The sequence below is a fragment of the Salvia splendens genome, chromosome 17 (assembly GCF_004379255.2).
Source record: "Salvia splendens isolate huo1 chromosome 17, SspV2, whole genome shotgun sequence".
Classification (NCBI taxonomy): domain Eukaryota; kingdom Viridiplantae; phylum Streptophyta; class Magnoliopsida; order Lamiales; family Lamiaceae; genus Salvia; species Salvia splendens.
The window spans coordinates 22,714,434-22,786,522 of record NC_056048.1 but is presented as its reverse complement, the minus strand read 5'-3'; the positions used below and the strand labels follow the sequence as shown (position 1 = coordinate 22,786,522).

General features: G+C 41.1%; 2 protein-coding genes and 1 long non-coding RNA gene across 3 annotated transcripts; 2 read left to right on the top strand and 1 right to left on the bottom strand.

Annotated features, from left to right (window-relative positions):
• Nucleotides 1-1,072: 1,072 nt before the first annotated feature.
• LOC121775001 lies at nt 1,073-2,884 on the top strand. The gene is made up of 2 exons (XR_006045086.1): nt 1,073-2,462; nt 2,580-2,884. It is a non-coding gene; the product is annotated as an uncharacterized LOC121775001 (long non-coding RNA).
• A 13,464-nt stretch (nt 2,885-16,348) lies between these two features.
• LOC121774485 (protein FAR1-RELATED SEQUENCE 5-like) lies at nt 16,349-19,276 on the bottom strand. The gene is made up of 4 exons (XM_042171352.1): nt 19,267-19,276; nt 18,448-18,776; nt 18,014-18,351; nt 16,349-17,801 (listed from the first exon to the last, which is right to left on the bottom strand). The coding sequence occupies exons 1-4, from the start codon at nt 19,274-19,276 to the stop codon at nt 16,349-16,351; spliced, it is 2,130 nt and encodes a 709-aa protein (XP_042027286.1).
• A 20,574-nt stretch (nt 19,277-39,850) lies between these two features.
• LOC121774484 (basic proline-rich protein-like) lies at nt 39,851-45,009 on the top strand. Its single transcript, XM_042171351.1, has 3 exons — nt 39,851-40,254; nt 42,519-44,308; nt 44,912-45,009. Exons 1-3 carry the CDS (start codon nt 39,851-39,853, stop codon nt 45,007-45,009), a joined length of 2,292 nt encoding a protein of 763 aa, XP_042027285.1.
• Nucleotides 45,010-72,089: the final 27,080 nt, after the last annotated feature.

Sequence of the window (72,089 nt, the reverse complement as noted above, 5' to 3'; positions counted from 1 at the left end):
TTATTTTCTTTCCCAACACCTCCTCTGCTTCGACACCGATCGACCTGCACATTAAAAAAAACAAAATTCAGGGCTGAGTACTTGATATACTCAGTGGGCTCATGCTGAAAATATTTCTCTTTTAGTTGTCAGCCAAACTTGAGTGAACGCAGGGTTTTTCTGAAAATCTTTCCCGGTCACTAAAACTTTTATTTCTTTCTAAAAGTAGACTGCGCAGTCATATAAACTTCTCATGAAATACCATATCTGATCTGTGTGAACCGGGAATGTGGCCACATTCCATGACGGTCACTGGACCGGCCAACGCAGGGTTTGCGGCCCTACTGGGACCCGAATTCGATTTAACTGGTTTGGCATAGCCAACAAATAGGCAATCATAAATAAAACTGGGCATGACAACTCATCTCAAAATGATCACATTTTCACATAAATCACATTTCTGAAAGAAAAGCCCACCTCGTTTACTTAAATTCTCTCAAACGAGCGCTTCCTGACTGGATTTTACTTGTCGTGCGACGACGTTCCTTTGTAACAATACATGCTTAAATTAGGCTTTAAGCAGTTAATTATCTTGCATGCATGCATGCCTAAGCGTGCGCTTATTATTTTACTTTCCGTTTTCTGGATTCATAGATCTTAAATTCTTAATTAAATCGGCGATTTAATTCATTCGGGTCTTGCCGAACTCTGCTAATATACTAAGTTTCCAGATTTATCTTAAGTATTTTGAAATACTTTCTGTGACTAAAGAAATTCTCATCTAATTATTTACTAGGTACTATTTCAACACGGCTTAATAATTTCTTTTCTTCCGTGACTTAGGGGAAAATTCTCTTCTTAAACCCCGAATTTATTCCGAGCGATGGCTCGTCAATTTTAATTATAATGATCCAAATATTATAAGTACGGCCCAGATTTACTGTAGTGGCCCAAATCTTTATATCCCGTCTTCTCTTTTTCTTTTCTTTAAAACTGATAAGGCCCAAATAGATTAAATTGCAGTGGCCCAAAAGTAATTTAAACGGAATCAGGCCCAATTAAAGGAGAATATACTCCCTTCCTCACCGTGAACTGCCCCTCTCTCAATTCCTCTCCAACATCAAAATTTCTCCCCCAAAATTGAGGATCGGCGGAAACCTTGCTCCATCGCCACCGCAGTTTACCGTCATCATCGCCGGTCACCACTGTGCCAGACTCGCCCCTCCTTCTCCAAATTCACATTTCCCCCAAATTTGGGGAGGGGAAACCCTAATCCCATCTCTGCCTCTCTTCGTGGAAGCCGAGGGGTTTCCCCCCACCGCCGCCGTTCTCCTTTTCTTTTTCCAGCGACGCCGCCACTCGGTCGGAACCCGCTATCGCCATACCGTCACCGTCCGATAGTACCCGTGAAGCCCGCCATCGCGGCTGTTGCGGGGATACTCCGCCTATCGCCCGCGAGTTCTGCGTGGCCGGGTCTCGCCGTCCACTTGCAAACGGAATTTGACAGCAGGGTCCGACGCCAAACCGTGAGGTCTCTGCCTCGGGCGCCGTCGAGCAAAGCTCGGCGTTTCGCTGATGCCCGCCGCCTCCTAACGATCAGCGCCGTCGTTGACGGTTTTGTGACTGCCTCCCCGGCCTCAGCTAAGCTTTCGCTCATTCTCTCCCTTAGCTCCGTTAAATCGGCAGATTTGCTATCCTTATTTGGTTTTGTTGTAATCTGGGTTTGATTATAGAATTCTACTAAAATCTAAGTTCAAGTTATCTGTGAATCTAGGAAGCCTTTTATGGGAATGCGATCTTTTGAATTGGGGTTCACACGTGTTCATGCTTCAGGGAGCTTTTATGTTTTAGTTGATGAGGCTACTGTTCTTCCTCGTTAATCTGATGTGATTACCGTGCCTGAGTTCTGACTATGGTATCCTAGCGTGCTTGTGTTTACTACTAAGTGTGAAATGTCTACTACATGATGATATGATATTCAAAGTGAGCTAGAAACTGAGTGAGGTCACCTTCTCTGCACAATATTATGCTGAACTCTACCTCTGGCCTCGACTCCCTTCACTCTCTAACTTGCTAGCTAACTGAGGGAATAATGTGGTGGTGTGAGTGAATAGAACCGAAGGCATGGGTATTTGTAGGATGGTTGTAACTGAAGGCTCTGTAAAGGCTGTTGATTTGGCAGCTAAAAGGGTCCTCTGATCACTCTTGGTTGGCTGTTTGCTCTGCAGAAACACAGGCATGTACCTGCACATTAATTGGGTTTTACAACCTCTTTTGTTGTCATATTGCAGGGTATCTCAGCCCTTGCTGGAAACCTCTGCGCTCGTGGTACATTTCCTGCGGTAGGATCCCTGTGGTTGCCACTGAAACCCTGCAGCTTGGGTGCTGCAGATGTAGGTTTCCTCTGGCACGTGTCGGCTGGACAACCAACTGGGAGGGCATGCCATTTCTGGTGGTGGCAGCCTTCATTCTTACCTGTTTTGGTGAGTTTTCGGTTCCCACATCAGATAGTATTGTCTCTCATTCTCATTTGGTTTTGCTTATCCAATTGCCTTGTTTTGCTAATGCATTTTCTTGTTGGTTCGGTTGGTGCTCGGCAGAGAGATAGGGCTGCTAGGTATGGTTCTCACCTTGGTGTCCCAGTTCGTTGGGCCGCTTGAGCTGGGCTGAGACCGGGCCTGACATGCATCCTATGACTCGAATTGTAATAGCGCAGTTCAACTTAATTTTTTTTCTATTTTCTTCCCACATGTATGCAAATCTCTGTAATAGTTAAGGCGTATTTTGTTTCCTTTGTTTTCATAGTCAAGCACTTGTAAATTTAGACTTACCTTGGAAATTCTAAATATCATGTTTTGTTTACTCAAGAATATAAACAAATGCTATTTCTTCCTCTTTCTTTAAATTTCTAGTATTTATTTCATAATTTCGAGGAATTAGTTCGCGGCTATTACACCTTATTCGCCACTTCTAGTATTTATTTCATAATTTCGAGGAATTAGTTCGCGGCTATTACACCTTATTCGCCACTGCTTCCGCCTCCAACTCCAATTTTCCCACCACCCTCTTCACCTCCTCCAACCCCTCCCCTATTTTCCCCATCACAACCTTCACATTCTTCGCCTCAACCTCCGCCTCCAATCTCTCTACCAACCACCTGCATCTCCTCCACCCCTTTCCGTACTTTCTCCACCACTGTCTCCACCCATACGTCCACCACCTTGAAATTATTCTACGAAATAACCACCACCTCATTCTCGTTTTCTTAATCACCTTTCTCCCATACATCCATATAAATAAAATATACAATAAATTCCTTTAAAGGAGTATTATCTTTTAAATATGAAGTTTCTTTTTAGATGATTCAACTTGCACAAGAAGATGAGATCACATTCAGAATCTAGCCACTTGCAGAATATTTCACATTGCCAGTTCTTGTTAGTGAAAATGGTAGTGGCGAGCAATATATATATATATATATATATATATATATATATAAGGAAGTGATCAATGTCGAACCAATTTTAAAGACCGAACTAGAGACCAAATCTCATCCACTCATTAATCACATCTAATGGTTATTAATAATTACACATTATCTAATTTTTTTATTAAATTAAATTGGTAAAGGGGTATTTCCGGAATATGCAACTCTTCCTCCCTTCCCAAATCTAGCCCACTTCTCTCTCTCTACAATTCTCTCTCACCGTCCCCGACCCCAATTCCCCTTTCACCTTCAGCATGTCTATCTGCAAGGACAGCCCCTCCGTCGCCATCGCCGGAGTCACTGGTGCTGTCAGTCAGGAGTTCCTCTCGTTATTTCAGACAGAGACTTCCCTACGGATCCCTCAAGTTGCTCGCCTCCAAGCACTCCGCCGGAAAATCGATCAATTACGAAATCGAGATTACATCATAGAGGAATTGACAGAGAACAACTCCGACGACGTCGACATTATCGGTTTAGCACATGGAAGATTGTGATTAAGGAGATGCAAAAGGAGATAATTGATAAGGTCATGGGGCCATAGGGAATGGGTTGGAGAGGATGTCGGACGAGCTGCCATTGATGGCTAAGAAGAAGAAGCTGCAAGAGCAGCGTGGAGAAGGCTGATTGAAGGTATTCCAATGGGGAAGAAGCGTGGAAATCGTCATTATTTAGATTTCTATATTACTTCATTTGATTAGGTCATTACTTCATTTTATTAGGTTATTACTTCATTTGACTAGGTCATTCACCTATGTCACAGATTTAGGGCAAACAACAACTATGATGTAGTTTTACATCTACAGTTCTCGATTGTTTGCAGATTATGAAATTTGTTTGCTTAGACTCATAATGAACTAATCTTTGATTATAATGAAGTAGTAATACAACTGAATGAACTTATATTTTTGTTGAATGAATATGTTTTGTTTTGTTTTGATTTTCCACTAACAGTAGTTTATATGCGACAATAGTTTGTATGCGATCAATACGACTCATAATGAACTACTATGTGATTATAATGAAGTATTAATAGAGCCGAATGAACTTATATGCTTGTTGAATGAATATGTTTTGTTTTGTTTTGTTTTGATTTTTGTTTTGATTTTCCACTAACAGTAATTTGTATGCGATCAATACGACTCATAATGAACTACTATGTGAGAAAAAAAGTACTTGGTGAGGGAAATGTATTGTCCATAAGTGAGACAGATGATTGAGAATTTTTATGGCTCACAAGTCCCTAGTGAAATAGAAGTTCATCCACCTGATGTTGTCAGCACCAAGGGTTCTGGTCGACGTCTTTCACACCTTGAGAAACAATTAAGAGAGTTGTCCAAGCCTGGTCGAAAATGTGCCAAATGTGGCGAGGTTGGTCGGCATGATTCAAGGAATTATGACAAGATACAGGAGGAGAAGAAGAAGAAAAAGAGGAAACAACAATGTTGAGGTTTGTTGTTCTGTTCTGTTCCAGTAGTTCTGTTCAATTGTTTATTACTTCAGTGGGATATGTTCTGCACTTCATTCTTTAAGTTCTGTACTTCAGTCCCGTAGTTTCTTATTTCATTTACACTTTGAATTTGAATTTGTTTAAACTTTTTGCAATCTTAAAGAGTATAGACTAAAGTGTTTTTATAATGGCTTATGTTGTTCTTTATTATGATGTTTTTTTTTATTGTTGAGGCTGAAAATATTTTATAAGTTCTATAGTTTAGTTTATTAATTGACATAAAGTAAAATGTCATTATTAATTTAGTACACAGATAATTTCATTATAGCAATTCAGTACTTCACTACATCTAGGTTATAGTTAATATGAAAACAGATCATTTGCATTACCTCATCACATGAGGTTATATATAGTTCATAATTAGAGTATGTTACTTCATTATTAGAGTCCGATACTTCAAATTTGTAGTTTGTTACTTCATTCTTCCAATTTACTACTCAATGAACTATATCCATTACCCAATGCAGTATTTAAAGCTAATAATGAATAACATTAAAAAGCGTGGTACTTTATTTTCAATTGCTCAAAACAGATGTATGAGTATTACAAAACTTAATCTGCTAAAATCATCATTTCTTCTTTAAACATTCTGCAATCATTTTCTCAACATCTATTACATGGTGTTTGTTTTCTTCCTCGTAGTATGTTGCTGTAACGTGTTTTCTGTTGAAGCTTTCATGGCTGTTATTTGCTAACATCAACGCTGAGCAATATTTGGCCCTCAAGCTCTGGAGCACACTTAAACTTGATTTTTTAAGCCACCGTTCCAACAACCTCCACGCTCACCCTTGTATATTTCCATGTGGCGCATTAGAAATATTCCACAGTCTTCAACATTATCAGAAGTTCTCCATGGCATTTTGAATCTTTGTATTTTAGCATTGGATATTGTCTTGCACTGTGTGTGAAAACCAGTTTGGGTGAGGAAGTGACAAAAATATGATCTATGCATGTATAAAACAAATATATGTTATTTTTAGTTGTGTATCAATTTCATATGGAAGTATAATAAAATTCAATCATATGAGAAGAATACAAACCAGCGTCTCTGGAATGTCACCATAATTGATGGTGAGATCATTGTTGTTGCTATTTCCAGAGTTATCTAGTACAACAATTCCACTTCTTTTGAAGCAAAAGCAAATACCATAATAATGCTGATTCGCACATATAGGGAAGAAGACCTATGTAAAGAAGTAACAGACCACACGAATGAAGTAATAAACTGTGAGAATGAAGTACAATAAAAAATTTAGGAAATAGAATATTTCAATTTATAATAATAATATTACTCCATCAAAATATATCATTGCTATAGTACTATGTGCATATACTTCATATAATTTCATATAATAAGTACAACACTTCATTATCTTAATTTATTATTTCATTTTAGTAATAAACCCTACTGTATAAACATGTCATTTATATTACTTCATTATCATAATTTATTACTTCATCTTACCAATTTACTACTTCATTAAAAAGAATATGTAGTTCATTTTAATGTGGAAACAATACAGCAGTTAAGTTTAATCCTAAAACCCTAAACCCATGCAACACAGTAAATAGATAGTTCATTTTTAGACTCTGTTACTTCATTATCATGTTTTATTACTTCATTTTACCAATTTACTACTTCTTAGCTTTATATAGTAGAAGTAGGGCTTTAACTTCATTACTATCTATTTACATGTGCAATAGATTATTACTTCTAAACCTTTTACTTACATCCAGTCAGTGTATATTACTTCATTTAATACATAGATAACTTCATTATATCAATTCAATACTTCACAACAACTAGGTTATAGATAATAGTAAAACAGATTACTTGCATTACTTCATCACATCAGGTTATTATATCATAAATTAGAATATTACGTTCATTTTTATGTGGAAACAACACAACAGTTAAGTTTAATCCTAAAAATCATATTAAGACTAAAATCATATTCCAAGTTAGGAATTAGATGACGTAAATTAAGACTAAGAACTTTGCAAAGCTTCAAAGGTGAATTACCTTCACCAGAAGATCGGCCAAAACGCAAGTGGAGGCCAGAATTTTCGGTCGAACTTTTTCGAGTATCAACCATTTTGAATCTGTGGATTCGATGTAGATGCTAAATCTACCGATTTAAATGCTGAACAGATAGATCGAAGTGCTGAATCGTCGATGAATGTCATCGATTTCAGCCGTTTTTGCCGGAGATGACCGATGAAAATGAAGATTCTTCGTCGGATTTTAGCTAGGTTAGTGAGAGAAGTTTTAAGGGAGAAGAAGCGTACAGCTGAAGACTCGTAAGCGGGACGAGTAAATTTTTGGTGATTTTGATTTTTTACCCTAATTATGAAATTACATAAATACCCCCGCATTGAAGTAAATTGAGTATGCAATGAAGTGCGAAAAATAACCCTTGATTATCTAATCTAATCCATCAAATTTAAGATCTAAGGGCCCAAATTTGGTCTCTAGTGCGAACAAATAATAGCCACAAGATCAAAAAAATCAAGGGCTAGTATTAATTTTTGAATTTAATGAGATATTAGTTCCCTCAATCACAAATTTACTCCACAATAATAAGGCGGGGGTATAATGGTCATTGCACATCCAAAATTAGATTACATCATTGGCATTTGAAAAAGAAACCGCATTCTTCTCTTCTCCTCCTCTTCCTTCTTCTGCAAAATAGTTCTCAGCTCTCCTACCGCCGATTCGTCCGATTGAAGAGGAATTCGATTGGAAATTATCAATATTTTCGCGATTCAAGTGACTCTCTTTCCCCGACGAAGGAATCTGCATCGGTGTCTCCAATCATCACTCTTCCAGCGGCCAACAACACCGCCACCGTCAACAAGGCGGCGGCGGCGCTCCGGAAGGAGCTCATCGCGGTGATCAAGGAGAAGAAGGAGGCGATGGCCAAGGGCGGGCCGCTCTACGACATCTTGTCGCACATGATCGTGGCATCTGACCCCGAGCGGGAACACACAGATCTATGATATAATTTAGCCTGCATTTCCCAATTTATCTTCTGTTTTTCTTAGTTTTGATTTCCTTTAATTAGGGAATTAACATTAGGTGATAAGCTATCGTTGCAATTTTTATGATGGGATGTAGTGTAGTATTTGAATTTTGTGAGATTTTAGCTATGCATTTCAGATGTAGCCCCTTTCTGTTTCTTCTTGCTCTGATCTAATTATAATATCAATGTTGAATTGTCCTAAAAATAATCATGCTAAGAGTGAAGAGTGAAGTAAAATCATGCTAAGAGTGATGTGTTTTGTAAACAAGAGTGAAGTAAAATCAGAACAAGAGTGATGTGTTTTGTGAACAAGAGTGAAGTAAAATCAGAACAAGAGTGAAGTGAAATCAGAACAAGAGTGATGTGTTTTGTGAACAAGAGTGAAGTGAAATCAGAACAAGAGTGATGTGGTTTGTGAACAAGAGTGGAGTAAAATCAGAACAAGAGTGATGTTTTGTAAACAAGAGTGAAGTAAAATCACAATAAGAGTGATGTGTTTTGTGAACAAGAGTGAAGTAAAATCATAATAAGAGTGACGTGTTTTGTGAACAAGAGTGAAGTAAAATCAGAACAAGAGTGATGTGTTTTGTGAACAAGAGTGAAGTAAAATCAGAACAAGAGTGATGTTTTGTAAACAAGAGTGAAGTAAAATCAGAACAAGAGTGATGTGTTTTGTGAACAAGAGTGAAGTAAAATCAGAACAAGAGTGAAGTGAAATCAGAACAAGAGTGATGTGTTTTGTGAACAAGAGTGAAGTGAAATCAGAACAAGAGTGATGTGTTTTGTGAACAAGAGTGAAGTGAAATCAGAACAAGAGTGATGTGTTTTGTGAACAAGAGTGAAGTAAAATCAGAATAAGAGTGAAGTGAAATCGGAACAAGAGTGATGTGTTTTGTGAACAAGAGTGAAGTGAAATCAGAACAAGAGTGGTGTGTTTTGTGAACAAGAGTGAAGTGAAATCAGAACAAGAGTGATGTGTTTTGTGAACAAGAGTGAAGTAAAATCAGAACAAGAGTGATGTTTTGTAAACAAGAGTGAAGTAAAATCACAAGATACATCAGTAACATTAAACGTAGACGGAAACTAACTATATCGAAGACGAATCTTAGAGCCTACAGCCACCGCGCCCCGCTCTTGTTCCGAAACTCCGCTTCTCTTCTACGGCAGCTCATCGTTGCGTCTCCTTACCCGCCGACGCTGATTCCGGTGAGTCCGACGTAGAGGTAGGTTTTGATTTGGGGTTTTTTCAGCATTGGCACGACGATTGAATCCGCCAACAGCCCCTCCGCCCCGATCGCCTTTGCCAGCTCCCCCACCGCGGCCAGTATCCTCTCCGGCGCCACCCCCAGCTCAGAATTACGATTTGGAAGAAGAAAGGATCGCAGATTTGGAAGATTTCGCGTAATTTGATCGCATGTTTTAATTCAGAAAGTAATTTTCAAAAATACCCTCAGCATATTTTATTTTATTAAAATTAATAATATTTGTTCCATTAAGATGTGTGGCTGAGATTTGTTCTCTAGTTATACCCTTAAAAATAGTTATATCTTGATCACTACCCTATATATATATATATATATATATATATATATATATATAGAGAGAGAGAGAGAGAGAGAGAGAGGGGGGGTAGTGTTAAACTCCTTTTCACCCCTTAAATTTAAGTTTCTTCGCAATCTCGGTCGTTGGATCAGGAGGATGGACGTTCCAGATTAATAGCATATTTATCATCCCGCGCTTCATTACTTGACCAATTTGGTGCATCATGGGGGTGATTTAGTCAATTTGTGTAATCAAAACGGCTGAAAACGAATTGGGCGAAAATTTAGCGGGATCTTCCACCACTTTCATCACACGCATTGACTCACATCTATCATCACACGCATTTAATTACAATCCCGCTCCAGATTCTCTCTCAACAAGAGTCTTCTCATTTTCCAAATCTGGTAAAAACCCTAGCCGCCGCCCACTCAAAATCGCGACGATTTCTCGGAGATTCACCGCTGGTTCCCTTGATTTTCAATATCCCTTCCCGGTTTGAACAAGATTTCAGTGCATTACAACAGCAGGTAGGGTTTGGTCGTTTTTTTTTATCGATCTTCAACAATCGTTTTTTTAATCGATTTTCAACAAGCGCCGATCGAAATAAATCGCCCACACCAAGATTCAACCGATTACCATCAAATCCTAGACTATTTATTGTTAAAATCTTGTAGTGTTTTGATTATTTGTTTCAACAAGCGCCGACCGAAATAAATCGCCCACACCCTAGACCTACCAACTCACAACAAACACAGAATAATGGTGAGTTTCTGTTCGATTAGTTGCTCTGTTTTTCTGCTTCACATATTTTAATTTTGATCCTACATGATTTAGTCGATTTTGTACATTATTTTAATGATTGTGTGCATTAATATACTTGATGTTTCCATTGTTTGTATGTCAGTGGACATTAGTGTCACAAAATATGCTGTAGTAGTGAATCATTACGCTTTTGGATTTGCACATCATTTGATTGTTTTATGCATAAAAATATCATGTATTATGCATCATTTAAATGGTGTTTTTAATTGTAAAAAAGTACCGGTAATATATGTGGGAGTGCATTATTTGTTAATACATATGCATTATCTGTCTGTCTAAATTCATTATATGCATCGTTAGATGAATTCTATATCTACCGGTGGTGGTCACTGAGAATAGTGGATCCAGAAGTGTATTTGTCATTAATAAAATAAGTTTGTTGGTTAAGTATATATCTTGTATGATTCATCGTGGTTGTGTTATAACTACATTATTTGATTATGTGATTGCATTATTTGGATGGTTAAGTTGTTACACATATATATCTTGTATGATGCATCATGCTTGTGTTATGATTGCATTATGTCACTATGTGATTGCATTATTTGCTTATGTGATTGCATTATTTGAAAATGTGATTGCATTATGTTGGATCCTGTTTTAAATTGTCAAACATTAACTAGAATATATGTTAGTAAATTACACTATATAGTCTGTGCATTATGTGTACATGGTGAAGCATTATTTTATTTTACGCATGAATTAATGTTCGTTTGGCAGATTTGTTTCTACTATATACCTCTGTTTGTTATTCTATATAGTGCACGTTTCATGATGCAAGTTGGTGCTGCTCGACAGGGACAAAACAGTTGAGGAGGAACATAGAAGATGCAGTGGATGATCTACTGCCGGTTGGAATAGCCAAGAAATTCCGCGAACGAATTACGGAAGCTTCAACCAGCTCTGCCCAAAATGACTGTGATAACAAGAAGAACAAAGCCCGGAGGGAGGACTATTTATACTGTCGTCGAACACCTGCAGAGTTCTTGTCCTGCTTGAAGAATCTTACGCCGCAGCAAAAGGAATCTGTTGCTGAACTAGGATTTCAATCTATCATGTGTTTCGATGCCAGGGAGATTCCAGGCCAACTGGCCTATTGGGTGCTAAGCGCCTTCAATCTAGCGCGATGCCAGATTGGATTGTCAGGAGGTGGAACCCTAGATCTGGATGAGGAAGACGTCCATTTGACGTTAGAATTTCCTCGTGGCCGAACACCTATCTCACGGCCTATGGAACATCAAAGCAACTTCACCTTCAACGACATGGTTGCTGCCCGATGTGGGAAGGGGCGTTTTAAAATGACCCCGAAGGACATTTCCCAGTTGATGATGCAGAAGGTTAATGGAGGCGACTTCTTCAAGAAGCTCTTCATGTTCCTGTTGGAAAATGCGTTGATAGAGACCCCGTCTGACGGCCATTGCAAACCGAAGATTCTTAATTTCATAGACGATGTGGACGAAATAAGGAACCTATACTGGTGTGGTTATGTCCTTTCTGTGCTTGAGGCTACTTACCCTAGCTGGGCAAACCGCCAGAGTGTGAACTTTAGTGGTCCAATCTACTTTTTGGTGGTATGGGAATAATATGTGCACTATATGCCCCTTTTCTTGCATTATGCATTAGTATAAATACATTATTTAGATGTCCACATTGCATTATGCATTAAATGGCCATTTCATGCATTATATAGCCATTTTCATGCATTACATGGCCATTTAAATGCATTATGCATTCCGCATTAAATGGTAATTTCCATGCATTATGCTTTATAATAAGTACATTACTAAGATGAACTTATTGAATTATGCGTATTATCTTACATTATGTTGTTGTTATTTTCAGGGGGCATATGTCGATCGTGTGGTTTATTGCCGGAGAAGGGTGATCCGTTCTTGGCCAACGATCAAAGGTTGGACAACAGAGGCTTTGAAGCAAAGGGCTGAAGTGGAGCATGGACAGTACGGAACAGGCAGACTGGAAGGAAGGGTCGATAAAAATAGCTGGCTGGAGGAAGAGGAACGAAGGAAGGAAGACGTGGATACCATAGGAGAGCACGTAGCACCCGGCCGACGCAAAGCATATAGCATAAGGAAAAAATTTGTTGCGTCGAGCGCCTTGATGGCACGTGCAGTTTCAGAATGGGTGGATAACTTCAATCAAATCCCAGTTAAATTTCTCGATGACGAGTGCTTCCGTCTTGGAAGCCAGATTGGGAGAAAATTGCTGGGTATTGAGGAACAAGAAGTGGTGGCGGATGAGGATATTGTGACGAGGCTGACGCAGGCGAAGAAAGATGTGGAAGAATACAGTCCTGAGTGGATCGCAGAGTTAGAAAAAATGATGGTGGCGTATGATAAAAAAAAAGACATTGAACAAGAGCACCACCAGGCAGTCTTTTGTCCTAGATGGCTTCGATTGCCCCAACCCTTTTGCCACACAACCATCAAACGGAGCTGGGGGGAGTGGTACTGGCGGCACCGAGCCGCCAGTTGCTGACATTGCACCGGAAGCCACAAACACATGAGGTGAAGATGTTAAAGGAGATGTCAGCATTCCCGAGCCGTTTGATTATGAAATCCCTGATATGATGCACACCGGCGCAGGTGTTAAGGAACCACAAATCCCGCCAACAGGCGTAGCGGTTGGCGGGGGACTGCCGAGCACCACAGAGGTAGGCATCCAGATAAATATACTTGAGTATTATCAATGATTACCGATATTAACTCATTTTAATTGTGTGATTGATAGGCACAGTTAAATGCTTCCGTAGAAGAACCTGTCCACGAGGCTTTTGAGGGAGTAGCAGACGCCGGCGTTGGCGGCCAAACAAAGAAAGACAGGACATCAACAACGGGTGTGAAGATAGGAGCATTGGGCCAGAACGGTGGAGCTGTGATGGACAATGCCAAGATTTGTGTTTCTTAGAAAAAAGTGAACTGTATAACGTCATGATTTCGTTGGCGTTACGCTCTCACTGAATTTTTATTTTATGTACAGTACGACAAAAATAAGGGGGCCGCAACAAAGGGAAAGAAAGGGAAAGAGCCGTTGTCTCGTAAGGTATCCGTGTTTAATGGAATTTTATACACAACTCCTTCTACATTATATACTGGTTAACATGCATTTTTTGTGCTTCATTGTTCATTACAAGAATCCCCCACAGTCTAAGGGTAAGGCACCGCTTATTGAAGAGTCTAGAGCGGGTGGTAATTTGATGGATATTGTAATGCCAACTGTGGTTTCGCATGACAAAGGAAATGGAAAGGCGATACAGAAGGATGCTGGAGATGTGGTAAGAAAAGTTAATTCCCATTTGAAAACATAGTTTGTTTACTGAATTTATGGTAGTTTGACATGCAATTGGTCAGGGAGTGAATGTAATACATGTATGCTCATTATTTGAAGTAAAACGTTCATTATTGATATAATGGGATGCATTAAAACAATGCTTTCATGCATCATGATGCTATTGTTAAACCTAATTCGAAGAGTTGGGTGAATGCCCGAATGATGAACGGGTGTTACATCTGTATTTTACATATCTGTACTCTCATTGGTAGGCGGAGAACGTGGCGGTGACCAGAATCAAAAAGCCAACTCTGGCTGCAAGATCGTCATTCAATGAAAGGGCTGTCAGACTTATAGCCAAGGCAATTATTGTTGACAGAGAGTTGTACTACTGGGTGCTGAGCACGTTAGCCAAAAATAAGTATGTTTGGAAATTTTGCTCATTTGCTATTTAACAAAATTTTAGTTGTTGTTAAATTGTTTGTTGCCTCTCAGGGACGACGTTGTATACCAGGACAGCTTTAGGGAAACCATGCATGGTGAGTTCGAGTCATTAGCTCCATTCAAGAGGATCAGCCCTGCAATTATAGACACGTGGGCTTCTTACTTGAACAACATGGAGCAGCTCAAAGCTCCAGAGACAGTGTCTAGGCTCTTCTTCTCCACGAATCCATGCGTGAGTGATCTACGTTTCAATCTCATGTGCAACCTATTTAAATTCATTTTACATAATTAACTTGTTTACCAATAAATTTCTAGAAGGATACCGTGGTCGACGCTCCGACGGAGTGGAATGAGAAGCAGAAACTAGATACATTCTGGACAAGACTCTTTGGAGAAGCACTTGGAATGAGAAACCTTCAATGGGAGACATATGATCTGGTAAGTGTGTGTTGCTTTGTGCATTATTCGGCTGAAACTGTGCATTATTTGGCAGAATATAAGCATTACAGTATCATTATTGGTTCATTATTTATTGAATCAAACGATCGAGATTCTGAATCATTTTTAATAAAAATAATCCGTCGTTGTGCAGATCTTTTTCCCCATATGGGGTGCAACGCAGAAATATGTCATATGTTTTGATTTGCCATACGGGAAAATGAATATCATTGACCACAGTTTGGCAGAACCGCACGCTACCTTTGAAGCCAAGTTCGGCAAGACACCATCTCTTCTGGTAAGTAATAAGCTTACTACAATAGGCTGCCTTATGGTAGAAATAATTCCTATTATAAACAAGAACTTAACATTTTGTTTTGTGTTCCAGAAAAAGTTCTTTGCTGAAGCACTAACGAGGTGCAAAGTTCCTAAGATGGCAACCCAGGTCCGAAAGTGCAGAACACACGTTGTAGCCATGCCTTGGAGGAACAGTAACGTCATTGATGAGGGAGGGATCTATGTGATGCGGCACATGGAAACCTATTTTGGAGAAAGGGAAAAGGATTGGGAATGTGGCCTCAGTGCGAGTGGAACTAAAAGCGTGGAGATGTTCCGCATCAAGTATGCAAGGACCCTCCTGACATGTATTTACAACACAAGAGGTGGTGACAACCAGAAGAAGGCGACGCGTTTTTGGAAAGAGAAGCCGAAAAATTTCAACTTTGAGAATTGGGTCGACCTATATGGTCTTGAGTGAGGTGTGGTACGCATTATACAACTGTTGGTGGGAGAAGCAATGGCATCGTTTTTTATCGTTATCTTCTTTTTTGTAAAGTACAGTTCTTCGAACGTCTATTAGTATGGATTTTTGAACACAAACGCCTGTGCCAGTGTTATGTGTTTTTATATCTTGTACAAAATATCAAGACATCACTGCATAATAATATCAAATAAGTTCATATTAATGCATTCACAGTCGTAAATTTTTTTTAAGATGAACAATAATTGGAATATAATACACCTAAGTTATAAGATGCTTTTCTTGGTAACTAACAACCAAGCAATCCACATATAAGGAATGTATAGACGTCAAAGAGAACCAAGCATCATGAATAACATTCTGCATTCCTCACGAAATATTCAGCTGTATCATTATATGTGTTACTATGTGCATTATTTTCCATTTATCATGCATTATATTCAGCTGTATCATTATATTGTGTGCATTATTTGGTTTGATATTTACATTATAGGTACTTTTTAATGCATTATGTTTTTCCATAACGGGTCTTCTGTACTCGGTGCTGAATATAAGTACTTATCATATGCATTATTATGTTATTTTAGTTCATCATGTGTTTAAAATTACAGCATTATTTGGAACCAGAAATACATTTGTTGGTGTTGGGGCCAAGATGAAATTGGTAACCAATTTTCCATTTATCATTCATTATATTGTGTGCATTATTTGGTTTGATATTTACATTAGAGGGACTTTTTAATGCATTATGTTTTTTTTCATAACGGGTCTTCTGTAATCGGTGCTGAATATAAGTACTTATCATATGCATTATTATGTTATTTTAGTTCATCATGTGTTTAAAATTACAGCATTATTTGGAACCATAAATACATTTGTAGGTACTTGGGCCAAGATGAAATTGCAGATGGCTAATGTGCACAGTGTCTTTCAATAAAATTGTAATTCCTGAGTTTAGTTAATTCTGATGCAACAAAGACATGTCACAAACGAAAAGAATAAGATAATATAGAGTCATATAAGAAAAATAATCTGACTACATAAATCCATAAATTACATCACATCGTACTCTTGCCCTTCCCCAACTCTTTCTCCATCTCCATCTCTTTAAGTCTAGGACAATTTCTGGAGTCATGGTGGCCCATCTCATCGCAAGCCTTACACCGTCTTTGAGGCCGACTAGCATCCTTTAGAGCCTTTTCCCCTTTCGAAATCAGTCGGCTCTTTGAGCTGCTAGCTTGCCCCTTGGTCTTGACCACATCTGGAGGATGAACCTCAACTTCAGGCCGCACCATGCCATAGAACTCTTCAATCATTCGCCTTTTTTCAATTGCTGACGTTGTCGGATTCCCAGCTTGCAGAGATTTACCAAGTTCTTCAACGCCGCCTACAAATGCCCGTAGCAAATCAATGTCTTCCTCAAACCGCCGGAGGAAACCATAGAACATAGAAATGCCTTGCTTTGACACTGCTTGCCTATCGTCAACAGCAGATCTGGTAGGTATGTCATCATGAATTTCCCCATGGACCGCCTTGGCTAGCGGAGTCTTCACCCATCTACTTTGGCAGTATTTTTCTGGTATTTTCTTCAACTCATTGTTCCTGAAAATGAAAAAAATATGTCTGCACAAATATCCATGCCTACCAAATAGTTTGCATTCGCAATAATATGACTCAGCACTCCTATCATGAGTCACCAAATACGATTTGCGATTGCTATCCCCAGGCTTGTAGGTGTCAACAAATTCAGTCGAAGAAAATCCTAGCACGCGACATCTATCATTACCCTCAACGATTTCTTCCTGTATTTTCCTGAACATCGTATCCGTGTAAAGCGTCGAAGCATGTTTCTCAAACGGCAATGTAGTCGCCAAAATGGGCAAAGCAGTGGCATCGTGGTAGTCTAACGCCGTCCTACTGTTACGCTGAAACTCAACAGCATGGTTGAAATTCATGTAGAACTCGGCTATGTTCGCACGGGGCTTCAGAAATCTTTTGTAGAAACTGTTCTCCGATTCGGAAATGGATGTTGTCCTAATCATCGAACCCATTGGAAAATCTCTAAAATACGTCGGTATCCAGAAATGCCTGTGTTCGTACAATGAGTTAAACCAGTCAAAGTCTTCCAACCCATGACTTTCCACCACTCTTTTCCACTCCTCTTCAAATTCGTCAGGCTCAAGCAGATCAGACCAAACACATGCACTAAATTCCTTCTTGAAAGCTTCATCCCTGAGCAACCTATTTGGGATCTTGGTGGACAACTTGTGCATTATGTGCCACATACACCATCGGTGACGCGTGCCAACCAGAACCTCTTCGATGGCTGATCTCATTCCATTGTCTTGATCTGTCACGATCATCTTCGGTGCTATGCCCATGCATTCAACAAAACGTCTAAACAACCATCCGAACGCCCCTGTTTTCTCATTGCATAACAAGCCAACCGCAAAGGTTACAGGGCTTCCATGATTGTCCTTTCCCGTGAAAGGACAGAATATCATGCAATACCTACATAAACAATCGTTTGCGTGTCATCCAATTAATCCAACGAAAACATAATGAATCAATAACAAAATCATAATGTACGAATATGTACTTTTAATGCACTTGATATAATTAACAAATAACAGAAAATCTAATCTGCATAATGCAACTGTTATACTAATATAATGAATGCAAACGTATTTATAATGCAATTACTATAGCAGAACCATATATACCTGTTTGTGTTATAGGTGGTGTCGAAGGCTACAATGTCACCGAACATATGGTAATTCCTTTTCATTAAGCCGTCACACCAAAACAACGCAACCAACTGGTTGTTTTCATTAACCTCATAATGATATGTGTACGACTCAGACATCTCCTTCTTTTTCGCCATGTCGTCCAATACCATTTGCACATCGAACCCATGCGCATATGCTTTAATGTCGCGTGACGCATTCCTGATGTCACCGACCGTACAACCAACGAGGTCAAAGCCACCGAGAGTTTCTTTCAATACCTTAAATGTCAATGTGGGTCCAATATTCGCTTTTGAACAATCAAGTATGAATTTCTGGTGAATGTCATCCAAATGACGGTTCACAGTCATAAACTGCTAGTGCTCGGACTCAACCATCTCATGGTTATGAACCTCGTTGAAATCATGTACCATATAACCTGGATGTCCATTATCAGAGAAATACTTGAAGGAAATACTAGCTTTACAGCCACATCTCTTCGATAAGCGTTGGCGCTTCATTGAGAAACCGGAACGTGCATTCAACTGGTCATCGTGGATGGACTTCTTATGGCCCTCCCTATTGCATACGACGTAATACCACGTTGTAACTTCGTCCACCTTCCTCACACCTTGTTTGCTCGTGTCAAACCCAACGACCCTAGTATACACATCATAAAACGCGATTGCAAACTCTAATGATTGGAACCTCTGACCAACAACAGGATTTAATTGATCAGAACAGGCATGCACAACCCTAACTGCGTGTGAACACGAAACAGTATGACATTTGGTAGGTTAAGCAAAAGATGAATTATAAGAGATATACGCTACATTACCGCACAAAATGAATGCATTATGTAGTAATAATGATACATTGCATGTATAATTTTGTCCAACTACTACGTCAACATTAACACAAACACTATAGGGATGGCTGTAATTCGTGGAAATAAATACATGTTTTCAATCTAATAGAATATAACACTACTATTGCCTGTAGTCAAATACTACTATTACTATCGGCTTCCCTGGGGTAATTATTGAAGGATGATGTCACTTAGTATTCTGAATGCACCATTGCCACCACATACTCGTGACCGGTCCATCATATTTCGATAAAACAGTAAAAGGCACGCCAACATCAAACACAAATTTCATGATCTACTAACATCGGGTAGTGCGACTGGACTTCGATAAGAAAAGTAAAACACCAAAAACAATAAACATGGAGAAATTTTTTTGACTTACCTTCTTCCATTGGCAACCGAACAAACTTGAAAAATGAAAATCTGTGTGCGATTGAATGTGAGAAAGGACGATTTCACAAAGTACCGTCGACTCAAAAAAATAAACCAGCAAAAAGGGAGACTAGATTGGGCAAAAATCTGAGGGGAATAATTTGACAAATTGCAAAAATCGTGAAATGAGAAAATCATGGGACATACCATAACCAACTCCATTTGTTATTTCCTATTGTGCCCTTTACACGGTTAACATGATTTAAATTTTAATGTTTCAGCTTAATATGTGAACCGCTAGATCAGTGCAAATCGACGGTGGAGATTAAGAAGGATAAAGGATTTATTAGGTGAAAAGGATTTGAATACAATCCCCTCTCTCTCTCTATATATATATATATATAATTGTACTTTACATTCTATTGTAAAAATAAATATGGATAAACGTATATATGTCTGAATTGTCAAGGTATAGTCAAAGAAAATTTACTTTAATATAGTACGATGGAGTATGGTTTATGCTTTATGATATGTTGATGCGAGCCTTTTATGTGACATGCTCTGATACCATATTTTGAAGTCGAACACTATGCTACAGGAAATTAAAATAGAAAATGTTCAAAAGAAAATCTCAACAACTTAATATGATTTGGGAAATCTTTCAAAACTCATAAAATGGTACTATAGTTGGCATTTATAGGCTAATAAAACCAAGCTAATCTCTAAGTTTAAATGTATCATTTACAAGAGATGAGAGTCTCTAAGATAATCTAATGCTATTATGTACACACCTTGTCCAAATGATATTCGCCTAGTTCAAATGATACAGATCATTGTCCCTTGTCGCCAGCTCCAAGTATTGTGTCGTCTTCTTCTCAATATTCAATTGAACATTTTCATGAATCTTTTTGTGATATTTGTTGGTTTCTGGGATTACAAGATAACAAAACCGGGCGTAATACAACCCAAAAGAAAGAAAAGGAGAAACTGAACTAAAGAAATTACAATAGAAATCGAAACAACTAAACCAGTATGAAAGCCGAGTCGAGGAGGCCTCTTCCCGCAAGACGAGAAACGCCCCGGTAGTGCTCTTCGGTTTGGCGTGTCGTCCCCAAAGGTAAAACGGCTACGTCTCTATTGATGCAGCACCGCAATCAGCAGAGCTCCGGCGAACTGGATGGAGGAGAGGGCAGAGCTTCGACAGAAAAACTATGCAGGGAGAGGGAGAGAGCTTATGATGCAGAATGCTTTTTGAATTGTGTAGTGATGCATGGAATGGCTGGCCTATTTATAGGCTCAGTCCACTGCAGGGGGTCAACAGCCATGATGGCTGTCATCATGGCAATTCGTAACCGACGTCGGTTACAGACGTGTGGCAGGAGTGTGCCATCCGTGTGTGGAGCGTGTGGATTTCTCACGTGGCACCCGTGACTGTGCCTCGCTTGACGACGTGTCAAGCCACTTGGATTGCTGACTCGGCGGTGGTCCAAAAGGAATAGTTTGGGCCAAGCACCAAGCACCAAGCCCAAAGACCACCCAAAGACCAATTGCCAAGATCCAAGTCCAAGTCCAAGTCCAAGATCAAGATCGAGATCGAGATCGGGATCGGGATCGGGCTCGGGCCCGAGCCCGAGGTCCGAGGCCCGCGACCACGACCACGACCACGTGCACGTGCACGGGCTCGGGCTCGGGCGGGCGGGCGGCGGCGGCGGCGCGCGCGTGTGCGCGCGTGTGGGCTCTTTCACCCATCTTGGTCCACTATAATTATTAAGTAACATAAAGTCACTTAATTTATACACATTAAAGATGTGTTAATCCTCCAATGTGGGATAATTAACACTTAGTTAATTATTCCCTAAGCTCCAACTCTAAGCTTTAATTAAAAGCTAATTATGCCCAACTTTAATCCACTATTTCTCACTCACCGGAAATCGGATTTGAGAAAGTGAATATACTACATTTACCTACGTAAAATGTAGAACGACGCTATGTCATTTAATTTCACAAAATTAAATGTCTCGTCACATTTATTATTTGGTCAAAATCCATTGACCGGGCATATTTAATCCATGATTTTTACAATCCCCCACATGAGTGGAAATAGCCAAGTGCATATGCATGCAGACACAAGCTCAACCCTCGAGAGGTATATAAGCATAAGGATAGGTAGTTGTTGACTTTGAACCCTCCATAGTCGACACCATCGGATACACAGGCGGCTTAGTAGCGCGATGCTTTGAACTAATCCCCCACGGCGTGCACCGAGACAATGGTGTTAACGCTTAAACACCTCAACCTCATCCGTTCTCACGTTTTGTGTCCATTGCGGTCTTGGACACCACTTTGGATTCATAAGTGCATTTTTTTATGAAGCGACCACACTTCGCACTTACATAGGTGATTCTTAGTCAAGTACCTTGCCATACTTGGTCTCTTTGAGAATTCCATCTCTTTGAGATCCTTAAGAACCATTAAAAGTCATAGACTTAGCCTTTACCACTAGGCAAGCTCTCCAACACTCTATTGCTCTCTAGGGAATAGATATAGTTGAGTGTTTCTCATGAACTCTCATAGCTTAGTTGTCCCTTTGAACCAAGTTCTTGGGATCTCCAGTCATCATGGTTGGGTTACCACTATGATAATTCTTTAGTTTGTGGATTTCAAACCCATTCCCTCTAGCAACTTATTCATTTGATCACGGTTTAACCCTTTGGTTAGCGGATCCGCTAGATTATCTATTGACTTCACATAGTCAATTGTAATCACCCCTGTTGTGATCAAATGTCTCACGGTGTTATGTCGTCGACGTATATGTCGAGACTTACCGTTATAGAAACCATTGTTTGCCCTTCCAATAGCCGCTTGGCTATCGCAGTGAATCAGCACTGGTGGCACTGGCTTAGACCAACATGGAATGTCTTCAAGGAAGTTCTTAAGCCACTCGGCTTCCTCACCAGCCTTATCCAAGGCAATGAACTCCGATTCCATTGTTGATCGGGCTATACAGGTCTGTTTTGTGGATTTCCACGATACAGCACCACCCCCAATAGTAAAGACATATCCACTTGTTGAAAGTGAGTCTCTATTATCGGATATCCAATTGGCATCACAGTACCCTTCAAGTACCGGGGGGTATCTCGAGAAGTGTAGCCCAAGATTTTGAGTGTGTTTTAAATATCTCAAAACCCTCACAAGAGCTCTCCAATGCTCTTTGCTTGGATTGCTCGTGTAACGACTTAACTTGTTCACGGCACAAGCAATGTCAGGTCGAGTGCAATTAGTCAAGTACATAATGCACCCGATGACCCGTGCATACTCTTCTTGTGCAACGGGCTCGCCTTTGTTTTTGCTCAAGTGAACGTCGAGTTCAATTGGAGTCTTAACCGGCGCGCCATCATAGGCTTTGAATTTATTCAATATCTTCTCAACATAATGTGATTGTGTTAAGATGATTCCATCATTCGTTCTTAGAATCTTCATTCCAAGAATTACATCGGCTAGACCCATGTCTTTCATGTCAAAGTTTCTCTTTAACATGGCCTTTGTATCGTTAATTACTTGAGTGTTGCTACCCAAGATTAACATATCATCAACGTAGAGACACACTATAACATGACCGTTATTAGTGCTCTTGATGTAGACACATTTGTCGCACTCGTTGATTTTAAACCCATTTGATAACATCACATTATCAAACTTCAAGTGCCATTGCAATGGCGCTTGTTTCAATCCATATAGGGATTTCACGAGCTTGCATACCTTTTTCTCTTGTCCAGGTACTACAAACCCTTCGGGTTGTTCCATGTAGATTTCATCTTCTAGTTCACCATTCAGAAACGCGGTCTTTACATCCATTTGATGAATCTCGAGATTGTGCAATGCAGCAATGGCGAGAAGCACCCGGATAGATGTAATCCTTGTTACAGGTGAATAGGTATCGAAGAAATCATGTCCTTCTTTTTGTTTAAAACCCTTTACTACTAATCGGGCTTTATACTTATCAACTGTTCCATCGGCCTTAAACTTTCTTTTAAGAACCCATTTGCATCCTAAAGGTTTAGCACCTTCGGGCAAATCAACCAACACCCATGTGTGGTTTAGCAAAATTGAATCAATTTCGCTTTGAACAGCTTCTCTCCAATGCAGCCCGTCTGGGCCAGCAAAGGCTACTTTTATCGATGTTGGTTCTTCATCCAACATGAAAGCAATGTAGTCAGGACCAAAAGTTTTTGGTGTTCTGACTCTATTACCACGTCTTAGTACTGTATCTTTTGGATCGGGCCTTGCACGCTTGCGCGATTCAGGTTCCGCATCTGTTGATTTAGAACTAGTGGCTTCTTCTTCCACTTGTTTAGAACTAGTGGCTTCTTCAATTCTTGTCTCAGAATTGGTTGATACTTTTTCCTTATCTTTGCAAGGAAAGGTATTTTCGAGAAATACAGCATTCCTCGACTCAATTGTTGTTCCTACTGTGATAGTCGATATTTCAGACTTGTGAACAACAAATCGATATGCACTACTGTTAAGTGCATATCCAATGAAGATGCAATCAACCGTCTTAGGTCCGATTGTAACTTCTTTGGGCGGAGGAACCATCACCTTTGCCAAACAACCCCACACTTTGAGGTATTTGTAGGATGGCTTCCTTCCCTTCCACAACTCATAAGGAGTAACATCTTTTCCTTTGAGAGGGATTTTATTCAAGATATAGTTTGCTGTCAAAACAGCTTCCCCCCACATGTTATGTGGTAATCCTGAACTGAGTAGCAGTGCATTCATCATCTCTTTTAGAGTTCGATTCTTGCGTTCTGCAACACCATTAGATTGTGGTGAATATGGAGCAGTTGTTTGATGAATTATACCACTTGCGTTGCATAACTCCTCAAACGGGGCTACATATTCGCCTCCTCTATCGCTTCGAATCATTTTGATTTTACAACCAAGTTGATTCTCAACTTCGTTCTTATAATTTTTGAACGCCTCTATTGCTTCATCTTTGCTTCTTAAAAGATAAATGTAGCAATATCTTGTGCAATCATCTATGAAAGTGATAAAGTACTTTTTACCACCTCTAGTTTGCACCATCTTTAAATCACATACGTCCGTGTGAATTAATTCAAGGGGTTTTGTGCTTCGTTCAACCGAGTGAAACGACAACTTAGTCATTTTTGCTTCAAGACAAATTTCACATTTATCTTGGGTATCCAATTCATTAGCCTTTAGTAAATCTAAATTCACTAATCTTTTAATAGCTTTTGAATTCACATGTCCCAATCTACAATGCCACAAATTTGAAGACTCAATCAAATAAGAGGAAGTAGATGCTTTATTCTTATTAGTCAGTGGCTTTGGAACACGCAGTGTTGCTACACTAAGCTTGAAAAGTCCGTCGGTTACATAACCTTTTCCGAGGGACTTCCCAAACTTATACAATGCAAACCTATCGGATTCAAATACAAGTTTAAAACCCTTATTCACTAGTATTGATCCTGAAACTAGGTTCTTCCGGATGTCCGGAACGTGCAGCGCATCCTTCAAGGTGATTGAGACGCCAGACGTCATCTTGAGGATTACATCACCAACTCCGAGGATTTCAGACGAGGCTTGATTCCCCATGTTTATCTTTCTCCCTTCAACGTTGTTGTAGGTGGAGAACATACTCCTATCTGCGCAAACATGTGCAGTAGCGCCGGTATCAATATACCAGCCACCCTTGTTGTTGTTAACAAGGTTGACCTCTTCAGTGACCACAGCAATGAGGTCGTTCTCATCCCAGTCCTTGAACTCCTTCTCAACGACGTGGGCAGCCGGCTTTCTCTTCTTGCTGCGGCAGTCTTTAGCAAAGTGGCCTGGTTTGCCACACTTGTAGCAGTCGCCTTCAAACTTCTTTGAAGGCTGCTTTCCCTTCCCTTTGTCGTTTGGACGGTTTGGGCGAGGGCGTTTGTTGGAGGGACCGCCCCGCTCCAACAGGTTGGCTTTGGCTTCATTTGGGGTGAAGCCCTTAGCCTTTTGATCACTTTTGCGCACGTCGGCCTCAATGCGCAACTTCACGATCAAGTCTTCAAGGGTCATCTGCTTTCGCTTGTGCTTGAGATAACTCTTGAAGTCCTTCCAACTTGGAGGGAGCTTGTCAATGATCGTGCACCTTAGGAACTTATCGGGCAAGGTCATCCCTTCAGCCACTAATGAGTGGATGATCATTTGGAGCTCTTGGACTTGCTCCATGACGGGTCGAGAGTCGACCATTTTGTAGTCCATAAACTTGGATGTTACAACTTGTTCCGTCCCTGCAGCATTATCTATGCTATACTTCTTTTCTAGGTTTTCCCACATTTGTTTAGATGTGGTTACATTGGAGTATACATTGTACAAACTATCATCTAAAGCACTTAGAATGAAATTTTTACAAAGGTAATCTCCTTTCCTCCAAGCTTCATAATCTGCCATGACTTCGAGCCTAGTCTCTTGGTCGCTTGGTGCGGGCGGCTCGTTCTCCGTGAGGAAGTTGGCGACGCCCAATGTTGTCAAATAGAACAACATCTTTTGATACCACCTCTTGAAGTCTGATCCTCCAAACTTGGGTGGTTTCTCGGCAGGTGGCATCATTCTTGGTGCCAAAGGTGCCGCAGTTGGTCCTTGGAAGGAACCAATTCCGTTGCCCCCGAAGGAGCCAACAACTTGGTTGGGCATAGAGCCCCCACCATTCATGTTGGGCATAGAGCCCGCCATGGTCGTACCAGCCCCGAAGGGACTAGCACCCGCATGAGACCCGAAGGTCCCAGCATTCGTGTGAGACCCGAAGGCCCCAGCACTCGATCCGTTAAAGGACCCGAAGGAACCACTAAAAGTGGAACCAACCGAACCACCAAAGGTGGAACCAGTGGACGCCCCGAAGGGGTTGTCCCAAACCCAAGGGACGGTGGATGAAGCGGCTGGGAAGCCGGGGGTTGGCATCATCGAGGGAGCCGATGAAGTGTTGACCGGTCCAGAGGTCGCCATGGTGGAGGGAATGGCGGCGGTGGCGTTGGCAGCAGCAGTGTTGGATTCCGTCGACATCTCAAGAAAAAGGTGTTAATGTTTCGGAAGTTTTAGTTCAGTTTAGAAGTTCAAATTCCTTCAAAGGCAAGCTATCTCGTCTTGCGATTGTTGGTTTCTGGGATTACAAGATAACAAAACCGGGCGTAATACAACCCAAAAGAAAGAAAAGGAGAAACTGAACTAAAGAAATTACAATAGAAATCGAAACAACTAAACCAGTATGAAAGCCGAGTCGAGGAGGCCTCTTCCCGCAAGACGAGAAACGCCCCGGTAGTGCTCTTCGGTTTGGCGTGTCGTCCCCAAAGGTAAAACGGCTACGTCTCTATTGATGCAGCACCGCAATCAGCAGAGCTCCGGCGAACTGGATGGAGGAGAGGGCAGAGCTTCGACAGAAAAACTATGCAGGGAGAGGGAGAGAGCTTATGATGCAGAATGCTTTTTGAATTGTGTAGTGATGCATGGAATGGCTGGCCTATTTATAGGCTCAGTCCACTGCAGGGGGTCAACAGCCATGATGGCTGTCATCATGGCAATTCGTAACCGACGTCGGTTACAGACGTGTGGCAGGAGTGTGCCATCCGTGTGTGGAGCGTGTGGATTTCTCACGTGGATCAAGATCAAGATCAAGATCAAGATCAAGATCGAGATCGGGATCGGGATCGGGATCGGGATCGGGCCCGGGCCCGAGGCCCGAGGCCCGCGAGCCACGAGCACGGGCACGGGCACGGGCTCGGGCTCGGGCTCGGGCGGGCGGGCGGCGGCGGCGGCGCGCGCGTGTGCGCGCGTGTGGGCTCTTTCACCCATCTTGGTCCACTATAATTATTAAGTAACATAAAGTCACTTAATTTATACACATTAAAGATGTGTTAATCCTCCAATGTGGGATAATTAACACTTAGTTAATTATTCCCTAAGCTCCAACTCTAAGCTTTAATTAAAAGCTAATTATGCCCAACTTTAATCCACTATTTCTCACTCACCGGAAATCGGATTTGAGAAAGTGAATATACTACATTTACCTACGTAAAATGTAGAACGACGCTATGTCATTTAATTTCACAAAATTAAATGTCTCGTCACATTTATTATTTGGTCAAAATCCATTGACCGGGCATATTTAATCCATGATTTTTACAATATTCAACTCGATGCACGTCATCCAAATTTACTCAGGTTCCCAAATTGATTATCAATTTCACGTTTCCACCAAATATACCAAAAACAAGTGCACTTTATATCCAACACATTAAAGTGTGGATACAATTAAATTACTTTTTAAGATTATTGATTGCAATTCATTGTCTTATCATAAAAGATTTGTTTTGAAATGCCTATTTGTTTGATTACTCAAAGTTAATAATTGAATTCGGATCTTAGTAGGAGAGCATTCCGTCTCGGACTAGTGTACAACAAGGTTGAGTCATCGAGCAGATGGGCCGGTCAATTAGTCTGTGGAGGTGACCACCTTCCCCAATTAATCATTCGGTTTAGATAGATATAGTAGTTTTTAGAAAGAACTTAAGGGCTTCTTGGTATGATGAAATGGAATAAGGAGGAATGAAATGAAGATTCCGTTCCATTCTTGTGCTTGGTTAATGTAATGAATACAAATGGAATGGAATTGTGTAGTGTGTGTAAATTATGTGTGGTGTGTGTAGTGTGTGTGGTGTATAAATGTGTGTAGTGTGTGGAGTGAGTGTGTATAGTGTGGAATTTTATTAATAATGACAAATTCTAAAATTTTAGTTTTATTATAAATTATAAAATTATAAAATTGAGTGATATTAAATTTAAATATAATATAATACTACTATGTTTTGTAATTAAAATCTAAAATAAACAGAAAAGAGAAAACTTGAATGGAATGAGTATTCTTTAGCTAAATGGAAGCAATGACTATTCCTATGTGAAATTGAATGGTGATTCCCAAGGAAGAAAAATACCAAACAAATGAATGAAATGGAGATAGGAATGTCATTCCATTCCACTATACCAAGAAGGCCCTTAGATTTTCCCCGTCAAACTTTATGCTTACATAAGGATTAATTATTCTTAAGCCTTTTAAGAAAAAATCCTCATGGCGCGACGGGATGGGGCGGCAGGGCGAGTTGGAGACGGCTCCATGTCAGAGAGACCGTACGAATCCGTACTGAAGTCGGGGTCGTACTGCGTGTTATTGTCGAACGACCGATATTCGTCAGGTTGTGTACCCGGCCACCGTGCGCCATCTCCAAATATCGGGCTACCACGACTTGAGTATCCACGGAATCCATTTTATAGCGTAATTTTAGAGTTCAAATGTGAATAAAAAAGTTACAAATGAAATCTGAGGATGGAGTATTTATATAAACAAAATTTTTGAATTAAAAAAAAAACTAAAACGCGTTGCATCGTCCGCGCGACATGGATTTTAAAAAATTTAAAGGAAAATGGGTTGAAAATATTTTTGGAATATGAGTCTCACTTTTATATACTTCATCCGTCCCAATTAAAATGACACTTTAATTTCCTTTTTAGTTTGTCGCAACTAAGATGCCACATTTCTATTTTTGGTAACTTTCTTTCTCTAATTAATACATCCAACCACTTTTTTCTTTCTCCTATTAAATATTCAACTCTTTTTCTCTCTCCATTTAATACTTACACCCACTCTTTCCCCCTCTAATTAACCACATTAACCAACAACTCCTAAAATCTTGTGTCGATTAAGAAATGTGTCATATTAGCCTAGACATAGAGAATATTGATTTTATAATAAAATGTAAGTGGAATGTGAAGCCTACTTATCATTTATGATAAAAAAATGAAAGTGGACTTAATGGGGGAAGGGAAAAATGGCAAGTGGATAATTAATAGGGGAAGGAAGGAGTATTCACTGCTACTCTCTACTCAGCTCTGCAATATAGTCTCATTTGTGTATGATACAAATTTTAATGAGAAATTGATAAAGTAAAAGAGAAGAAGAAAAAATAGATAAAGGAAGAGAAGAAGAGAAAATATGGGTAAAGTATGAGACATGGGAGAAAAAGTAGGTAAATAGAAATTTCTATTTTTAGAAACGAGAGTATCTTTTTGTAGACATTCCAAAATGACAAAATATAACTTTTTTTTTTGGAAGGAGGGAGTATTAATGGAAGTTCCACATTATTTCAATTTTAATAATAACTAGAAAACTAAGACTTATTAAATTAATAAGAACATGTCTTTAATAAATAATTATAACCACTTACGATTCATTAAGAGACTCGGAATCAAATGTAATAGTATTTCCATTCGATTATTCAATTACAAAAAGTAAAAAAAAATTGCTACTGTGCCCTTTTATGTCTCACGCATTAGCCATACCTAAGTCATCAATGCCAATGCAATCCACGACTTGTGGACTGACCTGAATATCTCGCTAAATTTAGAGGGTTAGGGTTAGAAATTTTCAACCTAATAAAATTATAACTTGATTAGCTCGCAACCCGTTAGGGCCAGATTTGAAATCCGATGGATTGGACCTAGGTACAACTATCGCATGTTTATTATTTCTTCATGTATATATAGGTTAGAGAAAGGAATTATATGCCTCCATTTCCATTAATACCAATATGCTATAATGTTGATAGAATTTGTTTTAGAGGGGGCTTGATTATACTTTTAACAGCAATACCAATATGTTGTAAGAGCATCCACAGCGGTGCTCTTGCATAAGAGCACCCGCCGTGCCGTCGGTGTTGCGGGATCCCTGCTCGCCGCTGTGCTCTTGCCGACGGCATGACCCTGCTCGATAGCAAGAGCACCGCCGTGCCGCAGAGCAGGGTGACGTGGCGCCTCCTGATTCGCCAAAGACATTTTCGTTGGAAATTCTTTTTTTTTAAATCTAAAATAATCCTAAAAATAAAAAAAATTCGAATTCCCAAAAATATAGCCGTTTTATTTCCGTTATTTTGAATTTTTTTATATTTTTTAATCCCAAAATCATCTAGAAATACAAACATTCATCATCCATTTTTCACATCAAATTATCTCTCACTCATACTTCTCTCATATTTTTTCATACAACTCACCTACATCTTTCTCTCTCACTCTAACATTCTCTAAATTCAAAAATGGATATGAACGATATCATTGCGGAAGTGGAGCGCGAAGAACAAGAATACTATCAACAATATCGTGTCGCCGCCGCTGCCCCACCCCTCCTCCTCGACCAACAAGATCAAATCGCCGCTACATCCCTCGTGACCGGGAGGGAGCCCTCGAAAGGCTCGTTCACGACTATTTTTCCAACGAGCTGCGGTTTCCGGCATATTACTTTCGGCGCCATTTCCGCATGTCAAAACGCTTGTTTATGCGTATCGTCAACACATTGTCCGCCCGTGTTGAATACTCCCAATCACGTAAAGACGCAACCGGTCGGCAAAGTCTCTCGGCATTGCAGAAGTGTACTTGTGTCCTCCGACAACTTGCTATTGGGCAAACGGCTAATATGTTCGACTAGTATTTGCATGTGGGTGAGTCAACTGGAATCCTATGACTAAAAAATTTTTGCGCCGGCGTTCGTTCTGCTTTCAGTGAGGAATTCCTTCGGGCACCCACCATAGAAGATTGTCAACGGTTGCTTCATCTTCACGAAACAGTCCACTGATTTTCCGGTATGCTTGGCAGCATTGACGACATGCATTGGAGGTGGAAGAATTGTCTGAATGCTAGGAGGGGCAACACTTAAGCGGCCACAAAGGTAGCGGCTCAACGCTTATCCTTGAGGTGGTCGCCGACTACCGACTATGGATTTGGCATGCATATTTCGGTGTGGCCGGATCCAACAACGGCTTGAACGTGCTCTATTCTTCACCCACCCCTCTTCAATGATCTTTTGAATGGTGTAGCACCGGTGATCGACTTCACTGTCAACGGAAATCCATACCACATAGGGTACTATCTCGCCGATGGTATCTACCCAAGGTGGCCGACTTTCGTGAAGATGCTCAACATGCCGCAAGACCCGAAACGAGTTCTTTAGGCGCAACGTCAAGAGGCTGCTCGCAAAGACGTCGAAAGAGCTTTTGGGGTCCTTCAAGCCCGATTAAGCATTGTGAAGACCCCGTCTCGGCTGTGGTACACAAAGAATATTGCCGACAACATGTACATGTGTATTATCTTGCACAACATGATTATAGCTGACGAAGGAACGAGAGCAGCTAACTTTTCTGACGAGGATAAAGCCGGAAGTTCAACCACAAGGTCTCCCCCACCCCGAGGTGTGCATACGTGGGCGAGAGGATCGAAAGAAGACACATAATGCGCGATACCAAAACCCACATTGAGCTACACGAAGACCTAATCCAACACATTTGGGCGAAATTCAGCCTTGAGTAGTGGGTTTTTTTAATTTTATGAATTTAATTATGTAATTTTTAATTTTTAGAATTTTAATTATGTAATTTTTAATTTTTTAGTAATTTGTAATAGTATTTCGGGTATTTTTAATGCATTTTAATATTATAGAAATATTTTTATTTAAATTGAATAATAGAATGGTGGGACCCTTGAACATGCTCTTGCAGAAGATCATGGATATGGGTGTTGCGCTCTTGCGGAAGAGCATGGAGTAAAAAATGAATAAAAGTGGGTCCGGGCCCACAACCATACTCTTGCTTAAGAGCATGGATTTTGATGCTCTAATGTTGATAGAATTTGTTTTAGAGGGGGTTTTATTATACTTTTAAAGCAACTGTGGATAGCCTGAATGACTCTAAATTTAGAGGGTTATGATTAGATATGTTCAATTTAATAAAATTACAACCTAATAAAATTACAACCTGATTAGTTCACAACCCGTTAAAGCCGAATCCAAAATCCGATGGGGTGAACCTAGGTAAAACTATTGCATGTCCGTTATTTTTTCATGTACGTATATAGGTTAGAGAAAGGAATTTTATGCCTCCATTTCCATTAATACCAATATGTTTTGATGTTGATAGAATTTATTTCAGAGGGGGTTTGATTATACTTTTAACAGCAATATTTGTACATTAGTTGGTTGCTGCGTTCTCCTGTATTTGCTTAACAACTAATAAATTTTTATTTGGGCTTGAGATTGAGAATATTGAACTGTAGTTGGTTGTTCTGCATTTTTCTATATTTGCCTAACTATTGATCACTAATAAATTTATATTTGAGTGAATTTTGAAATTGAGAATATTTGAATTGTAGTTCGTTGTTCTGCATTTTTCTATATTTGCCTAACTATTGATCACTAATAAATTTATATTGAGTGAATCAAATTCAAATCGACACTAATTGTTTCTTTGAAAAGAAATGCTTAAATTCAACTAACTTTAATACAAGAATCTTGATCTGCTGGACTACTTTTTAGAAATATTCGTTCATAAACACTCACTATAGACATAAAATGTCATATGCACGAATTTTCATTTAAATCATAATTTTTCATTAACTTATGATTAATTCCGTAATTTTAAAATTAATTTTTTTAAAATTTTCTCAAGTGTAATTGCAGAAATAGTCTCTGAATAATAGGGTTTGATTACATATTCACGGCCTCTAATGAATTTTATTAGCATGGATAAATGTTTGGACATAGGGAGTAATCACACAATTAAGGCAGTTTACATTTTTTTTTACATTTTTACCTTTTATCAAAATTTTGCAAATGGCATTTATGTCCGTTAGTTATATTCACAAATATGCACCATTTAGAGGTGAAACGATATAGTCATTTACTATTAGGTAGTACTATCATTTTTGTAATTTTAGTTTTTGTTAATTTTCTTCTATCTTCTTTCTTCTTCTATTTTTCTTTTTGTAATTCACTCTTTTTTCAATTGTTTTAAAATATTAATATAACAAAATCAAATATGATATGACAACAAAATATCACTATTATACTTTGAGTGAAGATTTAAATACATCAACATACAAAAACCTTCATCATTATGCTGTCATTTCATATTTGATTTTACCGTATTACTTATGATTCTCATTTCTCACAATAATGGATCAATTGCGGAAAAAATAAAGATCTTAATTTAATATACCAATTTTTAAAGTTTTTAAATTAACTAAAAGTCAATAATTTAAATAAAAATATACAAATATCCTAATTACAAAATACTCTTGTATAGCCATCATAATATCATGGATGTTTTCTTAAATGCTTCTAGTTTGCCACAAACTTTGAGAAATTGGAATATTAAATAATTAAATTTGGATTTTTCTCAATTATCTTATCCATGCACAAACTGTCATTTTTTAACGATATTCAAAACAATATGTTTCATTAATATAAGTATTTTTTTCCTTTTATATTCCTTTATTTTCTCATTCCTCTTCTTATTTGATAAAATATAGTCATTTTTACCATCACAAAAAGACGTTGATTTGCGCATGGATGGAACAATTGAGAAAAAATGAATTTCGTGATTTAATATTACAATTTCAAAGTTCGTGGGATATACCAGAATTTGACCAAACTTTGTGATTTAATGACTATTATCTCTTAAAATTTATAAACCTTTAGAGGATATATTTTATATGGACTTACTCTCGTCCTTCATTTAACAAATACAAATTGGAGTGAGAATGTGTTAAGAGCATCTGTAACGCAAGGGGCCGGGCCGCATCTCGCGAGTCCCGGCCCGTCCCGAGCGTTGCACGGAGGAGAGTCACGGCCCAGGCCCGTCCCGGGGCTGCGTTCCCGGCCTGTCGCGCGTCCCGCGTCCCGGCCTAGGACGGCGTTGCACGGTGACGGGCCGCAACTGTAGAGTCCCGGCCCAGCATTACACGCTCCTCGGGCCGGGCCGCAACTAATTTTTTTTTTTTAATTCAAAATTTTTTTCTATAAATACTACTCCATTTTCATACACATTCAACTTCATATTCAACTTCAAATCTCTTCCTAGAATTCGAAAAAATGCCTCCACGTCAAAGAATATTCGAAGATCAAATGTCCCGGTCGTTAGCAGAGGCGCTACCGGCAATCCAAGAAGAAATCAACAACGAAGTTGAACGCTACCAAGCTGTTATTCAAGCTTGGAACGAACAACAAACCCGGGTACCACGTACCCGGATGTATATTCACCGAGACCGTGAACAAGCTGCCTTGCGGCTTTTCACGGATTATTTCTCTAGAGATCCGCGATGGAGTGATCAGATGTTCCGTCGCCGGTTCCGGATGCGGAGGCCGTTGTTCCTACGCATTGTCAACGCAGTTGTAGCTCGTGACCCGTATTTCTGCCAAACTACCGATGCTGTGGTCCGGGAAAGTATATCGACGTTGCAGAAATGCACGTCTGCCATTCGTCAACTCGCTTACGGAACTACATCAGATATGTTCGATGAGTATCTCCATGTAAGCGAGCCTACTGGCCGGGAGTCCCTCGCTAGATTCTGTCGGGCAGTCGTCGAAGCATTCAAGGATACGTACTTGCGAAAGCAACGACCGACAACGTTAGGAAGTTGGTCGACATGCACGAGCGGGCCCACGGCTTCCCGAGGATGCTTGGAAGCATCGACTGTATGCACTGGCAGTGGAAGAATTGTCCAACAGCTTGGAGAGGACAATATACTAGCGGGCACAAGGGCACACATCCCACGATTGTGTTGGAGGCCGTTGCCGATTGCAGATTGTGGATCTGGCATGCCTACTTTGGTGTCGCGGGGTCCAACAACGACCTCAATGTGTTGAACGAGTCTCCATTGTTCAACGACTTGTGTGCTGGGCGAGCACCGAACGTAGAGTTCACAGCCAACCACCGTCGGTATAGTATGGGGTACTATTTGGCAGACGGGATCTACCCTCGATGGCCCGTGTTCGTGAAGACTATCACAGCTCCGACAACCGATCGGAGGACAATGTTTGCCCAAAGGCAAGAGGCGGCTCGGAAAGATGTCGAGCGTGCATTCAGAGTCCTCCAAGCACGGTGGGCTATCGTGAAGGGAGCGGCCCGTGGTTGGCAGCGGACAAACATCGCCGACACAATGTATGCATGTATCATAATGCATAACATGATCGTTGAGGACGAGCAAGATAACGTCACTTTGTGAAGCGACGATCCGCTCACCAGCACCGGGAGCAACTACGTTGTCACCGAGCCGCCCGTGCAGGGCATTCCTCACGACATCCGCAATGTCATGGCCCGTTCAGCTGCGATGCGCCAAGAGGAACAACACACTCGCCTCCAAGCCGATCTAATCGAAGAAATTTGGACTCGCACCAATGTTTTTTCAGAATTGACGTTATGTTTTTATGTATTTTATTTTCAGTTTTAAAATTTCTATGTTGTAATTTTGCAGTATTCGATGAAATTAAATTTTCCGTGTTATAAATTTCCAGCGTTTTTTATTTTACGAGTTAAATAGGTTGGAGTTGTGAATAGTGTCATTTATTAGTTGCGGCCCGGGCCGCAACCTGCAGGGTTACAACAGTTGGGGCCTGGGCCGCAACTGTAGAGGAATGATGACGTGGAGGGGACTTGGGCTGTAAATGGGGACGGGGTTAATGATGCCCTAAGGACCTAATTCCTTAACGTCAATGTCCACGCAAAATCAAGAAACAAGGTGTCGTCGTTTGTCGAGCGCCCAACGTTGGGTCGTGACTTGGACGGCAAAAATTGCAGCTGAGCGCGAGAAGTTCTTGTCGGCAGCGATAGAGAAATAGAATTTTGTGATTCAAGCCAAGTTGGGCGAAATACTGATTTCATTAATGGGTTGAATCACAAAATTCTATTTCTCTATCGCTATCGACGAGAACTTCTCGCGCTCAGCTGCAATTTTTGCCGTCCAAGTCACGACCCAACGTTGGGCGCTCGACAAATGACGATACCTCGTTTCTTGATTTTGCGTGGACATCGATGTTAAGGAATTAGGTCCTTAACAACTGGTGCTTTCATTGAGAGATGACCCTCCCACCATCTCAAATCGAAGCTACACCGCTGCCCGACGGAAAATATTCCACGCACAACAACTGCTTTGGTTGTCGAGTCCCGCCTGTCCGCCGAGCTCTAGCCGCAGGACAACACTACTTCTGCAACGCCCGACGGGATGGATTCCCGCGTGCCGCGTCGAAGTCAAACGATCATCAACCACCACAGCCACGCCTCAGTCCGTCAACATGTCATATGACTACGCCGGCTATCGCCGTCGTCAATACGACTTCCCTCAGGCCACACAGCCATTCCGTCCCTACCAGCCGGCCCAACCTCGCCGTGTAACCAGTTGGGACCCTCCGAGCAGCCGGGTGGAAGTACTCCGTCTGCCGTCGTGGCCTGATCCAGAATCACCCTACGTCTCACACCACTTGGATCCACCTGATCGTCGTCCACGGCCGAGATACTAGCCCATCGGGTATCGCGATCGCGCGCAAGACGCTTGGCCCCGACACCGCAGCGGCTACGTCGAGAGGGGTGGCCACCTATCTGATCGCGGAGAGCATCATACCCAATTAGGGTTTGATCGCTACCCGACAACCGCAACGCAGCGGCACCGCCCAACGTGCTGGGACCCACCGGCGCAACAGCAGGACCGCGACTACCAGACCGTTGACCGGACCCGACGCTCGGAGACGTGCTGGGACCGACCTCACCCTCGGAAGGAGGTGAGAGCGCGAGTCCAACCCGCCTCCCACCAGACTCGCTACTCCACCGAAAAGCCAACGCGGGACCTATACAGTCAGCCCGCATGTGTGACCAGTCAAACTCCGGAGCAGCCACGCTTGCCGCTAATACGAGTCTCCCAGGCGGAGAAGTCAGAACGGTCCAGGTTGGGTCTCTGCTGGCACTGTCCCGAGAAATGGGTGAGGGGACATGTGTGTAAACAACGCATTCTATGTTATACGGATGATGGGGAGGAGTTTGAGGAGAACATTCAAGATGATAATTTAGCCGAAGAGAAAACTGATAATACTCCCACGATAGTATTCGGTGATGATATTCCCAATGATATTACCGATGTTCACAATGATGGTGCTCCTCTTGATGTTCCGAACAACGAGTCCCCTGGAGAGTTCGTCAAGAACAAAGGGATTTTCAAGAACGACAATGAGTCACTGCAAGTGCTCGTTGGGGTATATGATGAGAAGATTGGTGAAAAGGAGGAGACATTGCTAGAAGATAAAGAGGATGATGGTTCTATTGGTGAAGTGGAGAAGATAATCGCCTCACTCAATGTTATTCAAGTGTCATCCAAAAATGTTGTTGGAAATTGTTGGGGCAAGAAAGGAGATGGTGCTTACACCGATTTGCCCGTAATTGCTTGTGTCTATGTGGATTTGAATGTCGGTGATGTTCCAAGTATGAATCATCGATCAACATCGCTCGAGAAAGATGCAGGGTTGATCCCTCCGAGTAATGATATGCCATGTTTGGGCATTCTGGGAGGCGTGGACAAGCTTTTCGATTTGGCAAGGAATTTTTCCGACAAAGTTGGGTCTCCTTTGTTGATTTTTTATGGAAGTGAAGAAGGGATACGTTCATCTGTTCGGTGTATGTTTGATCCAGGATGAGTTGCCTCGCCGAAGCTTCTGCTTTCAACTCTCGTTTTTGCTTCGTGGTTCCCACATTGAGGACAAGGTGGATTTTAACCGTGGGGGAGTTGATACGAATCTCTATTATTATTATTTAGTTTAGATATTATAGGGATTTAGCATATCTTTTTCTATATCTTTGTTTTCTTATTCAATAAGTCAGTAGCATTATAAATAGGATAGACTGTTATCTTTTTTATTCATTCAATCAATATATGAAATTATCATTCTTTTAGCTCAATTGAGTAGCAAACAAGAAACATCTCCTAAGGTTGCCGACGAGGCTGATCTCACGCTCAACCGCCCCTTTTTGCCGTCCAAGTCACGACCCAACGTTGGGCGCTCGACAACGACGACATCTCGTTTCTTGATTTTGTGTGGAAATCGACGTTAAGGATTTAGGTCCTTAACAACAGCCTTCATCTAGTTAGATATATTAGGGATTTGAATATCTTTCCATATATTATTTTCTTGTTTGGTAAGTTAGGGTTTAGTATTATAAATAAGGAAGAATGTAATTATTTTAGGCAGTCAATAAATCTATGAAAATATAATTTTGGCTCAAACGACTTGTCTATCAAGAAACATCGTCACCGCTGCCGACGAGGATCTCCCTCGCGCTCAGCATCCCTCCGCCGTCAGCCTTCGCCGACCCAAATCTCTTGGGCGCTCGACTGCTACTAACTCATTTCTTGATTGTTTTACGGCTCGAACGAATTAAGGAAGATAGTCCTTATCAAACTGGTGCTTTCATTGGAACTCTCCATGGATGGCAACGCTCAAGTGTTGATTGGTGACACATCGCGGCGTTTCCCGGCAGGCGGCCGACGCAGCGAGAGCAACCCACGCCTGCCCCATCACGATACACCGGAGGGCAGCAACGCACAGCGCGCCGCTGCAGGGGCGGGTGATCTTTCGCCCCAAGACTTGGATTTGATCATGGCACGTTTCGACCGATTGGAATTCCGATTGGATTCGACGGATAGGCGCTTTGATAAATTGGAGACGCCGCGCATCCCGGACCCGGATCCACCCTATTTCTCGGATGACGTGGACTTGGACGGGTAGCGCTCCCAGCGCCATGGGTGGACTGCCGACGAGAATGTTCCCTGGACCTTCAACCACGGCCGGCATGACCGTGGTGGGGATATTCGACGCCGGCGTGGAGCTGCCCACGATATAAGCAGCCGAGGGGGCCGTTTTCCGCAGTTCGGCACGGCGGCTGCCCCCTATCGCTCGCGCCAGGAGACTCTGCAGCGTTCTAGTTGGGATAGGCAGCCCGATCGGTACACTCGGGAGTTTGATAGGGGCTTTCGGTGGTACCGACAACCTACATCGTGGGACCCCCCATCAACCGCCCCTCCTGTTGGGATCCTCCCGGTAACCGACCAATACAGAGCTTCCAGCCCTACGACCCACCACGGTCATGGCGGCCCTCTTGTTGGGAACCACCGCCTCACCGTGCATCGCAAGGATACTCGGATTATGATCAGCCACCACCGTGTCTGCCTAGTTGTGGGGATACACCTAGGCGACAAACCAATCACTTCCGGCAGCAGCGCAGCCCACGCCCGGGCACACAACCTTGGCACCCTAATCGCCCGGTGTTTGATTCACCTAGTCACCAACGTTCGATGTTTCTTGTTTCTTGTGAAGAGAAGCAGTTGGGAGTTGATGGTGATTCAGATGTGTTAAATCAAGTGGACTTGCGGCTCAACGGGATGAAATTAGTTGATGAAGAAGTTTGTTATGAAACAGTAGGGATTCCAAGCAGCCATTCTTCAAGCCTTGATCACGAGGGTGCTCATCCAACAATGAAACCAACTGATTCCTTGAATTGGAGGGGTAGTTTTCTTGATATGGTTGATGAATCAAAATCATCCATATTAGATGATAATCGTGATAAGGCCATTTATAATGATGATGAGTTAATAGAGATGGAGCATAAATTTAGCAAAGGTAGAGATGGCAGACTCGAAGACCAACAAGTTTCATCTTTTGTGGAAGATGCCCACCGCGCAACCCCGATATGAGTACAGAGAAGGAGGGAAAGGCATTGTTGAATGATGTAGAGGAGGACGATTCCACTAATGAAGTGAAGAAGGTCGTCGCCTCACTCAATGTTGTTCAAGCGCCATCCAATAATGTTGTTGGAAATTGTTGGAGCAATAAAGGAGATGATGCTTACACCGGTTTGCCCGTCATTACTTGTGTCGGTGATGTACCAAGTATGAGTCATCGATCAACATCGCTCGACACCGATGAAAGTTTGATCTCTCTGCGCAATGACTCGCCGTATTTGAGCATTCTTGGAGGTGATAAAGGAAGGCATTCAGTTGTTCGATATGTGTTTGATCCAGGAGGAAATGCCTCAACCAAAACATTTGCTTTCAACTCTCGTCCTTGGTTCGCGGTTTCCACCTTGAGGACAAGGTAGATTTTAACCGTGGGGGAGTTGATACGAGCCTTCATCTAGTTAGATATATTAGGGATTTGAATATCTTTCCATGTATTATTTTCTTGTTTGGTAAGTTAGGGTTTAGTATTATAAATAGGGAAGAATGTAATTATTTTAGGCAGTCAATAAATCTATGAAAATATAATTTTGGCTCAAACGGCTTGTCTATCAAGAAACATCGTCACCGCTACCGACGAGGATCTCCCTCGCGCTCAGCATCCCTCCGCCGTCAGCCTTCGCCGACCCAAATCTCTTGGGCGCTCGACTGCTACGGACTCATTTCTTGACTGTTTCACGGCTCGAACGAATTAAGGAAGATAGTCCTTATCAGAATGAGTAATATGACTTAGTGGAATATTAGTCTACCTACCATTTAAGTAAGAGTGAATTTGAATTCCTAATAGAAGACAAATTAAAATAGTAAATTAGAACTCTTAATAGCGAACCGACGGATTATTAAATATACAGATATCTCATCTCTCCATATATGTATGAAGATAGGAGAAAGGAATTTTACATATGCATTTCCATTAATACCAATATGTTATACCGTTGCAAGATATTTTTTTCTTTTAAGGGTTTTGATTATACTTTAACAGCAATGTTTGTACTTTAACTAGTCAGCATTTTCTATATTAACTATTTATCGCTATAATAAATATCTAGTTGAGTAAATCAAATTCAAATCGATTCAGTAAATGCTTCTGTGAAAATAACTTCTCAAAATTCAACTAACTTAATTACAAGATTAATCTTTATATAGTGGACTACTATTTCGAAAAATTCATGGGTAAGTACTTACTATTAATGAAATATTCATACTTAAATATTCTCTAGACATAAAATATCCTAATAATAAATCAATCTCGTGTGTCGCCGTAATGATATCATAAATGTTTCCCCAAAAGCTTCTCAAAACTTCTTCTCGTCGTAAAAGGTACTACTTGGGTGGAGACAATGTGTATAAGTGTATTATACATTGTCGGTATAAAAAATTCATATAACATTAATACATGATCAGTTAGTATCACAACAAAATGTTTCAAATTAAAATTTCATAAACGTTAATAGATCTAAGATAATTTTTTATATAGACTTACACTAATTTTTGCATCTAACCAATAAAATTCGGAGGTAAAGAAATAACGATAAAATATGGGGAAATAAACCGGGTCTGAATTGTGACTGTAGTTAATAATTATATTAAATAGTTAAGTTGTTACTAATTAGTAATTCGGCACAATTATTGTATGCGATTAGGATATGATTTATGAACTTTCTAATTAGTATTCATGGATATAATTAAAATTGTTCATTCTCAAGTTAAATGTAATAATTGGCGGTTATAATTTAACTTAAATGGATGCATTAACAAAAATCGGAGGTCTTTGAATATAATTTAATTAGAAGTTTCTTGTCAACAAATGAGATGTAAAAGTATGCGATTTAAATGTTTTTTATATGAATGAGATGAACCGTATCAGTATTGACATATTTTTATTAAGAGAAATTAAAATAAAAGAATAATGTAGAGTGTACTTTCTTCTACATTATTTACTCTTTTACTTTATATTCTCTTTATTTAACATTTTCTTAAAATATGTGTGTGAAATAAATGTGTTAGTTATAACGGAATAGAGTAAGTGCTTCATAAGAAAGTGAACCTTTTATTTAAAATTATGTAAAAGAAAATAAAAATATGTAAAAGAAATTAAAAAATGTCATAACCTATTCTACCTAACTACGACAAGTGATAAGTGACTTTCTAATGTGATACAAAGTTACGTGCAGTGAGCCCTATATAAATGGAAACTTTATAATGGTTTTCTGCACTAAACTAGCGAGAAGCAATTATGGAGCACAAATTAAAAAATATAGTATTTATAATTTTATTTGCATTCTTGGCTACTTCTGCCAATGCCACTATCACAATACCTCCAATAAAATCAATACTATGTTCTAAATTTCCGCATCTTATAAAATTATGTCCACCTCCGCCACCTCCCCCTCGTTCCCCACCTCCACCGTCACCGCCACCACCATCACCGCCTCCTCCATCACCGCCTCCACCGTCACCGCCACCACCATCACCGCCTCCTCCATCACCGCCTCCACCGTCACCGCCTCCTCCATCACCGCCTCCACCACCACCTCCACCGTCACCACCACCACCTTCACCACCTCCACCACCGTCACCGCCGCCACCTTCACCTCCACCCCCTCCACCACCTTTACCTAGAAGACCTCCACCCCCACCCCCAGCTCCTTCCCCACCCCCGCCACCACCTTCACCTCGTCCTCCTCCGCCACCTAAACCCAGACGACCTCCACCCCCACCTCCTCGTTCTCCACCCCCGCCACCACCATCACCTCGTCCTCCTCCGCCACCTAAACCCAGACGACCTCCACCCCCACCTCCTCGTTCGCCACCCCCGCCACCACCTTCACCTCGTCCTCCTCCGCCACCTAAACCCAGACGACCTCCACCCCCACCTCCTCGTTCGCCACCCCCGCCACCACCTTCACCTCGTCCTCCTCCGCCACCTAAACCCAGACGACCTCCACCCCCACCTCCTCGTTCCCCACCACCACCACCACCGTCACCGCCACCACCATCACCACCTCCACCGTCACCACCTCCACCACCATCACCGCCACCACCATCACCGCCGCCACCTTCACCTCCACCCCCTCCACCACCTTTACCTAGAAGACCTCCACCCCCACCCCCAGCTCCTTCCCCACCCCCGCCACCACCTTCACCTCGTCCTCCTCCGCCACCTAAACCCAGACGACCTCCACCCCCACCTCCTCGTTCTCCACCCCCGCCACCACCATCACCTCGTCCTCCTCCGCCACCTAAACCCAGACGACCTCCACCCCCACCTCCTCGTTCGCCACCCCCGCCACCACCTTCACCTCGTCCTCCTCCGCCACCTAAACCCAGACGACCTCCACCCCCACCTCCTCGTTCGCCACCCCCGCCACCACCTTCACCTCGTCCTCCTCCGCCACCTAAACCCAGACGACCTCCACCCCCACCTCCTCGTTCCCCACCACCGCCACCACCGTCACCGCCACCACCATCACCACCTCCACCGTCACCACCTCCACCACCATCACCGCCGCCACCTTCACCTCCACCCCCACCTTCACCTCGGCCACCTCCACCACCTTTACCTAGAATACCTCCACCCCCACCCCCACCTCCTCGTTCCCCACCCCCGCCACCACCTTCACCTCGTCCTCCTCCGCCACCTAAACCCAGACGACCTCCACCCCCACCTCCTCGTTCCCCACCCCCACCACCACCTTCACCTCGTCCTCCTCCGCCACCTAAACCCAAACGACCTCCACCACCACCTCTTCGTTCCCCACCACCGCCACCACCGTCACCGCCACCACCGTCACCACCACCACCTTCACCACCTCCACCGTCACCACCTCCACCACTATCACCGCCACCACCGTCACCGCCGCCACCTTCACCTCCACCCCCACCTTCACCTCGGCCACCTCCACCACCTTTACCTAGAAGACCTCCACCCCCACCCCCAGCTCTTTCCCCACCCCCGCCTCCACCTTCACCTCGTCCTCCTCCGCCACCTAAACCCAGACGACCTCCACCCCCACCTCCTCGTTCCCCACCCCCACCACCACCTTCACCTCGTCCTCCTCCGCCACCTAAACCCAGACGACCTCCACCCCCACCTCCTCGTTCCCCACCCCCGCCACCACCTTCACCTCGGCCGCCTCCCCCACCTTTACCTAGACGACCTCCACCCCCACCTCCTCGTTCCCCACCTCCGCCACCACCTTCACCTCGTCCTCATCCGCCACCTAAACCCAGACGACCTCCACCCCCACCTCCTCGTTCCTCACCCCCGCCACCACCTTCACCTCGGCCGCCTCCCCCACCTTTACCTAGACGACCTCCACCCCCACCTCCTCGTTCCCCACCCCCGCCACCACCTTCACCTCGTCCTCCTCCGCCACCTAAACCCAGACGACCTCCACCCCCACCTCCTCGTTCCCCGCCCCCGCCACCACCTTCACCTCGGCCGCCTCCACCACCTTTACCTAGACGACCTCCACCTCCACCTCCACCCCCTCCTCCACATTCCCCACCTCCACCACCACCTTCACCTCGGCCGCCTCCACCCCCACCTCCACGCTCTCCACCTCCGCCACCACCCCCATCTTCGCGTTCGCCACCCCCGCCACCGCCTACACCTCGTTCGCCTCCACCCCCACCACCACCTTCACCTCGTTCGCCTCCACCCCCACCACCACCTGCACCACATTCGCCTCCACCCCCACTCCCGCGGTTCCCGCTTCCACCCTCACCTCGTCCATTCCCCCATCTACCTCCGCATTTTCCATTGCCACTTCCACTTCCACCTCTGCGTTCCCACAACTAGCTTCCCCCTCCACCATTAAGTTCTTCGGCTCTAACTTAATCGCCCAACATCACAACTTCAATCTTAGTCTTTCTAAACGTTCCACCCTTAATTACCTTCATAATATATACTTCCATTTGATATAATATATAATAAATTCCTTTACAGGAATATCATGTTTTAAATTTAAAGTATCTATTTTGTGATTCAACATGTTTGTCTTTTGTTAAAGCCACCAGTTATCTTTCACCCATCAAGTTTAACTTTACTCAAGAAGATATGATCAGAAACAAGCTACCTGTGGAGTGTTACATATTTACTGATTGTTAGTTTATGTTGGTGCAAATGATTGTTACCAAGAATAAAGTGTTGTACTTTATCTTTTACTGTACATATAAATATGAATAAACACATACATGATAATTCTCAGAGGTATAGTAAAACTTTGTTGTGTATACTGTCCATGAGTTGTGATATACGCAGAATTTATTCCTAGTATTGAACTGTCAAAACAACACAGTTCAATATTAGATAACACGGAATTCATTTAAAAATTTTAGTTCATTCTAGAAATAAACTCTGTATAACATGAACTAAAAAGAACTAGAAATGAAGGGTTTAACAATTCGGCGCTAGAAATTAGTTCGACATTGATCATAATCCTTCTGTTCATACATGTCACAGCCGCACTTACTAAGGATAGAAAGCTCGGTTGATCGCAATTAGAGGGGATTTAAGAAGCGGGGAAGAAATAAGGGAAACAAACAATTGGGCACGAAACATGAATCAACGTGGAACTTAAACTATTCAATCAGAATAACTAGTCATTGTAGTTCGACAATTGAAAGAAATACTATTGAATGATATAAAAAGATAGAGGAAACAACATTAAGCGGAAGCATTCGAGAGAAGAATAATGTCATGTATGAAGACACGACATATTCCAAACATTTTACTAAGCATCTTCTTCACTGTCATGCTCAACATCCACCGCACTCGTCGTAGCTCAACCTGCACATAAGGAAAACACATGTAAGGCTAAGTATTTGATGCACTCGGTGAACTCATGCCAAAAATATTTTCATCAATAAAGTTATGTCAAGCCACCGTTGAAGAGATCTCGGATTTTACTTTAAAATGCCGAGAACACTAAAAATCATTCCATTGTAAAACATGTCTGCGCAGTCCCATCATCATCATCACCATCCATCATATACCATATCTGAACCATCATGTGAAACGGGAATATGGCCACAAACTCGATCTCTGGACCGGCAGATCCAAAAGACGGCTCACGATCTCTATTAGTGCACTAGTCTAAGTAGGGGCTCAAACCTAGGGATGTCAATCGGGCTAACCTGTTCGGGCCTAAAAACATTAAAAATTCATCTCTTCTATCAAAAGTTTCTTCCATAAAATGATACACCCTCCGTCCGCGAATAGGAGTCCCATTTTTTCATTTTAGTTCGTCCGCGAATAAGAGTCCCGATTCTTAACATTTCATTTAAAACTAATATATACAAGTGGGACCTCTATTCCACTAACTTTTTTCAACCCACTTTTCTCAACATTTCTTAAAACTTGTGCCGCCCAAAAATGGGACTCCTAATGGCGGACGAAGGGAGTATTAAATTTGTGAAATTTTTTTCTTCTTAGTTTTAGAATTAGATAAAATCTTCAAATTTTCATAGTTTTCTTCAATAATAGTTGGAGAGAATTCTTTTATCTTGATCAACGACAACATAAACAAAATAAATCAAATGAAATCAATCAATTTGAATTAAAGCTTGTGTTCGTGTCATTATTTTGGCATTGTTCATAATCAATTATTTATGAAAATTAAAAATCACATCTTACATAAATCATTATTTATGATAACTATATTGAGATTTTGATGGGTTAGTTCCTAATTTTGTCTTGATTGGCTTTGGTGGTGGTAAAATAGTAGAAATAAATGATGGGATGAGAGAATAATGAGTCGAGGTGGAACTTGGAAGTTGATAGTGTGAGATTGAGTGAAAAAGTGTAGAATGAAGATTAAAGAAGACTAATGATTGTGTCACATGAAATTAAAAAAATACTAAAAACTCCTAAAACTTAAATTTTTTAATTAAAAGTCGCAACCCGTCGTTTGGGCCAACTCGTTTAACCCGCCAACCCATTCGGGTAAACCCGTTTAGTTAACCCTTTTTGTATTCGGGTTAAAAAAATACAGCCCTAGCCCACTAATTTTACCTGGCTATTCGGGCCAACCCACGGGTTTCGGGTTAGATTGACATCCCTATTCAAACCATAGTTAGACCCGAATTCATTAACCATCAAAGTCTAGTTGGATGTGAATGTACTTTCACATCCCCGACAACGGCGCCGAAAACTTGACTCAACTTATTTTAATACAAGTAATACCCGCAAGTGTACGGGGCTAGTGCATCAATTAGTAAGCAAGAGTAGCGTATCCCACAGAGATAAATTTGTACCATCTTAACTACCACGAACAAAAAATACTACTATCTAGAGAATCAGAAAAAGTTTGGGTTGTCCTAACACTAATAAAAACGTATAATAAGCAAGTAAACAAATGGGAACAAGTAAACAAGGTGTGAAGAGATAATATGGAGAAAATGTAAAACTCAAGGATCTGATGCACAATTCCAAGCTCTTATCCAACCTATTTGCCTTACCTTTGAGTATCCCTAGAGCCTTACCTTTTAGTATCCCTAGAGTTATTAAGTCGATAACAACTATATATTAAACCCCCTCCTGATGTGAGAAACCTTTAGATTAGGTGCAAGGATTGAAGTCTCCTTCTAATCCTAAACTCCTAACTCCCAAAAGCACGAAAAGATCCAGGACCTCACTCAATTATCCATTTTCTATTGTATTAAGGTATGAATTATCCATTTTCCAAGTCAATTATTTCGTCTCCCGAGTACTCTAATCAAATCTAACATGTATTTAAGAGGTAGATAATCAAGTAAACATAGAAGACACAAGGATAAATCAAATAACTACAAGAGTTAACAAGGAAAAAAGGCTCGTTTCATGCATTGGTTGTGGGGTGAAATTCTATACTTTCGAGGGGCTAATATGTGAATTTGAGTTCAGGTGCACGAAAATTTGCTAGGTCCAGGCAGTCATGTAGATTGACCCGGCAGACGCAAGACAGAAGGAGAACTGAAGTGATTTACTACAAGCCGCCAAACTACCTTAGGATAATCAAGAAGAAGGTGGCAGGAGCAAAAAGTAGGAGAAAAGAGCAGATTTCAAAGATCCCTTTGCAAGGGCACAACTGTCAATTCAATGGAAGGTTCCCTAGGGATTAGAGCCTCAAACCTCCCTATATGAAGGGAGGAAAATTGAAGAATGAGGCAGCTCCTTCTTAACTCACAGTCTCCCGAACTCAATTCTCACAGAAAAGGCTTCAGTTCCAATTCGTTTGCGCACTTGGAGCGCCATTTGAAGTGTCGCTGGTAGGCGCGTGTACTGTACTATTGATATATCACAAACCCCTGGGTCCAGAGGTTTCACTAGATCACAGGGTCTAGGAGATCGTGAAACCTTCAGAATTCGGTCGTTGGACACACTTTTCCGCTTCAAAACTCAACACACTACACTATTGGCTAGTATAGAGAAACAAATGATTGATCCCATGAGGACGGATGAGTTAGCATGCATTTGGAGGGTTTTGGGAGGGGTTGGCTGCTGCCACGCAATAAGTGAGTCGAGAATTGTAAACTACTGGGTCACGAGAATTAAGAGCGCTTCAAGTACTAGACCTAAGAACAAAGAAACACAGACGCATTCATGATTCGAAACTTGAAATTAACTGCAGAGGGTTTATCAAACTACTGGGTCAAGTTAAAAAGTTTCCTAAAATGCTGAGACAACAAAGCAAGAAAAAGCAACAGAGCAGATTTCCCGAATTAGCTAGCAATAGAAAAAGCTGCAAAAAGCAAACAAACAACGGATCTGGGTCTAATTACCAACGATCTTCATCTTCTTCAGCAAATAAACATGAACATGAACAAAACAGAGCATCAAAAGTAGAGTAAACATGGATCAGATTTCAGACATTACGATTAAATAGAAAACTATCAGATCTAAGCTACCAGGTCAAGTAAATCGAAAGCAAAGACATAGCCATGCAGATCCAACAAGTACGTATCAGATTCATCTCTCAAAACCACAATCTACTCCATATCCAACCGATCCAAACTCAACAACATTCAGATCCATCTCCTTCTACTCCGATTCAAACAATTCCTCAACAAACAAACTCAGATTCAACCAATCTCAACTCCAATTCAACAGTCAATTGCGAAAAAGCATCCAAAATCAGTAAAACCCACATCAAACATCAGAAACCAAAGTAAAACAGAAAATAGGAACTGTCATAACCACGGAAATAAGGTTCAAACACAAAAGCAGTCGCCGAGCTTCCGGCATAGAAGTTCACGACGATAAATAAACGACAGAAAATAATAAAAAACAGATTGTATCTTCGCCCTCGTGAGGACGGTGTTACACCACGGAAACCAACTATCGCCAAGCCTGCCCAGAATTTTCCATCGGTGCCAAGTGCGTGTGAAGTGAGCTAACTAGAAATGAACCTAAGGAGTATGTGGAGCTGGTGTCGAATCCTCCTCTTCTTCAAGATAGTCCCCCTTTTATAGCTGAGGCTCAGATCCCTAGGGCTTCTTTCTTCATGATTTGTCACTTTTGCCCTCTGAAATAGGATCTTTATAACGGCTCCTTGCCCTCTGAAATAGGATCTTTTAGAACGGCTCCTTGCTTCACTTTTGCTCCTTTTTCCCTGCCCCGGGTAATTTGTATGCATTTCCTAAGTCTGACAGATTTTTCACGCACCTGAACTTACAAACACTTATTAGTTCACTGAATTTACAGAATTTATCCCCATAACCAATGCATGAAATGAGCCTTATCAAACTGCTCACACTTAAATCATACTTGTCCTCAAGTATGAAAGATAAAATAAAAGAAACAAGGTAAATTTCAATGCATGGTTATCACTTGACCGAATCTACTGAAAAAGAAAAGACTTAAACTCCTAGATCTAGACGCAAAAAGACTTTGAGATGAAAACATAACAGACACACAAGAACAAACAAGACACAGAAAACATAAACAAACACAGATGTATAAACTGGTTCAAGTTCTAGCAGTCGTCCTCACAAGCTTAAGGTCAATCCAATCGTCTACAGTCTCATATTCCCCCCTCCTTTCTTTCATCGGGTCAGTTTGTCAGTTCGTCAAGACAACCTCTATTTTCACTAAGTGGTTGGATTCACTTGGTCACTCATTCCTCACCAGAAACGTTAGCACCATTCACTCATTCATTTTTGCCTTACCACTGATGCCTTGAGTTCTACTGACACAAGAAAAGTTCCTTAAGGTCTTTGCATTTGGTTGTAACGGGTCCAGGGGATTGTAGTGTAAGTAGGTGGGAATCATAAGGGGTCTAAGTTCTGTATTTGCAAGTTAAAGCATATGAGGGACATGTGAACTCAGGGACAAAAAGATGGAAACAACATCCCTTTTTACAATATAAACTTCCCAACTTGGAACTGTTCCCTGGCCATTTTGGTCTTATTCCTCTATCCCTTTCATCTATCGGGTCAGGTTACAAATTTTCCTGCCCTGAAATTTTCCTAACACTTTTTCCATTTTTTTCTTGGGTCAGGTTACAACTTTTCCTGTCCATTTTTCTTTTCTTTCTAACCTTTTTTGGGGTCAGGTTACAGAATTTTCCTGCCCATTTCCTTTTCTACTTCTTACTATTCCCTTGTTCACAACCTATTCCCTACCCCAATTTGGTGAGCTGCCCCCACTCCTGCCCCCTTGTTCACATGGTATGCAAGCTGAGGTTTCAACAGGAAGGTCAATACCATAGAGGCTCAACTTTTCTAACTAAGAGGTGCCCTTACAATGAGGCTGGTCCAGCAAGTTCGAAAGAAATAAGCTCAACTGGTTTCTCCTATTGCCTTTAGTCCTTACTCACCAATGTCATTTCTCCCTAAGCATCGAGTGGCAGCCTCTCTCTCTTTTTATTTTAGTAGAAAGTGTTATACTCTTAGGCTTTTAACTCACTTTATAGAGGGCTTCACAACAAGATCAAAGTAAGGCCTTTATATCATCCTTACTTACTCAAACTGATTTTGATTTATTAAGAAAAGAGGTCTCAAAATTGACATGTATCCTCTCTTCAATTACTCTCACTAAGGGAATCTTGCCTTCTATTTCGCCAATTTATACTTAACACATAAATCCTAAAAAAACTGACTCCTAGACCTGGCAAAATATATACATGCTCGACACTAACTGCTCTCTCCCATCCACTTCACTAATGCTTGTCCCCTAGCAGTCCTGATGAAGTGGAAACAGAGCAGTTGGTGAACACATGAACAACAGAGACCAACTTAAACACATGTAACAAAATCTTCTCACACTTAGACCGAGAATTTGGATAAGTGGGAGAGGACACAAAAACAATAAAACCATCAGAGCATAGAAAACAACAAATACCAACACATGCCATATTAACATAAACTTCTCACACTTAGACCAATGATTGGGCTAAGTGGGAGAAGCACACAAAACACATATACACAGACACAACAAACATGCTTAAAACAGAGAAAACATGCAGACATAGACACTCAACAAAAGAAAAGAAAAATAAAAACTTAAATGTAAAATTACTTGGTCATTGGGGGTTTAATTCTGTTTGTAGCTCCTTTGGGAGCCAGGATTCTGGGACACTTGCTTCGGGCGGGCAGTCTTCACTTTCTTAGGAACCGACGGTGTAGGTTCCTCTGCTTCATTCAATGTTGGTTTCGGTATGGTTTTCTTCACTGACACGGTTGTTGTGGGCTTGGTGGTCATTTCCTTCTTCTTCTTAGATGAGGTAGCAGTAGGATTAACTGGCGCTTGCTTACTGGAGGGTTTTCCTGGGGATGAGGGTCTGATCTCTCCATTGGACCCAGGAGGAATAAATTGTTGCACCTGCGAATTCCTCTGTTCGACTGAGGCAACCATCCGCATCATCAGGGTTAGAGCCTCAGTCATCTTCTCTGTATGCACCTCTAGCGATTCCTTCAGTCCCAGTACGACACATGTTATCGTGCCCATTCCACCCCTGATTTATCCGATCTCGCTCCTAATATCCCCCATCCCCTTTTGCCATTCCACCGCTGCAGCATTTGTCACTCCACCGCCTTATATTTTCACAGTCGCCTCGGTCTTCCCCATTTCATAAAAGAAGACATCTCCATCCACCATGTGCAGAAGACCCTTGTTAAAGAAAATTTTGAGGTTGAACTGCTCTGGAGGATCGTACATTCCAAGGGTAGGCAGCGATTTTGCAATCTTCATAAGTACATTCCTCTGGAGGTAGGCTGTAACACCCCTTACTCGGTTAGTTTTAACCGAATAAGTGACGTTACCTTTTGGTATGATCGATAAACAAAACTTACCTATTTATTTTTCCATTTTGCAAACACTCATCATACAACACTATCATATAAGTAACTAAACCTGATAACACAACTATTTACTACTATACATAACAAAATAACATTAACCTGTTTCGATAGATATATACAACTCCACTAGCAAAAAGAAGGTTATAACCTTACATTTGTAACCCAACTATTTACAAACAAAAGACAACCTAAGCATGCCACGTGTAAACTCCAACTTTACCAGCAAAAACGGGGGGTAGTGACTTAACACGTGCTGCTGCCAACTAGCGAGTTCACTCACTTCTATACTCTGCAAGAGGGAGAATAAAAGGGGGGGGTAAGCTTCGAAAAGCTCGTAGTGTAATCGCATTCCGGAATAAAACCTCTAAAACTTCAATACAAATTCAAAACAATGTTACCCAGTATAAGCATTCATAACAGTTTGAATCATTTAAAGGAATCACCTATATCGTTTACAAACAGTATAACATCACAATCATATTAATCATGTAATACTTTCAACAATAACCATCTACCACCTATTAATCCGAACTATATAACACGATACAACACAAATTTACCTGAGGAAAACATAACTATTTAAAGAATTCAAAGCACAACCATATTATTTCAAAAATAGATCCCCAAGTTATGCTTAGTGATGGACACGGGGTACACGGACACTATCTGTCACGACCGCCCATACAAGGGGTACCACAACGCGGCGATCGTGACCGACATGCATGGACAACAATTTAAAAGAACAACTTAAAAACTTAAAGAAAGAAAAGAACTTAGTTTAAAGAAGTTTAAGGTCGTATTTTTTTTTTGAAAAGACATAAATTAAAATTCCTTTAGAAAGGACAACGGAGAAAATAGACTTAAGAGATTCGACTAATAAAACGAAGGTAAAACAAACATTTAACTTAAATCCCGGAAAACATCATTTTCAGAAAGACAACGTAAATACTCGTTTACACCTAACACCACCATACATGTTCCACACACAATACGAAAAGGTTAAGGTCTTAAGACATAATTTAAAACATAGCAGCGGATAAATAAGGTTCAAGGAGAGTCAAGGATCACGCCTATGTATGACGACACAACGTATCCTAGGGTCTTAAGTCAGCTCAACATCCACCGCAACATCCCGCTCAACCTGCACATAAGAAAAATAATATGCAGGGCTGAGTACTTGTTGTACTCAATGGGCTCATGCCGAAAACATTTATAGAGTTATGTCATCCATACCAGTGATCTCGAGTTTTATACGTAGTAAAGAAAATATCACTAGAACACAAAAATGTTTCATAGACTGGCCAGTCAAATAATCTCCCCACTTTTCACATCAAACCAACAATCACAATCACAGTGCGACGAAAGTGTGGCCACACTATTCGCCCACGAGACCGGCCGACTAGCAAGGACGGCTCACGATCCCACCAGTGTACACATCCCGATAGGGTTTACGGCCCTACTCGGACCCGAATTCGTTTCACAATACAACCATATAGCCTAACGGAGTAAACTCATACGAACTAGGCATCAGGCACACAATCTCATAACAAAACAACATGGCATGACATAACAGTTAAACCACCCTTATAACACCACATAGCATTTTCGGAAAAGTAAAGAGGTTTGAAAAGAAAGCCCACCTCGTTCTCTTAGCAATTCACAACCCAACTTAGCAACTCTCGATCCTCGAGTTCACGAATACACAGCACCCTTGTCAATGACAACACAGTTAGCTTTCCACAACAATATATTACTATGCATGTCCTATCGATTCTCTCGTCGTTTTTCTCAAATTCCCGACCCAACATACGTCACAAAGATGGGAGAACACATCGTAACACATTTCGATTTATCACACGTGATCACATCATTTAGACACGTTCCTTGGACATACATGCATCATACAATACTTTTAGACTTGAAAATAAGAGATATTTTAACAAGGCAGAAAACTGGCAGAACTGCGCGACCGTTTTGTAAAAATCACTATAAATTCACCCGACCTCAAAAGATGCTAAAATTTGGTCACAATACAGAAGACACATTCAATTTCATCCATGAAAATTTTCACACCGAAATCACGTCATTTAGTCAGTCATATCACATATTGAACTCTCTGGTCGTAGCATACAATTTCCGACAGTATTGCGCAGTTCATTTGAAAATTTCACCATAAATTCATCCGATGCCCAAAAAGGTTGAAAATTTAACACGACTCAGAAGACACTTCAAATTTTCATATAGTTCAAGAATCACATCAATCGGAGGTCATTTGGTCAGTCAAACAGAAAACGAAACGTTCATGGCGAGAACTCAAGTTTCTGGAAGATTTGCGCAGTCAACTTCAAAAATTTATTAAAACTTCATTTTTCGATAAAAAGGGCTGAAATTCACACGAAACATAGAAAACACCTTGAAGTTTACTCAGTAAAACTTTCATAGCAAAATTCGTTCGTTTGATGGGTCAATCACAGATCGTAAGCCACTGGTCGTGCATCACAGATTTCTGGTTCAAGTTCGAAAATAGGGTTTTCATCTTCCATCACACAAACACCGATTTCTCATGCTCGAAAACACATAATCATGCTTACAAGCTCCTCATACATATATTTGCACATAAGCTCATATTATTCACTAAATATTCCAATCCAACAACACATGATTTCAATCAAAACACAATATCATCCAAGTTCTTACGAAAACACCCTTTCCCCCCGTTAAATCTTGCGATCTATCAAACCCACAACCACTACATGCATGTAGGACTCAAGAACATGGTTCAAATGGAAAAGGAGGAGGAAAAGTGAGCAAAATATACCTTCTTTGACAAAAATAAATCGGTAGAAGCAAAGAACGAAACGATTCTTCGGAGACTCTTGAAGATAACTTTAACGGATTGCAAGAACAAGGGTTGGATGGAGGATTTTTGGAGATGGGAGAGTGGGAGAGGAGACAAAACCGTGTGGGAGAGGGAGAGAGAGGGTGAGTGGCGAAAATTGTAGGAGGAAATGGGGGCTAGGGTTTGTTTAATTGCTATTTATTTGCTAGGTTTAATCCATGAGTAAATTAAATAAATGAATTGTGGGGAATTAAAATATAGGCTAATGAATAAAAATCCCACAATTATAAGGAGCCAAGTTTTCGAAAATTATGGCTGAAAATTAACAAGGGATCATTTGATATTTACTTGGAGAGAAATAAATCCACAATTTGATATATAAAAATAATGAATACAAGGAAACAAATAAATTAAATCTCCAAGTAGGAAATTTATGGTGGGGGGCGAAAATTTGAGGACTTTGCACAAGGAATTATTTAAATCCCCAATTAAATAGAATAGGATTTAAATTAGGTAATTTCTTTAGGAAAAAGACTCCCATAAAATAGGTAGCAAATATTTAAATTCCCTCAAGGAAAAATAAGCATAGGAGGCGTGTGACATGGAGGAAAAGTAGAAGGAAAATATTCACATCCCCAATTAATTAGGCATAGGTATTTATTTGAATAAAAAGGGATTCCACAAGATGGGAAACAAATAAAATATCCTCCAAAATTTATTGGAGGGGCCGAAAATACTAGGCTCAAATAGCCAAGGCAAAATCCCAACTCTCTATTTATTTTTGGGTGAAGAAATAAAATATAACATGATTTAATTGGATTAAATTCAAAAGAAGGGGGTCAATAAAGCACCAATTAAATCAAAGGCAATTAATTCATTCTCCTATTGGAGATTTTCGAAACTCCCAAGGAAAATAGAATGGAGTTCGAAGTTCATGTTGTACAATATTGGGATCATTTGGTTTGGATTTAATTTGAATAAATATCTCAAAACAATCGATTAAATCCAAGAAATGAAATACTAATTCAATAATTAGGAAGGGCCGAATTTATCAATGAATTGACTCGCGAAAGAATAAATGCATGATCCTATTAATCTTTTCCCCTCACTGGAAAAATATAAAATCTCAAACTCATCATTCCTCAATAACCACGACAATTTATTTCACGCAAGGCACTTTAATCACATAGAAACAAAAGTTTCATAACTTCCAAGATTCAAAAATCAAATAACATATAAAAAGGAGTCACAAAAGTTTGGGATGTTACATCCTTCCCCTCTAAATAGAAATTTCATCCCGAAATTTGATCGTCTCACATAAACAACTCGGGAAACCTTTCTTTCATTTTATCTTCTAACTCCCACGTAGCTTCCTCGGGGCCATGGTGCTTCCACAACACCTTCACGGATGCTATCGACTTGTTTCGTAACTCTTGTACCTTCCGATCTAGGATTGCTTCGGGCCTTTCCTCGTAGCTCATGTCGGGGGTTAGGATCACTTCCTCTTGGTGAATCACATGTTTGGGGTCGAACACGTACTTGCGCAACTGCGACACGTGGAACACGTTGTGCACATTCCCAAAACTGGGAGGTAACGCCAAACGGTACGCTACAGGACCTACTTCGTCGATAATCTTGTACGGCCCTACAAAACGCGATTTCAGCTTGCCCTTTACTACAAACCTCACAACTCCTTTCGTCGGGGAAACTTTCAAGAACACTTTGTCACCAACGTCGAATTTGATTTCCGTTCGACGGACGTCAGCATACGACTACTGCCTATCTTGAGCTTCCTTGATCCTTGCGCGGATTTGATGCATAATTTCGGTCATCTCCTTTATAGCGTCGGGTCCTAACATTTTCTCTCGCCAACTTCATCCCAATAAAGTGGAGGTTGACACTTCCTACCATACAAGGATTCATACGGAGTCATATCGATCGTTGCTTGGTAGCTGTTGTTGTAAGCGAATTCAACCAACGGTAGAACAGTTTCCCAACTTTCCCCTCGATCTAGGACAACGGCTCGCAACATATCCTCAAGCGTCTGAATCGGCCTCTCTGACTGCCCGTCCGATTGCGGGTGATAAGCAGTGCTGAAGTTCAATTGTGTGCCCAATTCTTGTTGCAAACTCATCCAAAACTTCGATGTGAACTTCGTATCACGGTCGGACACAATAGTCTTTGGCACTCCATGCAAACGCACAATCTCATTCACGTACAGCTTTGCTAACTTGTCCGCGCCATAAGTAATCTTAATCGGTAAGAAGTGCATGCTCTTAGTAAGTCGATCGATAATTACCCATATCGCAGTGTTGCCCTTTTGTGACTTTGGCAAACCCGTCACAAAATCCATAGCTAGATGCTCCCATTTCCATTCGGGAATTTCGAGTGGTTGCAACTTCCCATATGGCCGTAGGCGTAAGGCCTTCACTTGTTGACATGCTAGACATCGCTCCATATACGATGCTACGTCTCCTTTCATTCCATTCCACCAAAAACGTTGCTTCAAATCTCGATACATCTTCGTACTTCCGGGGTGAGCAGTGTAAGGCGTGGCGTGCGCTTTACTCAAAATCTCATCTTTTAGCGCCTCGTCGCTCGGCACACATAATCGTCCATCATACGTCAAAGCATTATCCGCCTCCTCACTGTAATTCTCGGCTCTCACCTTCACACGTAAATCTTCCAACTTCTCATCACGTCGTTGGGCTTCTATGAGCTTGGTTCTCAAATCTGGCTCAATCACTAGCGTCGTGATTCTTCCTCCTACTGTCTCGGGCGCTTTTACTATCTCCAATCTCATTCTGTCGAATTCGCGAATCAACGCTTCCTCTTGTGTTAGGAGATAAGCCAAATGGAGTTGGTTCTTCCTACTCAAAGCATCGGCTACTACGTTTGCCTTGCCCGGGTGGTAGTGAATACCACAATCATAATCCTTCACGATCTCTAACCAACATAGTTGTCGCATGTTTAGCTCCTTCTGTTCGAAGAAATACTTGAGACTCTTGTGGTCTGTATATATCTCGCATCTCACTCCATAGAGATGGTGTCTCCAAATTTTCAGTGCATGCACCACTGCTGCTAACTCCAAATCATGAGTCAGAAATTTATATGCTATCACCTTCTCGTCCTGCATCAACACGCATCCTAGTCCTACTTTCGACGCGTCAGTATAGACGGCGAAGTCCTTGTCGGGTTCTGGTACCGCTAGGACTGGTGTTGTAGTCAATCTCTCTTTCAACAGTTGGAAACTCGTCTCGCTCTCTGGCGTCCAAACCACCTTGATTCCTTTCTTTAACAGTTGCGTCATCGGTCTCGCAATCTTAGAAAATCCCTCGATGAAGCGTCGATAATATCCTGCCAATCCCAAGAAACTGCGGATTTCACTTGGCGTTTTCAGCGATTTCCAATTTTGCACGGCCTCAACCTTGACTGGGTCTACTTGAATTCCATTTGCCGTCACAATATGACCAAGAAAGTTCACTCGAGTCAACCAAAACTCGCACTTACTGAACTAAGCGTAAAGCTTCTCCTTTCACAACGTTTCCAACACTGTTTGTAGATGCCATCTATGTTCTTCCTCGTTCTTTGAGTATACCAACACGTCGTCGATGAAGACTAACACAAACTTGTCAAGATACTCGTGGAAAACTCGGTTCATCAAGTCCATGAAAACGGATGGGGCATTGGTCAGCCCAAATGGCATCACGACGAATTCATAATGGCCATAACGAGTGCGAAAAGCAGTCTTTAGTTGATGATACCCTGATCTCAAATCAATTTTCGAGAATACGCCCTCTCCTCGAAGTTGTTCAAACAAATCATCAATCCTTGGCAGTGGGTACTTATTCTTCAAGGTCATCTTGTTGGGCTCACGATAGTCGATGCACATCCTCATCGTCCCATCCTTCTTCTTAACGAACAAAACTGGCGCTCCCCACGGTGACACACTGGGTCGAATAAAGCCCAAGTCTAACAGTTCTTGCAACTGAATCTTCAACTCGGCCAACTCCTTAGGGGTCATTCGATATGGTGCCTTCGACACTGGCGCAGATCCGGGTTCTAAGTCGATGGTAAACTCCACTTGTCTGTCGGGCGATGGTCCATGTAAGGTTTCAGGGAACACATCGGGAAAGTCTCATACTACTGCCACGTCTTCCACTTTCAACTCTTTCTTCTCCTCTCCGTTCAAATACACAAGATATGTCGGACGCCTTTTTCTTATCATCGTGGTTGCTTGCATAGCAGAGATTATGGAGGTTCGTCGGTTCATGGAGATTCCATACAAGATGGTCGGCTCGTCACCAGGGGTTTGAAAAGAAATCTGTGTCTCTTTACAGTGAATCATTGCGTGGTTCTCGGTAAGCAAATCCATTCCCAAAATTATGTCAACGTTCTCCAAAGGCACGACGTGTAAAAGTCGAGCTACTACTCCTAACTCTCCTAACACAAACTTTAGTCAAACAGTCTTAACTTGGATATGAACCGATTTTGAAATATAACAATTGGTTATGATCATCCCCACAGAGCTTGGAAGAACATAAGATAGGTCATGAATATGGAATGAAATCAAATAAATGTCAATTCTCATAGTTGGCTACCAAAAAGATGACCAAATTTGAAAAGTCCACACGGATAATGACTTAAAGGGTTGAGGAAAAGAAATGATCAGTTGCATGAGGATTGAGAAATGCAGACAGTTGTCACAAAGCGGTACAGATCATGGTTCAAGGAAAATCATAATATGGACTAACAGAATCACATCAATGAGTTCATAAGTTTGTGAAAGACAATCTAAGTCAAAGGGGCTATTGAAAACAAAAATCAAGTGGATTAAGTTTGTTGAGGCAAGGAACAAAATGTAGGCCTTAACTTCATTTTGTAGAAAGAAAGGTTCTATTATGGAAAGGATATATGAACTGAACCAAAAAGAATTTCACTCTGTAAGAAAGAACTTGACACAGACATGGTGACAAAATAAAAGGCTGAACAAAAGTTCGAAGAAGAATATCCCATAGGAAAACATGTCTGTGAAACATGATTATATTGAAGGACGAAACTGCAAGCGGCCTTAGGAATGAAGCTCAATAGCAAAGGCTCACAGAGTCAAAGTATGGTCCGTATAAATAATAGGTCAAAGAAGACTACAATCAATCCAAGTGTCCAAAGTTATGAAGGCAACACCACTTTCCAAGAACTGAGAGTGAGTTATGACTCAATGGAGGAAAAGAAACAATATGCGTCACTTGCAAGGGGTGAATGAAACAAGCTGTTAAATAGACAATGGCTCACGGCTATTTGAAAGGTCCTAAAAGGTAACTTTTTATAATCCAAGTAAGAACTGTTGATTAGAATAGTTTGTTCCAGCTATTGAAGTCGCACCTCCTTGTTCATCTTTCGCACGCCGAAACTGGTAACATCGCTCTAAGAACTGTGGATCCCACGCTGAGATTCTTCGTGTCATTGCCACTAATAACGATAGTTGAAATCCATATCTTCATAAAATTCTTTGCCTGTCATAATGACTATCCTCGTAGGACATGGTTATCATCCCCGTGCTCCTTAGCAGGGTATGGAGATCATCTCCATCGTGCTTCCACTTACACAAGATTAAACTATACTAATTTAAATCGCGAGTATGATCGCTTGTCGTTGCATGAAAAGATCTCTTAGCATCGGTTCTTCGTGTCTCGCACCTTGACTTAAGCGTTTGCCTCAACTCTCATATTCTCGTACGTTCCATTGCTCGGAAAAGCAATAGTTAAGGTTTCAACTTAGAACTACGATCCACACGGTCAACTAGGGTTATATTTTAGGTACTCTAAGTTCACCATACGATTCATCATCTCCTAGATCATCATCTAACGTAATTCATACCTCAAGATAAACACACCACATTTTCACATCCCATAACAAAACACTTTCGAACTTCACAATTATATTCAAAACTTTTGAAACAAAATTTCCTTACACTTTCGCACCTCATAACATACATAACGTCACACTTCCATGGCTCAATTTTTCAAATGAAAATGTAATTTTAATTTTTTTTTTAAACAATTCATAAACACAACATTTTCCATTGATCAATTAATTTTCCCAAAAGAAAGAACTTTCACAACATAACATTTTTCCTCAATCAAACTCCACTAGAACAACTAGTCATTAATATTACAAAACATCAACCACAAAATCATTTTTCCATTTTTCTCTTTTACATATCAAACCATGCAAATCTTTCAAAACTCATAACACATTTGTATTCCAAACAAAACACTCATGCACTTCACATATACGTTTGAAACAACAATTTTTTTTTTTCCTCAAAAATTCAACATGCTCAAAACAACTCATCAACCTTCATCCTTCATGTAAAACACTCCATCGTCCTATGCTCACATGCTTTTGTCATATCACTTACACACACATAACACATACTTAGGTCATCATGCCAATCTTGCTCATATCTCACATACTCATACCATACCAATATCATGTTCGTACATACAACACGTGCTTAAATTATATTGTCATATTCCACATATTCATACTATCACGATATTGTTTTCACATAATACACGTGTTTAGATCATCATGCCAATCATGCTCACATTCAACTTCTTTATATCATCACATCATTTATTCACGAATTTCAATCATGAAAATCACATCATCACGTAATTACTTGCTCATGCATTCTTTTGCCCAAAACCATACTCATCATATCATCAATCTTATAAATCGTTCTCATATTTCGTCAACAACTTAAAACATACTTCACTTTCCTTGGTTGAGCGTGATGCTTTGGATGTTGAGCCTTCGTGATACTTTTAGTTTATGGACTACTATTCTAGACTTAAAGTGAAAGAAGACTCTCGGACCAGAGCGAAAGAACGAAGCTTTGATACCACTCTGTCACGACCGCCCATACAAGGGGTACCACAACGCGGCGATCGTGACCGACATGCATGGACAACAATTTAAAAGAACAACTTAAAAACTTAAAGAAAGAAAAGAACTTAGTTTAAAGAAGTTTAAGGTCGTAATTTTTTTTTTGAAAAGACATAAATTAAAATTCCTTTAGAAAGGACAACGGAGAAAATAGACTTAAGAGATTCGACTAATAAAACGAAGGTAAAACAAACATTTAACTTAAATCCCGGAAAACATCATTTTCAGAAAGACAACGTAAATACTCGTTTAAACCTAACACCACCATACATGTTCCACACACAATACGAAAAGGTTAAGGTCTTAAGACATAATTTAAAACATAGCAGCGGATAAATAAGGTTCAAGGAGAGTCAAGGATCACGCCTATGTATGACGACACAACGTATCCTAGGGTCTTAAGTCAGCTCAACATCCACCGCAACATCCCGCTCAACCTGCACATAAGAAAAATAATATGCAGGGCTGAGTACTTGTTGTACTCAATGGGCTCATGCCGAAAACATTTATAGAGTTATGTCATCCATACCAGTGATCTCGAGTTTTATACGTAGTAAAGAAAATATCACGAGAACACAAAAATGTTTCATAGACTGGCCAGTCAAATAATCTTCCCACTTTTCACATCAAACCAACAATCACAATCACAGTGCGATGAAAGTGTGGCCACACTATTCGCCCACGAGACCGGCCGACTAGCAAGGACGGCTCACGATCCCACAAGTGTACACAGCCCGATAGGGTTTACGGCCCTACTCGGACCCGAATTCGTTTCACAATACAGCCATATAGCCTAACGGAGTAAACTCATACGAACTAGGCATCAGGCACACAATCTCATAAGAAAACAACATGGCATGACATAAAAGTTAAACCACTCTTATAACGCCACATAGCATTTTCGGAAAAGTAAAGAGGTTTGAAAAGAAAGTCCACCTCGTTCTCTTAGCAATTCACAACCCAACTTAGCAACTCTCGATCCTCGAGTTCACGAATACACAACACCCTTGTCAATGACAACACAGTTAGCTTTCCACAACAACATATTACTATGCATGTCCTATCGATTCTCTCGTCGTTTTTCTCAAATTCCCGACCCAACATACGTCACAAAGATGGGAGAACACATCGTAACACATTTCGATTTATCACACGTGATAACATCATTTAGACACGTTCCTTGGACATACATGCATCATACAATACTTTAGACTTGAAAATAAGAGATATTTTAACAAGGCAGAAAACTGGCAGAACTGCGCGACCGTTTTGTAAAAATCACTATAAATTCACCCGACCTCAAAAGATGCTAAATTTTGGTCACAATACAGAGGACACATTCAATTTCATCCATGAAAATTTTCACACCGAAATCACGTCATTTAGTCAGTCATATCACATATTGAACTCTCTGGTCGTAGCATACAATTTCTGACAGTATTGTGCAGTTCATTTGAAAAATTCACCATAAATTCATCCGATGCCCAAAAAGGCTGAAATTTAACACGACTCAGAAGACACTTCAAATTTTCATATAGTTCAAGAATCACATCAATCGGAGGTCATTTGGTCAGTCAAACAGAAAACGAAACGTTCATGGCGAGAACTCAAGTTTCTGGAAGATTTGCGCAGTCAACTTCAAAAATTTATTAAAAATTCATTTTTCGATAAAAAGGGCTGAAATTCACACGAAACACAGAAAACACCTTGAAGTTTACTCAGTAAAACTTTCATAGCAAAATTCGTTTGTTTGATGGGTCAATCACAGATCGTAAGCCACTGGTCGTGCATCACAGATTTCTGGTTCAAGTTCGAAAATAGGGTTTTCATCTTCCATCACACAAACACCGATTTCTCATGCTCGAAAACACATAATCATGCTTACAAGCTCCTCATACATATATTTGCACATAAGCTCATATTATTCACCAAATATTCCAATCCAACAACACATGATTTCAATCAAAACACAATATCATCCAAGTTCTTACGAAAACACACTTTCCCCCCGTTAAATCTTGCGATCTATCAAACCCACAACCACTACATGCATGTAGGACTCAAGAACATGGTTCAAACGGAAAAGGAGGAGGAAAAGTGAGCAAAATATACCTTCTTTGACAAAAATAAATCGGTAGAAGCAAAGAACGAAACGATTCTTCGGAGACTCTTGAAGATAACTTCAACGGATTGCAAAAACAAGGGTTGGATGGAGGATTTTTGGAGATGGGAGAGTGGGAGAGGAGACAAAACCGTGTGGGAGAGGGGGAGAGAGGGTGAGTGGCGAAAATTGTAGGAGGAAATTGGGGCTAGGGTTTGTTTAATTGCTATTTATTTGCTAGGTTTAATCCATGGGTAAATTAAATAAATTAATTGTGGGGAATTAAAATATAGGCTAATGAATAAAAATCCCACAATTATAAGGAGCCAAGTTTTCGAAAATTATGGCTGAAAATTAACAAGGGATCATTTGATATTTACTTGGAGAGAAATAAATCCACAATTTGGTATATAAAAATAATGAATACAAGGAAACAAATAAATTAAATCTCCAAGTAGGAAATTTATGGAGGGGGCCGAAAATTTGAGGACTTTGCACAAGGAATTATTTAAATCCCTAATTAAATAGAATAGGATTTAAATTAGGTAATTTCTTTAGGAAAAGACTCCCATAAAATAGGTAGCAAATATTTAAATTCCCTCAAGGAAAAATAAGCATAGGAGGCGTGTGACATGGAGGAAAAGTAGAAGGAAAATATTCACTTCCCCAATTAATTAGGCATAGGTATTTATTTGAATAAAAAGGGATTCCACAAGATGGGAAACAAATAAAATATCCTCCAAAATTTATTGGAGGGGCCGAAAATACTAGGCTCAAATAGCCAAGGCAAAATCCCAACTCTCTATTTATTTTTGGGTGAAGAAATAAAATATAACATGATTTAATTAGATTAAATTCAAAAGAAGGGGGTCAATAAAGCACCAATTAAATCAAAGGCAATTAATTCATTCTCCTATTGGAGATTTTCGAAACTCCCAAGGAAAATAGAATGGAGTTCGAAGTTCATGTTGTACAATATTGGGATCATTTGGTTTGGATTTAATTTGAATGAATATCTCAAAACAATCGATTAAATCCAAGAAATGAAATACTACTTCAATAATTAGGAAGGGCCGAATTTATCAATGAATTGACTCGCGAATGAATAAATGCATGATCCTATTAATCTTTTCCCCTCACTGGAAAAATATAAAATCTCAAACTCATCATTCCTCAATAACCACGACAATTTATTTCACGCAAGGCACTTTAATCACATAGAAACAAAAGTTTCATAACTTCCAAGATTCAAAAATCAAATAACATATAAAAAGGAGTCACAAAAGTTTGGGATGTTACATCCTTCCCCTCTAAATAGAAATTTCATCCCGAAATTTGATCGTCTCACATAAACAACTCGGGAAACCTTTCTTTCATTTTATCTTCTAACTCCCACGTAGCTTCCTCGGGGCCATGGTGCTTCCACAACACCTTCACGGACGCTATCGACTTGTTTCGTAACTCTTGTACCTTCCGATCTAGGATTGCTTCGGGCCTTTCCTCGTAGCTCATGTCGGGGGTTAGGATCACTTCCTCTTGGTGAATCACATGTTTGGGGTCGAACACGTACTTGCGCAACTGCGACATGTGGAACACGTTGTGCACATTCCCAAAACTGGGAGGTAACGCCAAACGGTACGCTACAGGACCTACTTCGTCGATAATCTTGTACGGGCCTACAAAACGCGATTTCAGCTTGCCCTTTACTACAAACCTCACAACTCCTTTCGTCGGGGATACTTTCAAGAACACTTTGTCACCAACGTCGAATTTGATTTCCGTTCGACGGACGTCAGCATACGACTACTGCCTATCTTGAGCTTCCTTAATCCTTGCGCGGATTTGATGCACAATTTCGGTCATCTCCTTTATAGCGTCGGGTCCTAACATTTTCTCTCGCCAACTTCATCCCAATAAAGTGGAGGTTGACACTTCCTACCATACAAGGCTTCATACGGAGTCATATCGATCGTTGCTTGGTAGCTGTTGTTCTAAGCGAATTCAACCAACGGTAGAACAGTTTCCCAACTTTCCCCTCGATCTAGGACAACGGCTCGCAACATATCCTCAAGCGTCTGAATCGTCCTCTCTGACTGCCCGTCCGATTGCGGGTGATAAGCAGTGCTGAAGTTCAATTGTGTGCCTAATTCTTGTTGCAAACTCATCCAAAACTTCGATGTGAACTTCGTATCACGGTCGGACACAATAGTCTTTGGCACTCCATGCAAACGCACAATCTCATTCACGTACAGCTTTGCTAACTTGTCCGCGCCATAAGTAATCTTAATCGGTAAGAAGTGCATGCTCTTAGTAAGTCGATCGATAATTACCCATATCGCAGTGTTGCCCTTTTGTGACTTTGGCAAACCCGTCACGAAATCCATAGCTAGATGCTCCCATTTCCATTCGGGAATTTCGAGTGGTTGCAACTTCCCATATGGCCGTAGGCGTAAGGCCTTCACTTGTTGACATGCTAGACATCGCTCCATATACGACGCTATGTCTCCTTTCATTCCATTCCACCAAAAACGTTGCTTCAAATCTCGATACATCTTCGTACTTTCGGGGTGAGCAGTGTAAGGCGTGGCGTGCGCTTTACTCAAAATCTCATCTTTTAGTCTGCCAAGGGATTAGGGAGTTATGAACGTTTTACTACAGCCTGCCAGTTTGTGACAGATTCTGGCTACTATTTAGCATGAATTTTTAAAAATAGCAAACATTGATGAAATGCTCTGAAATTTTACAGACATCATCCCAAGACCTGATAGTATGCATAAAAAGTTTTAGAACATAAATTCTAGCATGTTAAGGTGGCCGAAAATATCAGTACAGCAGCAACAGAACAACCTACATACAAGCTATTTTCTATTTGTGTGTCATTGGGTAAATTCCCCAAACACTCCATGTTCAACAACAAGATTACATGGTTTTAGTCCAATTATGATTCATCTCCAACAATTGAAATCCCCAAATCAAGAACCCTAATTTTCGACCAAACAAGAAGAATCACATCAAATTAACATCACTATATACTCAGAAACATGATTGAAGAGGTTATGGAGGAAGCTAACCTCTAAATTCAACAATTTTGGAAGTGAGTTTAACACACAATTTCTGAAATTGAGAACATCTAATGAAACTTGGAACTTGGGGTTGGTGGTGTGTGCTATATATTCCGTGGTGGAGTGACCGGAGCTGTCACGGTGGAGGCTTCATGGTTGAACGGAGGAAGTAGAGGCTGTCAAAATTTACAGAGAGGGAGAGAGTAGCGTGGAGAGAGAGAGAGAACGAAAAAGAGAGAGGAGAAAGATGAGGATGGATATTATTTTTCTATTTTCTTTTCCTTGTTTTTCCTTCCTATTTTTTTCCACAAGACACGTTTTTTTCCCTAGCTTACTCAACAACCTCCTATTCTTTTTCTTTCTTCTTTTTCTTTATCTCATTCTTTTTCTTAATTTCTAAATTCCTATATTTATCTCTTCTATTCCCAGCAAAAACATAAACATATAAAACCACTAACTAAAATATAAATCCTAATCTCTAATTTCTAATACTTCTAAGGTTGGGATATTACATAGGCGCCAAGGAGGTGACAAGTGTAGAGGTAGCGGGATGTGTGGGTAGTCATCAAGCTGCAAGCTTGGGCCAGCCAGTATCCGAGGTGGACTTTCACACCCTTCAGCATACAATATGTGAAGTAGAGTTCTGGTGTAGTGGTGGAGCTTACCTGACCCGTGAGGTTATATTCGATAAAGACCTGGGCGAAGCGGAGGAGGTGGTTGGTGATGTGGACTCCCTTTGAGAGGCTTGTCTTGAAGTTCCCACCACGCTTGTGGGTGATGAGCTCCCAAGCCTTTTGAGTGTCAAAACCAGGGGTTTTCCTCGAGGGTCCGATTGCCCTCTCATTCCAGATACCTTCTTCATCCTCCTCCAGGGTAAACAACCCCATTCGCAACGACCATTCCCGGATGCTCATTGTTATCTCCTCATTAAAAAGGTGAAAGGTGATTGAGTCGGCGTCTGGGTCGATGGTGGACTTAAACTTGTACGACGTGAAGAACTCCTTGGCCAAAGCAATCGGCACCTCCGTTGTGCTATGGCCCAGCAACCATTCGAACCCGATGGCGCTGATATAGGAGATGAATTCCTCATCTGACCCAATCTCCTGGAGCGACTCGAGGTGGTAGCACTTTCCCGACTTGGCTAATTTCTCTTTCGCCCCTCGCTCCTCGTATGTTAGAGCCTTCTCGGGATCGTCCAAATGGGCCATGGCCTCTAATAGCTTTCTTGTCACCAGCACTTCTGTCATCTCGTAGATGGACTCCTTAGGCAGGTTAGCATCTCCTTCTTCCTCTTCCTCGCTGTCCTCATTGGGACCCTCTAATGGCTTAGCAAATGGCACACAGATGGGCTATGGGGTAGGTTCATTGATCTCCACAGTGGAGGAAGCCTGCATGTGCCTCTTGCTTTCCTTTGCGCTTACGCTTAGCAGCAAAGCGCTTCTCCACGGCCTCAGCAGAGACCTCCTCTTCCTTCTCTTGGGTCTCAGGGATGTCATCCCCTGTTTCTACCTCACCCTTCGAGGTGCCGAACTGCAACTTCCTTGGCCTTGTAGCCGCCACTAATTCATCCACCTTCCTGCTCCGGCGGGTGTTCCTTCTCGTCGTTCTCCCATCGACCGGTGTTTCCTCACCATCCGGTCCATCCCCCAAATCCACAATCTCTTTCAACCCTTCGCTCTCGGGTTCATTCACACTCTCATCAACAGGTTCCTCGTTCTCAACATTCTCACCATCGTCCTCACCGACGATCTCTTCCTCATTCTCAACTGTACGCGTATCCCTCAACATCAGTAGGGATTTCTCCTTCAACAACCTCCTCACTACCCTATCCAGACTCTACATTTTCCCTTTCATCACCAGCAAAATCCTCTTCATCAACCTCCTATCTCTCTCTACCCTCCCCAGTATCTTCAGCATCATCTCCCTCATTACCCTCGTTACCCTCTGGTTCTTCATCCTCCACTCACTCCTCACCCTCCCCCTCATACACTCTTTCTTCATTCTCCCCTCCTTCAGTACCCTGACTTCCCTTCTCCTCCTCCTTATCATCCAGTTCTGTCTCCTTCATTTTTCCCTTGCAAGGGCTACCCGTCTCTTCTGCATGTGGCAGAACAGGGGCAGGGGTAGATGTAATGGTCTGGATTTCGGCATGGATTGCCGAGGAAGAGAGTTCTGCAACAAGAGCTAGGGTTTTGGATAAGTTTTGGGGGTTTTCTTTGTGGGAAGATAGGGCTAGGGCTGTGGGTGTTTCTTGAAAAGTAGACTGTCGGGGTGGAATTTCAAGCAGGGTCAGGGCGGTTTCCTCTTCTTTACATACCTCCGCCAAGCGAGCATAGATTGCACTTTCCTTTGTTCCACGGCCAAACTTTTGTAAGAACTCCTGCATGATTTGTTCCGGATCGGGCTCCTCAAACGGCTTTGTAGTGGCGAAGACAGTTATAGTCGGCGGAGCGATTGAAATCATCGGCGTTGGTTCTGGCCGTACTGCAGTTGGGTTGGGAATTACGGTCAGGGATGAAGAAGTCGCCACCACATCTGGATGAGGGACGAGGGGTTTGTCGGTGGCTTCGCCAAGGTTTCGCCGGTTTTTGCTTTAGTGGGCTGGGGGTTTTTCCTTCTAGAGTTGTGTTTGGGTGGCTGATTCTTCATGACTTCGTGATCGGAAACCCGCAGTAGTTGGTGGTGGTTCCGTCGAAAACTGACACTGAGAAAGTTTGGAATGGTGAGGTTATTTCGAAAATTAAATGTGTGAGTTGTGAGAGAAAATAATTGTGAGGGAGAAGTTTTAATACGGTGAGGGAAGTTATTTTAGGAAAATTTAAAAAGAAGAAAGGCAAAAGAAAATAAGGTAATAAAAATAAAAGAAAAAGAAAAGGGAAAGGGACGGTTGCATGATGATGCAAGCAACCGTACACCTCCTCTTTAGGGTTTTGAATTTTGAATTTCAAAATTTGAAACATCCCCCCTATTTTGCCCGAAAATTTCTCCCCCTCACTTAACTGTCAATACATGCTTATCCTCTCATTTCAACATTTAGGAAAAAATTTGGACTATAAAAAACGAGACACCAAACTCCCCATGGTCGCTTGGTGTTTTCAAACCAATCTCAATTCAGATTCAACCAATCTCAACTCCAATTCAATAGTCAATTGCGAAAAGCATCCAAAATCAGTAAAATCCACATCAAACATCAGAAACCAAAGTAAAACAGAAAATATAAATTGCCATAACCACGGAAATAAGGTTCAAACACAAAAGCAGTCGCCGAGCTTCAGGCAAAGAAGTTCACAGCGAGAAATAAACGACAGAAAATAAAAAAAATAGATTGTATCTTCGCCCTCGTGAGGATGGTGTTAAACCACGGAAACCAACTATCGCCAAGCCTGCCCAGAATTTTCCATCGGTGCCAAGTGCTTGTGAAGTGAGCTAACTAGAAATGAAACTAAGGAGTATGTGGAGATGATGTCGAATCCTCCTCTTCTTCAAGATAATTGCCCCTTTTATAGTAGAGGCTCAGATCCCTTGGGCTTCTTTCTTCATGATTTGTCATTTTTGCCCTCTGAAATAGGATATTTTAGAACTGCTCCTTGCTTCACTTTTGCTCCTTTTTCCCTGAACTTGCAAACACTTATTAGTTCACTGAATTTACAGAATTTATCCCCATAACCAATGCATGAAATGAGCCTTATCAGAGGGGTTCTAGTTCCTGCTGGTGTTTTTAATCCGCGATAGTTTTTCCACCGCTCTACGAGTCGAAGAAATAATCTTTTACTTTCTGTTTGAATATTTTGCCCGTACTGTTTTTAAGTATTTCCTAGTGTTGAACATCGTAGCTCGTGAATCTCGCTGTTATTTTGTGTTGAATCTGAATCTTGATGTTGGATTTTGAGGATCTGGTTTATATTTGAAGTTATGGATGCTTTTGCTGATTTCTCTTTGGATCTCGTTGTATTCAGCTTTGATTGTGTTTTGATTGGATGCGTTTAGCAATTGTTAGTTGTATGGTGTTGGAATCTGTGTAATTCGAGTTTAATATGAGTTTGACGGTGTTGGATTTCGGTAGATTCATGTTAGATCGGAGTTTACGTTGGTAGATCTAAGCTGTGCTATTTTGAATCTGCATGAATATATATATGGCTGATTTATGTTCGCATATCACTTCCGCTTTGTCAGTTAGCTGAGATCTGGTAGTTCTAGCTTAAATTTCACTAGATCTGCATGAGTCTGATTGCTCTGTTTTTATTTGTTGATGATGGTTCTATGCTCTGTTCCGTGCCTTGTTTTGAGTTGATTACATGAAGAAGATGAAGTAGTGGTAGTTAGGATTTGCTTTGGGCTTTTCGCTTTAAGCTTTTCGCTTTTCACGGCTTTACTGTCACTTTAGTTAGTTTAGAAAAATTGGTCCCCACATTGCTTTTACACTTTGTTTGGCTATTTCGGGAAATTGTCAGCATAATCTTCTTTGAGCAGGTGTTTTTGGTTATTTTAGTTTAGATTCAAACATTTGCTCCAAGTTTAGTATTCATGCATATTTCCGTATTGTTTTCGTCCAGTTGGTCAGTTAGATAGAGTCCTGTCATTTCTTTCGAGTCAAGTAGATTTAAACTTAACCCACCCAGAATGCATGGCCGTAGCAAAAATCCCTTCTGAAATGTCCTGAACACATGTCTTAGCACGTTCTTCCTCGTGGGATCGATCCTTACTTCCCTATATTAATTAATAGTATTGTGGGTTAAGGTTTTGAAGGCAGTCTCTGATGTAGCGTCCAGCGACACACATATAGGTCTAGGATCCTCTTGACCAGTTCGTCCGGTTAATCTGCTTGACCCGTTTGTGAATTTACTTGTTTAATTCCAAAGAACGCGTAGTGAGATTTTGCGGCTTTCAAAATACAATTGAATATCTTCACCAAAAATTCAACATATGGTGTTTACTACTCATAGACAAGTAAAACA

What these genes read in the sequence shown, in the direction of transcription:
- LOC121774485 (XM_042171352.1), bottom strand. An exon ending in ATGGACATCCAGGTTATATG is followed by an intron (nt 18,352 to 18,447) that starts GTACATGATTTC and finishes GACATTCACCAG; the next exon opens with AAATTCATACTTGATTGTTC. An exon ending in ACCACCTATAACACAAACAG is followed by an intron (nt 17,802 to 18,013) that starts GTATATATGGTT and finishes TTGTTTATGTAG; the next exon opens with GTATTGCATGATATTCTGTC.
- LOC121774484 (XM_042171351.1), top strand. Translation starts at nt 39,851, where the DNA reads ATGAGTACAGAGAAGGAGGGAAAGGCATTGTTGAATGATGTAGAGGAG. An exon ending in GTTTCCACCTTGAGGACAAG is followed by an intron (nt 40,255 to 42,518) that starts GTAGATTTTAAC and finishes ACCTTTACCTAG; the next exon opens with AAGACCTCCACCCCCACCCC. An exon ending in ACCTCCACCCCCACCTCCTC is followed by an intron (nt 44,309 to 44,911) that starts GTTCCCCGCCCC and finishes CTTTTGTTAAAG; the next exon opens with CCACCAGTTATCTTTCACCC.